At 48.1% G+C, this 70,555-nt stretch overlaps 5 protein-coding genes across 5 annotated transcripts; 3 read left to right on the top strand and 2 right to left on the bottom strand.

Moving 5' to 3' along the window:
* Positions 1 to 18,535: 18,535 nt before the first annotated feature.
* On the top strand, positions 18,536 to 19,496 carry LOC127310247 (putative protein phosphatase 2C 23). The gene has a single exon (XM_051340931.1). The coding sequence runs from the start codon at positions 18,744 to 18,746 to the stop codon at positions 19,494 to 19,496; it is 753 nt and encodes a 250-aa protein (XP_051196891.1). The 5' UTR covers positions 18,536 to 18,743.
* Positions 19,497 to 19,874: 378 nt separating this feature from the next.
* Positions 19,875 to 20,530, bottom strand: LOC127309477 (uncharacterized). The gene is made up of 2 exons (XM_051340326.2): positions 20,303 to 20,530; positions 19,875 to 20,169 (listed from the first exon to the last, which is right to left on the bottom strand). The coding sequence occupies exons 1-2, from the start codon at positions 20,368 to 20,370 to the stop codon at positions 20,112 to 20,114; spliced, it is 126 nt and encodes a 41-aa protein (XP_051196286.1). The 5' UTR covers positions 20,371 to 20,530; the 3' UTR covers positions 19,875 to 20,111.
* Positions 20,531 to 26,162: 5,632 nt separating this feature from the next.
* On the top strand, positions 26,163 to 30,066 carry LOC127307005 (replication protein A 32 kDa subunit B). Its single transcript, XM_051337701.2, has 10 exons — positions 26,163 to 26,443; positions 26,549 to 26,659; positions 27,579 to 27,676; positions 27,763 to 27,804; positions 27,889 to 27,966; positions 28,867 to 28,945; positions 29,047 to 29,118; positions 29,196 to 29,269; positions 29,579 to 29,647; positions 29,721 to 30,066. The coding sequence occupies exons 1-10, from the start codon at positions 26,288 to 26,290 to the stop codon at positions 29,803 to 29,805; spliced, it is 864 nt and encodes a 287-aa protein (XP_051193661.1). The 5' UTR covers positions 26,163 to 26,287; the 3' UTR covers positions 29,806 to 30,066.
* Positions 30,067 to 47,529: 17,463 nt separating this feature from the next.
* On the top strand, positions 47,530 to 50,792 carry LOC127310248 (replication protein A 32 kDa subunit B). The gene is made up of 10 exons (XM_051340932.1): positions 47,530 to 47,658; positions 47,749 to 47,850; positions 48,808 to 48,905; positions 48,989 to 49,030; positions 49,240 to 49,317; positions 49,649 to 49,727; positions 49,836 to 49,907; positions 49,985 to 50,070; positions 50,311 to 50,379; positions 50,456 to 50,792. The coding sequence occupies exons 1-10, from the start codon at positions 47,530 to 47,532 to the stop codon at positions 50,538 to 50,540; spliced, it is 840 nt and encodes a 279-aa protein (XP_051196892.1). The 3' UTR covers positions 50,541 to 50,792.
* A 602-nt stretch (positions 50,793 to 51,394) lies between these two features.
* LOC127307006 (probable metal-nicotianamine transporter YSL14) lies at positions 51,395 to 55,913 on the bottom strand. Its single transcript, XM_051337702.1, has 6 exons — positions 55,392 to 55,913; positions 53,816 to 53,979; positions 53,630 to 53,727; positions 53,414 to 53,548; positions 52,977 to 53,166; positions 51,395 to 52,861 (listed from the first exon to the last, which is right to left on the bottom strand). The coding sequence occupies exons 1-6, from the start codon at positions 55,846 to 55,848 to the stop codon at positions 51,758 to 51,760; spliced, it is 2,148 nt and encodes a 715-aa protein (XP_051193662.1). The 5' UTR covers positions 55,849 to 55,913; the 3' UTR covers positions 51,395 to 51,757.
* Positions 55,914 to 70,555: the final 14,642 nt, after the last annotated feature.

Genomic DNA, 70,555 nt, shown 5'->3' with positions numbered 1-70,555 from the left:
AAAAGATTCTTACTTTATTGTCTCATCCACTTCAAACCTACATACTGGACGATGTCCCCGACTCAGACCCGGAGACTCGAAGTCAAAGATGAATCAACCTTTTTGGAAGACTCATGTATCTCCAACAGCAGCTATTGAAGATTGGAGGCCGACTTAGTGTGCCCACAAAGGGATAATTAGATCATGCCTTTGGTTGTCACCAAAGTCTGTTAGGGAGCTGACCTTGTTCCTCGATGGACTCGCACTTTTTGCAGTCGTCAGTGATCAAGTCCTCGGTTTCTTGACTAGTAATTTTTAGGCCAGCCACCAGAAGTTGCCGACTTTGGGAGTGCCTCAACAACTACCCCTCAGAAGATCTCACGTCCTCGGGATGATGAGACCAGAAGATCTACACAGTTTTCGCCTTCGCCTCAACATCGATGACTCAATACCAGGCCTGCATCGCCACCAACTGCTACCAGGATCCAAGTTGAAGCCAATGTCGGCAAGATGAAGACGTCGGCATTTGTGACCAACCCCAAACCTATAGGATGTATAGGACAAACTCAATCGTTTTGATTGAGCTACCCCCACGTATTAGGCATCCCTAGATGCTTAGAATGCCTTGTTTGGTGTGATGATTGCTTGTAGTACCTGAGTGTGCTGCCTGGAGTGTTTTCATCTGTTTGTTGTGTGTATGATTGTCTTGGCCTTTCGGTCTGAAAAACACTCTTGGTGTGATAACCTATCTTAGAAATCCTCCCTAATATGTTTACACCCTCATCTACCTCGCCGATAAAAGGCTACCTGCTAGATAATGGGGTAGGTTAATGAAATACTCAAACTCTAAGCCCGTTAGCAGTTGTTTTTCAACAGTCAGAGAAAACTAACCCTATCCCGATCTACGCCAACTACTTTCAAGATCAGCTGAAGCATCTCTACTACGCCAAGAAAGCAGAAGCCCCTACATTCAAAAGTAACTGCACCTCTGCGAGAAGACATACTAACTTTGTCTAACCTTGGAGTATAATCGCGCTAACCTCGAGGATAACTTTTTGAAACTACCCTCTAACACACCGTCTAACAAGCTGAGAGAGCAATAGTGTCAAAGCCAACCTGCATCACCTGGTTCATCCGCTCCTCATCAAGTGAACCTCCTGAAGATACCTCAAGACTTAAGATTAGGTGTACTTTACCCGCTTATCTCTTAGCTGGTCTAAGTCAGCACTGACACCCAAGCTGAAGGTTGTCTCCGACGACCTTTGTTGCTGCTTCATAGGGATACCAATCAGGACTTTCATCGACCTACTAACTTACCGTGCGTCCTATGGTTTAGTAAACACCATGAGTGCCTCTTGAAGCTGTGGACTGCACATCGCCCCCTGAAGATGCTTCAACTCAAGACGAGAGAAAGATCACTTCTTCGAAAGCACCGACAAGACCCATGGCCGAAGCTTAGAGTTTTAAACCCCCCTATGAACAATTTTAAGGGTAGAAGACTTCGTCTTCCACTAAGATTTAAAGTTAACTCTGAAAAGTTTTCAACCTAGCTAAAGGACCGCTGGAGTGCACTAACTCTCCCAGAATCTTCAACCCCCGCTAGGATCGCTTAGAAGCTACAGATCTAACACCTACACGGAGTAGTCAACCTCTTCATGAAGCTCGCCATCGGCAGGAATCCATCATGTCTCCCTGAAGATGAAGCAACGACCTTCTCGGCAACGGCACATCTACAGAAGAATGGAGTCTAACTTTAGTTAAACTTTGAAAACCCCTCTAGTGCTACGCTTTGTAATCTCGGGACGAGATTATTTTAAGGGTGGAAGATCTGTCACACCCCAACTTTTGCAACCATGTTTAGTTGTCCTGAGTGCAAAAATTAGGGGGAACAAAAACTTTTTCTATAAACTAATTAGATGAATTGCCTTGATCTGTTTGTTATAATGAAATGCTTTGATCTGCTAGTAGATGAATTGTCTTGTTTTGCTTGTTGAGTTTTGTCTTGAGCTACCCCAAAACACAACACCCCTAGTGGTAAAACAAAACAACTTACCAAATAAAATACATGTGTGTGCCGACTTAAAATTCCTCTTTGTGATATAATCTTGCTCAACCCATCCTTGTTTCAAAACTTGGGGTCATCGATAACATCATTCTCTCTTATCCTAGCAAAAACCCCTACCTCACAAATTTGGCTAAGTCCTAAAACTGTTATCAGTTCCCATTTTGGAGCCCCTGGATTAAGCTACCTCTTGCCATCTAAGGCAATGCACCTGGTCCTAGACCTACCTTGTCATGAGCACTTCCCAACCATGTCCTTGCCTTGAACCAAATCACTCTTATACCCATTTATCCTTGTCTGTTTTGAGGCCAAGTCATCAAATTGTTATGGCAGGCTTAAAATGTTCAAACTTTGGCAGTTGATCACTAAGCACCCACAACTGTTATTGGTGACCTCAATGCATGGATCACATCTATGCAACACCCTCTACAACTTCCACGTCTTGCATGTCCCATAACACCTTTCCAACCTATATTTTCCACTTGATCTTATACCCTATCCATTGTTGCACCACTAGATCCCATTTCCAACTTTTACCCCTTGGTTTTTCTTCATTTCAAGTTTAACCTCCACAAAACCAAGAGTGAAGATGATAGCTACATTATGTAGCCATACTCTACCCTTGATATCACTTCTCCCAAAATATCTTTATTTACCAAAAACCCTATTTAAGATTCTTCTCTATTTTCAGTACAAAACTAATCCCAGTTTTATCAAAGCTTTTCAAATCTTTATAAAATAGGAAATGTGGGTGGTGTTTTACTTCATACCATCCCTTTACAACCCAAAAAAAAAATGTTTCTATAAAATCTTTTTACTTTACTCTATTTCCCTTTTGTGACAAAATGCATGTTTGTTGAACTCTTGAAAATTCTTCCTTATCTTGTGCTTGTTTTATTTTGAGAAAATCTAGTTTGCTAGTAAAATAAATGCATTTTGAAAACCTATGCACTACTTAGCTACTCTCAACGTTTTCAAAAAAAAAAAAAATCCTTTTCAATTGAACTCCTTTCCAATTGTCCTTAGACAATTAAGGTGGTTCAAACAACTGCCAAATAGAGTCTAATTTATTTGAAACCCTTGTGCTACAAATGTACCTCTCTGATCTAACACATACCATCATCACCTCTATCTAGCTAGGATCCTTCTTATATGGTCATTTGCCTATCTTTGGTCTTATTGTCCATCCCCTTCTCTTTTCAAAAATCTATCAAATTCAACCATGAAATTCACTTTTGAATTACATCACCATCCACACTACCTCTTGATTAGACCTACTTAATCACTTGCTACACTTTGGCAAAAAGTGAGCCGGCCATAGCATGTATGGCATGCATGCATGTGTGTGTGCCCTACTCTTCTCTCTTTACACTCTCTAGTTTGGACAAACAACCTAACACCACCAACTCCTGCACCCCACCCCCCTCTCTGGTCAACCACGCACCATAGATTCGGCTTGGAGAGGAAGGAGAAAAGTTGGATGCCCCTATGCATACTTATGACAAGATCTTTGGGAAGATCTTTACTTGCAGCCTACCCCTCCTCCCTCCACTTAAAGCGAGCAAGCAACCAGACCTCACACCACCCCAGGTCATCATGGGAACCTCCCTAGCTAACCTAGACTCTCTCCTCTCTCCATGTCTCTTGGTGGTCACCTCCATCTTGGTCAGCACGGCAGCGAGCACCCCAGGCCCCGAGGCTGCGCCATGAAGATGCCCTATCTCCCCTCTACCCAAAGTGCATGGTCCCGAGGCAAGCCCTGCCTCTCAGCCTTTGGCCCGTGCTCGTCCCGACCGTGGTCACCACCTCCGTAGCACGCCGATCCGTTCCCGAACGGACAAATCTCTAACGTCGTATCCTACGCCATAGGCCTACAGGGGGAGCTGACATAGATCTTATTAGTGCCCTAACTCGCCCTTTAATCAACTTATAGCTAGCTTTATTCATATCGAACACCTTTAACACCCCTCGAAACTCGCCTCACCATGACCTGTCCCGCACGCGAGAATCTTTCCCTTCAGTTGGAAGACACCTACCACACCTCCCTATCCCCGACTCCACCGTTTGTTTGCCCAATAACGTGCGTGCACCACCACCGTGAACCCTGTCCATCATACGCCCGCCCCGGGCTATAAAGGCCACCTCGCTCGCTTCTCTCTTCTTCCTTCGTCCTCACAGCACCTCCACCTTCCCACCCATCCTCTCCACCTCCCGGAGCCCACGCCAAGGACGCCCGGAGCCGCTGCACAACGACGTGGTCACCCGTCCGTGGGCACCGTCGGGCGGCATGGATGATGGCGCCCAACGCCGACGCCCTCTGCCCTCCCTTTCGATTTCACTACGTCCGCCATGCCCTCCTCGACCTAACCCGCCCCTCTGCTTCGTCCAGGTTTACCGGAGCACGCCGCCATCATCCGCGTCCGTGAGTTGCTGCGAGGAGGACGACGCCGGGAGAAGTGCTGCGGAGGAAAACGATGCCGCCGAGCTCGCCCTAGACGCGCACCCTCGACCGCCTCGACGCGCCACCGCCCGCCCCGACGTCGACCGTCGCTCGCCCGCCACCGGTGAGTCCCCAGACCGCCCCTGCCGTTTCCTTCTGGCCGCCGCGTGCGTGCAGCGACGCGGGAGGAAGACGAGATCCTCCCGAGCATGCGTAACCACTTATCCACGTCGGCCCATGCACCGGCCCCGCCACGGGCCCCCTCTCCCTTTCTTTTTCTTTGTTTTCCCTCAGCTCCACCTGGAAACCTACCTGGGCCAGCCCAAAACTCCACCCGCATATGGCCCAGTAAATTCCCGCCCGATTAATTCTTTTGAAAGTTGAGTTTTCCTGTTAATTTGTATTAAAACCTGAGGTGTTCAAATACAAATAACTAGAGTTTGGTAGATCCGATTGAGGTGATTCAAATTGCAGTAGAACCATTATGAAAATATCTATCCAATTCCACTGGCCTTGTATTTTTAGGATTTTTGTACGATTTTTAGTGTATTTAACCTGAACACTAGATTCTGATTAGTATTTCTACTGCCAAAAATTGGAAAACTAATATTTTTGGATGAATCCAATTTTGTTAGTCTTGTTTTGTTACTACCCATCTAGGAAAAATACTAATAGTCTCTTTTCACAAAATTTTGTCTCTGTTTATGAATGTATGTGTGTCACATGCAATAATGTGTTTAAAACCCCTTTTAATTATTCAAAACCTTTGCCGCCACTTTGTTTTAAAAATAGCCAACCTAGGTTTTGTTATTACCAAACCACTCCCCTGCATATTTTCACTTTTTCTTACTTGACCCTTGAGTCTTGAACTGTGTATTGAATGTATGTGTTATTTACTTTTGCGACGATAGATACGAACGAGGGTGGAGTTGAAGGGGAGGATTTTGGAGAAGGATTTGAAGAGGACCAGGGACAAGCCAACCAAGGCAAGCCATCTCTTGATCTCTGAATGTTTAATCACATATTGTGGTTACTTTGTTGTTGTTCTTGTCTCTCGATCTATCTTGTGTTGTTTCTACTTATGTTGATGGAGCATGCTCACCATGAGCATGTTTATTCTCGTTGACACCTCACCTACAACCCCCTTTAGTGAAATGGTGGTCTTCATTATCATGATCTTGGTGTACCCTCTAAGTGTGAGGGGTATACCCACTTATCTTGTGTGTGTCGGCCTCTTGACACCCTTTTTGCACCCCTTAGTGGTATGATGGTTAGTATCATGCCCTTGTTATACCTTCTACCTTGTGATGCTATGCATACTTACTCCCAAGAGTGCCACACCTTTTGTTGATGTTATGCATACTTACTCTCAAGTATGTTGAACCCCTTGTTGTTGTTATGCATGCTTACCCTGAGCATGTATGCCCCCTTGACCATCTATTTTATCATCTTCTTAGTGGTATGATGATCAACATCATGACCCTTGTCGAATCATCCTACTTATGTTGTTCCCATGCATGCTTATCCTAAGCATGTATGATCCCCTTGACAATTCAATTATCATCTCCTTAGTGGTATGATGGCTAGCATCATTGTCATTGTTGTATCTTAGCTCCTACATAAAACTATAGGTTGGGAACCCCTCAAGGTTTACCTTGTTGTAAAAGTTTTGAGAAAACCTTGGGTGAGTCGACCTTACCCAAGTGTATGGTTTATGAAGGCAAAAAGGATCTTGTCAAAGATGTTTGAGAAAAGGAATGTGTGTGACTTGGGTTTTGAGAAAAAATACGACACATGGTTATTTGTATTCGCAGGAACAATTACACAGCGCAACCATAGCTACTCCAACGTGGGCACGGGGCTTAACTTGACGTTTGTTCTTCTTAGCATGAGGCACCGCACAACTATACAAGGGTACGGTTACCCCCGAGTCCGGGTTGTCGAGGTTGAGACAATAGTATAACGGGAGGCCTTCGGGGCTGACCCGTCCGGAAGACACTATGGGTCTCCTGGCTTGGCGGTGGAGCCACGCTCTAGAGGAGGTGAGCTGCCACGGTGCCGGGGAGGTACATACTCCATAGGGTAGGACCTCGTGTTAAGTCGAATGGGCGAAAGGTTATGTCCGGGTATCCGTCGTGGCATATGTCGTTATGCGGGGATGATGCCCACACGATAGGTATCCGGATAGTTGTGGTGAAAGTGTGCAAACTCTGCAGAGTCAAAACTATTCGAATAGCCGCGTCCGCGGTCATGGACGGTTGGGATGGCCGTTCTGAGCCGTGTCGAGTTTTGGTTTTGAAAATGATTTCCAAAGGAAATGTGTGTTGGAAGTACCGGAAGGGTACGGGAAAGATGGTGTGCCGACCATGTGGAGATGGTCGAGGAAAATGAAACAAAAGAGGGTGACCCTTCCTAGTGTTTCATGTAGAGGAACTCTGCTTTAACAAAGATATAGAGATGTCATAGGACTTTCTTAGTGTCCCCTTCAACTGTGATGTGGGATGCTATATCCACAAGAGAAACTGATTCTCTTTCACATGCTATATCCACCAGAGAAACTATTCTCCCTCTCTTGTCTTCTTTAGTTAGAATTGTTATCACCTTCTTGATGGTTTGCGAGTACAATTCAAATGTACTCACGGCTTTGTCCCTGGCTATTTACTTGGCCAGACCTGGAGGACTTCGACAGATGAAGAAGGAGTTGACGACGTCTATGCGAGCTAGGAACGTCTTCCCAGTCAGTTGCCTGTAGGGTTAAGGCAGATGACTTGGGCTCTACGCTGCTGAAGTGATTCCGCTACTCTGGTGATTAGATTAGGCCCTTCGAGGCTATTATGTAAAGAATGGTCATGTGACCTTATTGTAATTTTCTTATTCCGTTTTGTAAAGGATGATGTAATTTGATATCAGTTCGGATATGTGTTCACGGCGCACTGATCATGGGATCGTGAACTGTATACATAACAGGGTATTTCGGACAGCTAGTCCGGGGTCCCCACATAGAACTAGATGAAATAAAGTAAATAAGTAAAAACTGTAAAAGGGTTGATTGTTTTTTGGTGTTTTGGATGCAAATAAGAAAAGTAAATATGTTATATTTTCATATTAAAATAGTGCAATAAATAGAAAATAAGATAAAAGCAATATAAAGGTGTTTCTTACGTTAAAAAGTGGACCGAGGTTCATGGGTTCACTTGACTATTCTCTATTTTAAATTGTAGTGGACAAATAGTAATTCATAAATGAGATATAAGGATGCAAACCAATAATATGAATAAGATATGCATTCATATGGGCATCACGTCCTAACATAGAGATGATGCAGCACATCTCTCTTATACTCCACAAGAAAGGGAAAACTTCATGCAATCTTGTATTAAGAATTAACAGAGTATAGCCATAAATACTTTAACATGATGTTTGAATGTCAAATATGCTACCTTGACCAAATAAGATCATCACTTTTGTCACGTGACGAGCATAGCACATGCATTCACTTCATCCCTAGTGAGGTAGCAAAACAAAAGGCAAAGCCATAATAGATCATGAATTTATTGTCATTATTCAATCACTAAAACCATGCTACTCCATTAATACACACATCACCCCACACACGCTCTTGCATAGATGTTGAATCAGAACAACTACTTAAGAACGGGGTACATAATATGCATCTATCAATACATCTTACACATAATACGATCAGATATCATAGAATAAAGATCCACCACATAAGTATTACAAATATGACCATAATCAAGTGAGGCCGCTCATATGGCACTAAGAACTATGAAGAACATGAGAGAAATAGATCAACATATTGCAACAAACCCGTAGTCCGGAGGTGGACTATTCTTCTTTGGTCATGGTGATGATGATGAAGATGTTGGAGAAGGTGGAGATCCCTCTGGCAGCAGAGTTTCCCCCTCCAATTTTTTTTTTGAAAGGAATACGGTAGGGGAAGCCCACAATGGTTTTTTTTAATAATAAGAACTCAATTCTGCGTCCATGGGGACTTAAACCTTGGTGACTAGGTTATACATCCACTTCCTTAACCGAATGAGCTATGCTCACTTATTTCCCCCTCCAATCTTCTCTGGTACAGCCTCCAGTTTTGTGTTTCTATCTCTCTGCGGCGCTCTCCTCCCGATAACTCTTTGAGGCCATATATACTAATTTTTAGGTCAAAATATGTTGGTGGGCGAAAAGATCACCCAATTTGGACGATCGGTGGCCGAAAGAGGTCAAGTGGCGCGCCATAGATGTTTGGGCGCACCACCTGGGCTCTTTTAGGCCTCAAGGCTATCCAGGTGTGCTTCCAGGTCCCAGGGTGCTTCTCCCAATGAAAAAATGATGCTACAAAAATTACAGGTCAATTTGACTCCGTATAGCTCTCTGAAAGTGAAAAATACACAAAACAGCTTTTCTTGTTCTGGAGAGTAATAAATCAAATAAAGGAGATAATTCGTAAATCCCCATAAATCATTCTAAAACATGGTATTATCATCATATATATTGCAAATATGTGAGAACTTAATATGATAAAAGACAAAGTTCATGTATGCATTTTACATTCATATAATTTAGAAAATCTTAATTGCATTTGCATCTCACTTGCAATTAAGAAAACCTCAGTCGCAACCCACTTGTAACTAGGAAAACCTCATTGCAACCCACCTGCAACTATCATATTAATACGAATCACGGTGCAAATCAAATGTTTAAGGAGTCAACTAAAACATAATAGAAATCCAATTTCATTTAAAAAGCAGTCGACCCATCTCACTTGCAATTAAGAAAATCTCAGGTGCAACCCACTTGTAACTAGGAAAACCTCATTGCAACCCACCTCCAACTATCATATTAACACGAATCATGGTACAAATCTAATGTTTAAGGAGTCAACTGAAACACCGATTTCATTTAAAAAGCACTCGACCCAACAGCATCTTTCATCTCATAGAATAAAACCTTTGACACCACATACTTCCTAGGAGAGGTTATAATTCACTACACATAACGTGGGCATTACCTTTCGGGTAACTGGCATTGCCCTATCCTGTACGGCCCAATAGGAGGCCGACGAAGACAACCGATGGCAAGGTGGGCCACTAAGACGGTGCCAAAGAGGATTCCTTGAAGAACAAGACGAAGAGGAGCCGAACAAGGAAAGTTTAGAGCTAGGTCTTTTGTAAGCATATCGGCAGAGCCAGCAACGAGGAGGCCGACACGCTGGCAAATATCGGATCCATGTGCTCCCCCATCCCAGATGAAGTATTTTATGAAGTTATCACTCAATGATCGATAAAAGAAAAAGCATCGGCACCTCCGAAGCCGTCGGCTGACGAATCGGAGGCAAACCCGTAGCAAGCTGTCGAAGAATCTCCACTTCGATCTGCGGAACAGGTCCTCCTCCTCGAACCACTATGGACCAAACCGTTCCTAACATACCTGACGAAGCAGGAGTTACCGGAGGATCCCGTAGAAGCAAGGCGGATTGTCAGACGGTCAAAAGCCTTTACTGTGGTAAATGGAGAACTCTACAAACGCAGCATCTCCGGTATCTTTCAAAGGTGTATTGCCATCGACGATGGAAAAGCGCTGTTGCGTGAAATACACGAGGGAACTTGCGGACACCACGCAGGAAGCAGGGCCCTTGTGGCAAAAGCCTTCAGGGCAGGATTTTACTGGCCAACGACAGCTTCGGATGCTCGAGATCTGGTCATGAAGTGTGACCCCTGCCAGCGTTTCTCACCAAAACCACACGCTCCCGCGACAGATCTGATGACAATACCTCTGGCATGGCCCTTTGCTCAATGGGGACTCGACCAAGTTGGACCGTTGCCAAGATCGTCATCTGGAGGACACACGTATCTACTGGTCGCAGTCGACAATTTCACCAAGTGGATCGAGGCAGTACCTGTTCGAAATCAGAAAGCCGAAACTGCCGTTCAGTTCTTCAGAGGAATAACTTATCGATTTGGTATGCCCCACAGCATCATCATAGACAACGGAACTAACTTCGACTCCAAAAAGTTTCGCAAGTTTTGTGACGACAGTGGAATTAAGCTAAAATTTGCATCAGTAGCTCACCCACAGACCAACGACCAGGTGGGGAAAGGATCAATGGTCTAATAGGGGATGGCCTCAAGAAACGCCTTACGGGTGCGGCAAGAGCCTGGGTCGAGGAACTACCATCCGTGCTTTGGAGTTTGCGCACTACACCCAATAGGTCGACTCAGTACACCCCGTTCTTCCTGGTACATGGAGCCGAAGCAGTTTTGCCAGCTGACGTTCGATTCAAAGCTCCTTGGGTGACAGCGTACACAGAATCAACCTCCAACATCGCGCTGTAGGATGTCATGGATCTCCTTGACGAAGCTCGGGATATTGCTTTGGCAAGAACAACTGTGTACCAGCAGGCGTTGAGAAACTACCATAGCCGACGAATACGCAATCGAAGCTTTAGTGTTGGAGATATGGTACTGCGGCTGAAGCAAGAGAGACCCTCGAATCTCGAATCTCCATGGGAAGGGCCACTCATCATCACTAAAGTGATACCAGGAGGAGCTTATCGGCTCAAAAACCCAAACTCGGAAAAAGACGTTGAAAATCCATGGAACATCGCGTATTTGCGACGGTTCTATACATAGGATACATTTGTTTTCTGTCATTCGGTAGCTTTTAAATTTCTCACATTATGAATAAAGTTCTGATCAGGTTTTCTACCTTCTTATTGATTCAGGCCTCATCATCCGAACAAATTGTTCGGGGGCCCTTCCACTGGCTCTTACTCCCATCGAGAGCGCTGGCCAAAAACGCGCTCGCATGGTGTCATTAATTAAATACTCCCATCGGGAGCTAAGGTTAATGACACTACAAATAACCCATCCAAGCCTCGAGAAAATGCGCGAGCGCTGCAGACGATGGACGTACTATCACAAAATAAGGCTCAAACCGGTGCACCGCGTGATGAAGCCAAGCGTCTAAATCCCTCGATTATTCGACGGGTGTCGCTCCTACAAAACTTACATATCGACTCCGCAACAAACCTGCAATTACAACGGAGTCGTCGGATGAGCAGGCTGAATTGATCACTCGACTGCCCCCGGCAATAAATCATTAATCGAATTAACAAATTCGCAAGAACTACATGATGTGTAAAACACACTCGAATTTACATACGATTAACCTCTGCAGGTACAAGGACATTACAAGGTTCCCTGGGCTTCTCGGGCCTTCAGATCCCTCTCAATACCTGTCTCCATCCGCGAGATGATGGTATACGCAGGATTCCTAGCAATATCATAGTACTAATCTAAACTCCTTTTGGTGTTTGCTATGGCCTCCAAATCTAAGGTCGGATGACATGCTAACACTGAAGCAAAAGCAAGTTTAGCACCAGCCAGGAGTTCCTTTCGCACCAACAGTCGAATCCTCTCAGGGGACTTGAATCGGGTGAACAGAGCAGACAGAGTTTAGGGCGCTTGATCCAGAGGAAACATTGTCTTCCAGACCGTCGTAAGGTGACCATGAAATTTGTCAAAATAGTAGTGCACCTTCTCTTCTCGATACTCGAACTTCGCCACGATAACAGCTTTCGGTCGATTTGACCACAACTCATGCTTCGGGTGAGCAACGTTAGTCATCGCTTCGATCTTTTCGTGGATCCTCTTGTTTTCCTCTGATTCATCAGAAGCTATGACTGTCAAAGAAACAAATGTTAGTTAAAGAGTATTCAAGTTTCATCAGAAATCGACGGATGGGCAGACACTTACAGCTCAAGCTTTCGGTGGCAACACGGAGATGATCGAGAGCATGTTGTTCTACAGCAGTTGCAATTTCGCTCTTTCTTTTCACCAACGCCGCCATCGCGTGAAGGCTGGCAATATCTTTGTTCAATCGGGATATTTTGTCACGCAAGCCACGGATAAGACCAGATTCGTCACTAGCCGAAGGATTCAAAGAAGGATCGACACGAGAAGAAGAAGACGAAGGCATCTGCAGTACGAGTCTCGGTTCAGAACAGTGTTAAGAAAAAAACTCCCATCGGAAGCACAGCAATGTATATATTACATTCAAAAGGATGTTGGTACTAGCAACAGAGCCAGAAGAAAAAGGCGAAAATATTACATTGAGTCAGGTCATAATTACAAAAGCAAGTAATCATTCAAGGAGCAGCTGATGATGAGCCAGGAGCAGTCTTGGTCTTCGCCTTGTCAACTAGCTTGAGGAGTTGATTGGCACATATCACTGGTGACTGTTTGAAGGGCTCGAGATTGATTAAGAAATTATTGTCATCTACATGCAATGCCTTAGACAACCTTTCTAGTTCAGAGCCCAACCCATGACCCATCAGCAGCTGGAAAGTAAGCACCGCCCCAAATAAACGGGAACGACGCTTAAGTACCTCCACATGTTCAGAAGGATCGATGAGGAAAGCATCTGCCATCTCGCCAAGGGTCTTGTCTTGCTTCATCTTTGGGAATATCATCGTGAATAACCTTGACAGTGCTCCCTTGGTCCGTTGCAAAACTTCAAGGACTTGGATGTTGGATTCGGCAGCAAGTGACAAAGCGTCGACCACGGAATCCTCTCGAAGCTTGCGGGCTCGATTGATGCCCAAATCAGCAGCACCTGAATGAAGATAGATAAGCAGCTTGGAGGAAAACATCGAGAAAAAGATATGCGCGGAAAAACTCACCCATTAAGTTTGCAATGGATTCACGGAGGATGCCCTCCTTTTCATCAGCGACAGCCGCAGCTTTGCGCTTAGCATCTTGATCATCCTTCATTTTTTGCTTCAGCTTCTTCAGCTCCTCCTTTAGCAGGGTATTTTCTTTCTGAGCGTCAGTGGCAAGCTTGTTGGCTTCCAACACCTGGTCAGCCGAAGTTTTGATAGTCCTTCGAAGTTGAGTGTTTTCAGACTCCAGGCGGGTGAATTGCTCAGCAAACTTTGCCACAGCGTCAACCGTGGAGAAAATTGGCTGCAAAGCAAAAGGGTCAGGAAACCTCAGTCGAACATGAAAGTGCATCAGAAGGCAAATCAAATACATCACTCACGTGGTCACGAGCTGCCGATGGAGCGGGTGCGTTGCTAGAAGGGATAACCATTGACACCGGAATCTTCTCTACGGTCGTTCGTGAGGGTGGCATTGATTTGGCGGGAGAAGGATTCGGCTCTTTGGCTGATGCGGTTCTCTCAAAGGATAACCTAGCCCTCTTTGCAAGAGGAACGTCGTCATCATCATCAGAGCCGCTTGAGAAGAGTAGATGGTTAGCATACAGAACAACAAATGATAAGTTACAAAGGGAAAATAGATGCTCACAGGTCCAGGTCGTCTTCGGTAGCGAAAAAGCCTGTCGAACCTTTCACAACAGGGGAAGGCGGTGCGGTATCATCGGCATCATTATCTTGTCCGCTAGGACTTGATTCAGCCGTTGTAATAAGGTCCTCGTTTATCTGTTTACGTCGCCTGCTCCTGGTGAGGGCATCATCTTCGGCAGCTTCATCCTCTTGGACGTCACTGTCCTCAAGGACATGCTGGACGTCCTCGGTCTCCTCGGAGTCATCATCATCATCATCCTCTAGTTCCACACCGCTTTCGGGTGTAGGAGGATAGCATTGATCCACGACGGAGGCCTAGCGACATGAGAGAAATCAGAGAACACGGTGAAGAATAGCGTAAACGATAGCAGTAAAAGCGAGAAACAGCAAAAGTTACCTCAGCCGGGAGATGGTGAAGATCGTATGGGGACGAGTCGAAGACAAGACAATATTGTCCTTCATGCTGAGGCACGTCAGGCGACGCACCTCGTCGCGAAGTTCATCGGCTGACAGGTCGGTTGAGCTAACTCTCGACTTGTCGTTCTTGCCAGAATACAGCCACAACTGGTGGGGCCGGGACATCAGCGATTGCACCCGACGTTGTAAGAAAACTGAGACTACCTCGGTGCCACACATCGTCAAGCCTCCCGTGTTCTTCAGATCTATGACCTGGTCGAACAGCTTGTCGGCAGTCGCCTTCTCTTCGGGAGAAAGGGCGTTTCGCCAGGACTTCTTCGGCTGAGCTACCAGAACGTCCTCGAATGGAGGGAGGTTGGAGCGCCGCCCAGACACCGGAATATCCCGCAGATAAAACCATTTGTTGCGCCAGCCTTGGACGGACTCCTTCATTGGGTAGTCGAAGTAATCAACTTCTTTCCTGACAACAAAGCCAACGCCACCAACGACGGGGGGGGGGGGGGCATTGCTGTCATTGTGGCGCTTGACATAGAAGATCTTCCTCCAAAGACCCCAGTGGGGATCAATGCCAAGGAAAGCTTCACAGACGGTGATGAAGATGGAAAGATGGAGAATGGAATTTGCGGTCAGCTGCCAGAGCTGAATCCCGTAGAAAAAGAGAAGGGGCGAAGGAACTCGTGGGCAGGAAGCGAAAGCCCGCGAAACAGAAAAGCGGCGAACATGACGGTAAAGCCCTTTGGAGGATTTGGGTGAGAGGAAGGACCTGGAAGACGAATATCATCGTCAGAAGAGGAGATGAAGCCGAAGGAGCGGAGCTTGCTCACCTCGCGATTGGTGATGGTAGAAGCGCCCCAGTCACGGCTAACCTTGGTCATGCTCGAGGCACTAGCACTCTTCTTCTTGCCCATGGCGTTCGGAGCTTTCGAGGAAAGGAACAGAGGTGAAGAGGAAGGCTAGAAAGGGGATGAGTAGTACAGAGGCATAAAAAGTAAAAATGACAAAGTCCTTTTATTTATATCATAAGACCGCTGGAAGATCGTGGCCGTAACCCTAAAGCCATCGTGGGAGGTGGATGAGATCTAATCGTACACGTGTCACTCTGCGGAGAGCGGAACCAGCGGACCATTATTCCCACGATGCGTGGAAATCGAGGAGGCACCTTGGTCAATGTGCATGCAGTAGTCATTTCCTAAAAAAAATTCCTGCGCAGAACTAGGGTGGGCCCGTCAGGTCACGTCTTTTTAGACAGATCATGGCAGTGTTTACGTCATCAATGACGTCGTGAAAGCTTAGTTGAGGAATCGAAGAATTGAAACTGTCGAGTAGTCAACTTGAGTCTACGCACAGATTGCAAGCATCCGCGCCTAGACTCGGGGGCTACTCCCATCGGGAGCGCTGGACGCGCACCCAATAAAAAGAAGACTCGAAGAATTTTCCAGGAAGAAGGGTCTGAAGAAGTGTTTAAACAAAAGAGTGGTGTCTTCAGCTCGAGTCTGCACCCGATTGCAAGCACCCGCGCCCAGACTCGGGGATTACTCCCATCGGGAGCGCTGAGTGCGCACCCGATAAACTTTTTTGCACTCCAGGATCATGCCCGGGGACTTGATTCTGTGTAGGGTAACGTTGTTTTGCCATCGGCAGTTAACCAGCAAAAGCTAGGCACGTTACTCAATATCCTTTACGCGTTGAGACTTTACCGAAGAATATGGGCCCCGGTGCAAATGTATCGGGTGACCCACGGAGACTTGCAGGAAGCTTTGGCGGAAGGAGACATCGAGTGTCACAACTTGAGTCTACGCACGGATTGCAAGCATCCGCACCTAGACTCGGGGGCTACTCCCATCGGGAGCGCTGGACGCGCACCCGATAGAATAAGATGATGCTGTTACAAGATGAACAAAAACAATCAAGGAGAAGGTCATTAGGTGGAGGCATGATTTAGTCTCTACCCGAAATATCTTCGGCTAGACACTCGGGGACTACTGACGTGGGCATTACCTTTCGGGTAACTGGCATTGCCCTATCCTGTACGGCCCAATAGGAGGCTGACGAAGACAACTGATGGCAAGGTGGGCCACTAAGACGGTGCCGAAGAGGATTCCTTGAAGAACAAGACGAAGAGGAGCCGAACAAGGAAAGTTTAGAGCTAGGTCTTTTGTAAACCTAGACGTACCCGGACAGATCTCTTGAGACCTGGCCTCCTATATAAAGGCCAGGAGAGGGGCTGCCGAGGGACACGATCAATCTTAGCAACTTTAGCCACCAGAAGTCTAGAGCTAGGTCCCCGCAGCACTTAGCCTCTCGACGAGATCACAGCCGAAACCTTGGGCACCCCGTTGTAACCCAATATTCTCATAATCAAGATCAGACAGGCAGGACGTAAGGGTTTTACCTCATCGAGGGCTCCGAACCTGGGTAAATTGCTCTCCCCGCTTGTCTGCGAACCAATGTCTCGTGTCAGCCTACAGGATTCCATCAACCCTAAGCCCCAATCGGAGGGCATTGTCGAGGAGCACCCTCGTTAACACACCACATTTGAATTCCTCGTTTTGATGTCTACGAGACTGAAACTCAAAGTCGGACACAAATATGATATAGGCATCAATAGGCCACACTAACTTTCTTTATCCAACATTTTGCTACTTTTCACCGTGAAAATCAAGAAATTAAAACTATAAACATAATTTCCCCTAACCATTCTTGAAGCACTTGCCATCCTCGCAAACTTCGATCTGCCACCAAGCCCCACGGCTAGGAATGGCTATGGTGGCGCAACTGAGAGCATAGAAGCAAGGTGGCGGCAAGAAGTAGGTGGAGGAAGCAAGGAAATGCATGACAACTGAGAGCTTCAGGGTTGCGGCGCGTCGCCACCGCGTGAGTAGACGATTGAGGTGTCATCATCTTCCTCCTCCGAGAAGGAGTTGGAGGCCCACTGTGACTTCGAGGAGGTGGAGATCGACAAAGACTCTGATGAGGAGGAGGAGGAGGCCATGCCCGTGCCCAAGCCTGGTACTCGCCGTGCGCACGGAGGCGAAGGATGCGATGGTACGTCACGATACCGTGGTGTACAACACAGCACGGTTGGAGCTAGGAAGCCTCCAAGCAGCACGAGGCGAACCACCAAGCGTGGTGCATCCAGGCCTCTATAAAATAGCGCCTATACCCACGGGCGATTTCTAGGGCTACAAAAGGCTATAGCGGGCCATGATCATATAGCCATTTGCTAAATAATGAGAAAAAATCAATACTTCAGCACCATATAACCATATATAGTATATACATCAATAATTCACAAATGCATCGCAAGGTAACATAGTCACATAAGAGATGCACATAATTAAAACATAGTTTACATATAGTTCTATCCAAAACATAGTTCACAGACAGTTAAGGACAAGTTATGTCCAAATATTAGCAGTTCATGACATGATGACATAGTGGTTTCTATAAATTAGGCCGCTTTGAAAATTTTGGGTTAATTTTTTTTTAACACATTGAGCGGGAAGATAGCCGCTATTGAGCTAAACTACGGCTAAATAGCTATAGTCACGCTATTAGCTGCTATTTCTATTTTAACTTTAAAAAGCTCTAGCTGTAGCCGCATGTCTCTCAAAAAACTATAGCCAGGATCTATAGCGGGCTATTCTAAACAGAGATCTAGGCCTACATGGCGGACTCCTCCGACGACGAGGAGTAAAGTGCCATCGCCTTTTTTGGTCCCCCGTGAAGTGCCACCACCGCCTTTTGGTCCCAGGTTTAGGGGTCTTACTAACCTATGAATGTAGCAAACTTTTTTTGTGTATGTAAATTTTTTTTTTTTTAAGGATTGTGTATGTAAATTATGTTGATGATGAACTCGCGATGATTCTAGTGTAAAATCTTCCACGAATCAATTGTTTAAAAATACAGTTTAGATTTCAGGATCTGCTGTGGCGCAAGATATCTCGTACTGGAAACATTTTTCCAGCTTCCTGATCTGAAATATTCGTGTTAGGCTTATGGAACATTTGTTAGAGTTGCTTATATGTATTCATAGCACGTATACCGCATTGGACATAATTCCAGTTTCCGCGCTGCGTGACCGTATCGTATACTGAGTACTTCAGATTTCAGACTCGGAAAAGGAGCACCTCAAAACCCAAACGTGCTGCAGTCGATCTGCGCGTAACGGATTCACCAGAATTTTCGACTTGAGGCGAGTATATATGGATGCGACGGCCAGGACTCCAGGAGAACGATCACGAAGAGGAAGAGGAGGAAGGCCGGCCACAATGGAGAAACTGGAGCAGATCCAGCAAACCCTGAGCGAGATAGATGATCGAACCCCCGACGCCCTCCGCTTCGCGTTCAGCCTCGGCCACCGCGTCTCGCCCGCGCCACCACCCGGAGAGGAAGACCGCGTCGCTAGCTTCGCCGCCTCCGTGCTGCCGCCGCCACCAGTGGTTTCCGAGGACGCCGATGCCAACGAACCCGGGCAAGTGCCTCTCGCGTCGACCTCCGAGGACGACGCGGCAAAGATGCTGAGGATGGAGTGGGCTTCCTGCTATCTACCGGACCACGACGAAGACGCGCACTTCGGGCACGACGAGGCCGGCGTCCTCGGCGTGGCGGACGGCGTGGGATCGTACCGCAATCGCGGCGTGGACGCAGCCGCGTTCTCACGAGGGCTCATGACGAGCGCCTTCATGCACGTCCTGGCGATCGAGCCCGGCACGCCCGTCTGCCCATACACGCTGCTGGAGCGGGCGTACGACGAGACCGTCGCGTCCGCCGCGTCCGGGGCCTCCACGGCCGTCATCCTCTCGCTCGCCGGCGCCACGCTCAAGTGGGCGTACATCGGAGACAGCGCCTTCGCCGTGCTCCGGGGCGGCAAGATCGTGCACCGTTCGCGGGCGCAGCAAAGCCACTTCAACTGCCCGTTCCAGATCAGTGCCGGCGGGAAGGGGGACAGCGTCGCGAAAGCGGACGTCGGCGAGATGCCCGTGAGGGACGGAGACGTCGTCGTGGCCGGGACGGACGGGCTGTTCGACAACGTCTTCGACGCGGAGCTGGCGCGGGTAGTGCGGATGGGCACGGCGCAGGGATACTTGCCCAAGAACATGGCGGACGTCGTCGCGGGCATCGCGTACGAGATGTCGCGGAGCCGAACGAAAGTCTCGCCGTTCAGCACTGAGTACCAGAAGCAGGCCACCGGGGTCGGGTTCCACGGCGGGAAGCCGGATGACATCACCGTTGTCGTAGCCTTCGTTCGGGATTTGTCGACCAGATAACCTTTCAATAGCGGTAATATCATCTCGACAAGGATCCTGATCGAAACTCAACTACCAAAATAACCATTTACAGCGTCTTATTTCCAGTGAGATTTTAAGCAAACTCCACGATTTCAGCTACATGTAGGCTGCCACTGTATTCGACCATCGCGCCATAACTTGTGTCTAGCAGTTTGGTCTACCCTCCTTTTGGAAAGAAGATGGTATACGCTTTGGACGAGTTGAACTATATTCAGACATGCACATTTCATCGGTGCCATAGTGCGGCGCGAGTACATTACCTTCACCGGTGAGTCCATCTTGCTGAATGCTGATGGACAACAACACCGTATGAAGTATATGGGCCCTTAATTAGGATCAAGACTAATAAACTCGTAGTAGCCTTACTGCATACTCTTTTGTAGCGGAAGAAGATAAGTCAACATTCCAGCAATTGGTCCCCAAATTCCCTTTACTGCCTAATGAAGTTCATTAGAGATTCAGATTACAGATATTACTCCAAAGACCTCGTTTTAAAAACATCTAAAATCTGCGGAACATGTAGAGACCCCGACGTAACTCACGCGCTTCCGGCGGCCAGAAGGACTGGGACGCCGGCGAGAAGCAGCATCGGTTTCAAACACAGCAGATCCAGTCCAGGATGCTGGAGCAGCAGTCGTAGCAGCAGGAACAGCTGCAAACATTCGGTGGGCATAGTTGAAACAAGCAATAATTCAGTGTGAGAAACTAAGAAGCAAGCGATCAATCGAAGAGCGAGCACAGCCGAGCGGGAAGAGAATAGGAAGGGCTGGATCGGGCGCACGTACCATCCGTCCAGGCTCTTGTCCTGGAAGTCTTCGGTCGCGGACATGGACTGGGCGGTCGGGGGATCCATGGCCAGGCCTCTCTCCTCCTGTGGAAGACGATGATGTGGGGGAAAAGGCAGCGGCGGACTTGGGATTAGGAGTGGCACTGGAGCAAGGCAAAGGGCAGAGGCGAGATGAGATGAACGGGAACGCCAATATAAGTGATGACGCACATGGAGGGGGAGGTGGTGCGCGGTGTAAAGAAAGCTCCTTTGCCGCCATTTAAGGCACTACTAGTAGCTTTGGAGTTTTGCACCGCCCTATTTGGTGCGTGTCCCACTGATTTGCTCGTGTATTCATTTTCTTCAGCTGACGTTGCAAGCTTGGCTTCACCTGTCCAACGAAGCAATTAACGGCTTTGATGAAGGAAGTCATCACGGGAAGATAGCCCACTTTGTTTGAAGGACCAGCAATGGTGATCCTAGGCTGTTTCGTACGACTTTGTCGATAACCTTATCCTCCTGGAAATAGGTTTTCGCCCGGCTATATTAATGTAGCAAACCACCCGATACAAAGAATAAATTGGAGCCGCAACATAACCAAACTCAAAAGAAAAGACAAAGAAAGGAAAGAAAAAGTAATGCCGACACCGGCAGATCGACGAAAACGATGACGATCCGCAACCGCTGCGCCCTCCGGAAAAGTATCACCACGCTCCTAGCACGCCGAGGCGCCGCATACCAAGCAACACCTTCACCAAGGAAACGACGACGATGCCGCTGCTGCCGGACTAGTCCTAGGGTTTCCCCAGCGTCGTCAACCCCGATAACCTTATCCTAAGAGCATCTCCAGGGTGTCCTCAAAGCGGTCTTCAAACGGCGCTGGATCGAGCATTTGGGATATGTGTTTCCTTCGTGTCGTGTTTGGGTACGTCGCTCCCCAGCCGTGTCCCCCAAACGCGCCCCCAAAACTTTAAAACTTTAAAATAACATAACGTTGTGTTTTTATTTTAATAGATAGAAAAAATTATAGGTACGTTGAAGAAATAATTGTTGTACTAATTTTCAAATCGGAGCAACATAAACAAATTACATATAAAAACTTCGAAAAAACATAAACAAATTATATATATAAAAAATTGAAAAAATTAAACTACTTCTTATTTGATGGCCCCGCATCGTCGTCCTCAGTGTGGTGCTTCCTGCTCGTCACCTCTTCCGAAAGAGCAGGTGTTGTTCGACGCGTCGGAGGAACTTATGTCCCCAGCGCCGTCGACGATGCTCACCGGCTGCGCCTTCGCTTTCACCTCCGGCCTCTGCCTTCGCCCGGGGCCTTGCCGCCTGATGACCCACAAGTATAGGGGGTGTATCGTAGTATTTTCGATAAGTAAGAATGTCGATCCCAACGAGGAGCAGAAGGTGTTGACAAGCAGTTTCGATGAAGGATTCACTGTAAATGCTCACAGACAAGTATTCAGGGGGTTTTGATGTAACAGTTGAATAAAGTACGAGTAAGTAAAGTGCGAGAGTAACAATTGCAGCGAGTGGCCCAATCCTTTTTAGCACAAAGGACAAGCCGGTTTGTTTACTTATAATGACCAAACGTTCTCGAGGACACATGGGATTTTAGTCTAGTGCTTTCGCTACATACGGCTAAATAATCTTCATTGTTATGATAAGTGTTGTGTGGGTGAACCTATGCTAATGTACCGCCCTTCCTAGGACTAATACATACTTGTGATTATACCCCTTGCAAGCATCCGCAACTACAAGAAAGTAATTAAGATAAATCTAACCACAGCCTTAAACTCTGAGATCCTGTTATCCCTCCTGCATCGATATACCAACGGGGGTTTAGGTTTCTGTCACTCCGGCAACCCCGCAATCGGCAAACGAGTACAAGATGCATTCCCCTAAGCCCATAAAGGTGAAGTGTCATGTAGTCGACGTTCACATGGCACCACTAGAAGAATAACACCACAACTTAAATATCATACCATTGAATATTACTCAACCATAGTTCACTACTAGCATTTAGACTTCACCCATGTCCTCAAGAACTAAACGAACTACTCACGAGACATCATATGGAACATGATCAGAGGTGATATGATGATGAATAACAATCTGAACATAAACTTGGTTCAATGGTTTCACTCAATAGCATCAACAACAAGTAGAGATCGATACCGGGAGAGTTTCCCCTATCAAACAATCAAGATCAAACCCAAATTGCTACGGCGGTGACGGTGTCCAGCGGTGGAGACGGCGGTGATGATGGTGGAGATGATGATGATGGTGATGGAGATGATGTCCAGCTTGATGACGGTGACGATGGCGTCGATTTCCCCCTCCCGGAGGGAATTTCCCCGGCGGATTCCTGCCCGCCGGAGAGCTCTTTTCTCTCTGGTGTTCTCCGCCCCGCAGAGGCGGCTGTAACTCTTCGCGAGGTACCCTCTGTGGCTTAGGTTTTCGGGACGAATGGTTTCGCGAAGAAAAGGAGGCGAAAGGGGCTGTGGGGCCCCCACACCACATGGTGGCGCGGCCAGGCCATGGGCCGCGCCGCCCTATGGTGTGGGCCCACCCTGGGTCCACCTGGCTCCTCCTTCTGGCTTCCTTCGTCATCTTGAAAAATAGGATTTTTGGTATAATTTCCTTCCACAGTTGATCTTCCGAAATATTGCGTTCTGACGGTGCTTTTTCCAGCAGAATCCTGGCTCCGGTGCTTGATCCTCCAATAATGATGAAACATGCAAAATAGATGAAATAACATAAGTATTGTATCCAAATATGAAATATATCAATGAATAACAGCAAATTATGATATAAAATAGTGATGCAAATTGGACGTATCACCGCCACCGCCTCCTCAGCCTCTTCCTCCTCCTCGTCGGCCTCCCATTCCTCCTCATTGTCCGGCAGCAAGGAACCATCGCTACTAGGCGTTGCAACTCTATCCCACCAATGGCGCCATCCCGGTGGCTTTCTCTCACTGTCGGTGTTTGATGGCAGAGAGAGGTCGCTCATTGTGAGAGAGGAGAGGAGAGATGAATGGCGTCAGCCGGTTGTAGATCGGAAAGCGCATACGTAGGGGTCTTATTGAGTGCGGATAAATGGTGGCGCAAATATCGAAGAGAGCGACGGTTGCTCTCCCGCGGAGTTCGTGCTCCATTCCGGCGGTTCACGCGTCGATCGATGCGGTTGCCACTGCGACGGTTCCCCTTCCCGGCAACTGCACCATCGCTAGGTAGGCGGCGGTTGAGCGTCCGTTCGTGAGTCGCTGACTCGTCGGGACAGCGTCTCCTCGCCTCCTCGCATTTCGTTGTATCCAGCGTGCCCGGAGCGTCCCCTGTGGAGCGGGGACAGGCTCGGGACCGGACACCGTATTGGGCCGCGCTGGACGGTTTGAGACGCGCCGGTTGGAATGAAATTTTATCCGACGGTCGTCCTAAGTCCCTTTAGGACCGCTTTGGAGACGCGGCCGGAGATGCTCTAACATTTCCCAAACAACCCTATTATTGTTGCATCTTGTCGCTTACAGGGACAAGCAACCGTTCCCACTCATCTAGGCCTTTTCCATTCCTTTACTTCCCAGCTTCACAAATAAGTGTACCTATAACTTTGTCCTAAATTTATTTTATTAAAATTTTACTAACTTTATGCATATATAAGTATCAATATGTATTATGCCAAATTGGTAAATTATAAAATTACACTAATGTGATGATATTAATTTAATATCATAAATGTTGGTACATTTTCCTATAAAATTGGTCAAAGCTAGAAATACACATATTCGCGAATGAAGAGGCTGCTGCACTAGATGCTACAGAGCCCACCCTGTATCTTTGGAAAAGGTCCAAAACAAAACTTGAACTTATATACCAAAACTAAATTGAGTACCTAAATTTCAGTCCACAAAATCAGTACTTCAAAATTATCGATGCGGACATGTCTTCCTCGATGCAAACTCGACCCAATTAGGTCCCTATATGGGTCACGTCTGGATAACTAATCCTTTTGGGCCAGGCCGCTGGGCTGGATATTTCGTGTATACCTGTCGTTCAGACACAAATGGATCAGACGCGGGTTGATCCCCTCGAGATACCCTCATCTGGCGAACCCAGTGCCACGCCTCTTGCCACGGCGCCATCACCGCGGGCACCGTACCACCAAAATAGTACATTTTAAGTCCTAAATTCCTAGTGGTTGGGATAATCAAACCTCAAACTCAACGGGGATTAGGGAGTGGCAAGAGGCACCGGCCTGAGCTGCTTACTTTTCTTCTCTGGTCAAAACCGGCCAGGATAAGGAGTGGGAGGGGTGGGTAGCAAGCAGTATTAGAGCTTGGGCGTTTACGCCTTAGGGCATCTCCAACGGGGTGACACAAACAGATGTGGAGCGATCATTTGCGACCACGCGGTCAAAAAATGCGTCTTTACCCTAGCCCGGCGGCTCGACGCATAGTGACCGGGCTGTCCGCGGAGACGCAAATGCGGCCCAAATATGCGGCACAAACACCTTAAATCTTGATACATATGGATGATTACATTATCAATCTCATCCAAACCCCATCCAGCTCTTAATCCTACAGATAACTACTCACGCATGGTGAAGAAGCCCTCAAAATCCCTCTCTCCGAGGTGGAGAGCAGGATCAATGGGACCCCTGAAACGAAGATCGTGGTCTCGGCGGCGCTCTGTTTCGTGAAACACTCCGTCCTTCCGGTAGGGTAGTTTTTTAGGGTATATAAGGGCACCACGCGAGGGAGGAGGCGAGACGATGATCGAGGGCCAAACGGGCCCTAGTGGCACGCCCTGTACTGGTGGGCGTGCCACCTGGCCTCGTTTGGGCCTCGTGGATTCCCTCTCGTGATTCAAAGCTCTAGGTCCCTTCATTCGGTGAAAAACTTTCGTGGTATTTTTCCCCGATTTTATTTTCTACGAAAACTAACAAAAATAAAACTTTTGCTAAACACAGCACCAGATTCAGCAGTTTTATCCAAGTATGGTGAGATTATGGAGCAAATCTTTGAGCAAAGTGCTTGGAAATTAGATATATTTGAGATGTATCATGTGGCGGTTGATACCACAAAAGCATCTCCGAGACAATGAGTAGATATTGTCTTACGATCTAAGGATTAGGTTACGACGCTTTCGTAAATATCGTAACGCTGAACTCGATGCGATTTTGATTCGTTACAATACTTACGTATATGTGGGAATGTACATCATATCATTTTTCCAAATAATATAATCTCATTGTCAATGACTACGTGGCCATGATCGGGAAACCTCGACCAACCAATTGACCACAATCAACTGGTTTGTTTACAATACCAAACATGTATCAATATTTCCAATTGATACATTTATAACATGTCATGAAACTATTATGAACTATTTGGTATATAATAATAAATACTATTTATTATTTGCCTCTAGGGCACTACATCCAACAAAAAGAACATAGGAAAGAGTTCCAACATAAGAGAGGGGAGTGCAGGGCTACCCAGGAACACAAGGAGCTGAGCAGGCCCAAGGCGCCCCTCCTTTGACCCTCCTTCCAGAGGGAAGGCCTTGGGGCCAGGGTTTGGTGGGGTGGCCCACTAGGGCCAACTAACCTAGGGAGGAGGGCCGGCGGCCAACCCACCCTCGTTGACTGACCTAATGGCGGTGGCACAAACATCTTTTTTCAGCTCGGTAGCCGTAGCACACCGATGGGCTGTTCACGACAACCCCGAACACCCCGAGCCGCACCGCTCGGTCGCACACATCCAAATCAGACGCACCCGGCTTACGTATTTTACTCCCGACTTGACCCGACGCACCGTCGATACCGACGACGGACGCACGCACGCGGCGGCCCAAAAAATTCGTAACAGGAGCGGCGCGGTCTTGTCTTCCCCCACACGATACAAAGGCCCCCTTCTCCCTGCCTCCTCTCCCGCCCTCACCTCCCCCCTCCTTCCTCGGCAAGACTAGGGTTTTACCCACCGGACCCCGCGATGTACGGCGGAGGCGGCCAGTACGACGCCGGCGGCGGCCAGTACGACGGCAACGGCGGCGCCGCGAGCGCCAACAACCTCTTCGGCGGCGGCGGGTTCATGCCCTCGCAGACCACCAACACCCCGGAGGGCGGCGGCGGCGGCGGCTTCAACAAGGTACCACCACCCCCCGACCCCTCCGAATCCGACCTAGTTAATCTCCCACTGATCTGCCCCCCCAAATCTTACGCCTTCGTTTCGTTGGGGTCGTTGTGTGCTCAGGGTCGCGGCTCGCAGACGCTGATGCCGCTCACCGTCAAGCAGCTCATGGACGCGTCACAGACAAACGACGACAAGTCCAGCTTCGCCGTCAATGGCTGGGAGGTGTCCACGGTACGGATCTCGCCTCGCCTCGCCTCTCCACTTCACGCGCTGCCGGTGCCTAATAATGTTGTGCTGTAAAAAAAACGTTTCTTTGGAGCAGCGATTCGATTCTGTATGCTTGCAGTGAAATGCGAAAGGTTCTGATTTGCGTTCGAGTTAGCAGAGCCGAACCGAAGCCTTCCTGGGGACTGAAACCTGTCTCCTCCAAAAGTATCACCAAGAGGAACCGGATCTGTTATCATACCTGTAGGCAACTGGATTAAAATTTTGAACATATGGCACTGGCCAGGCGTGTTGGTTTGGCTATGAAATGGGGAAAGAAACAATAGCTTGGTTAGTGTGCATATTGAATTTGCCGAAGTTTTGCAATTCCTGTCCTTCTCACTGCCCACATCCACCATCTATGATGAGTCCTAAATGACCTACACCAATGGCTCTCCTTTACATGCCATGGCTCTGCCCTCCTAAACACCTATGACAAGTAGGCACTGTGGCACCCCAATTAGCCGAAGTTTTGCAATTCCTGTCCTTCTCACTGCCCACATCCACCATCTATGATGGGTCCTAAATGACCTACACCAATGGCTCTCCTTTACATGCCATGGCTCTGCCCTCCTAAACACCTATGACAAGTAGGCACTGTGGCACCCCAATTAACATACACATGGTCCCTAATTGCTAACAAACACTCCTGACTCAACCATTCAATCAGGTTGGGGCTGGCTGCAGTACAAGTGCACGAACTGTGCAGTTATGTGCTTATGTATCGACATGCCTTGAAATTTTGTGAAACGAACGGTGTTTTAGATAGGCCCAACTGCAGTTGGTCTTATGGCATTTGTGTGTGGTTACAATGGGTTTTCTTTGCGTACTTTGCTCCCTACCAAGATCAGCTCCTTCTGATTGTTTTAATTGCCCTGAATTGCAGGTTAGGCTTGTAGGACGCATGCTGAATAAAAACGAGCGGGTCACAGATGTAACGTTTGTTCTTGATGATGGTACAGGCAGGATAGAAGTGAATCGCTGGTGAGATGTCTCATGTATTTATTTGGTCTGTCTACAAAATTTTGGACCATCAATCATATATATGACGGCCTTTATTTATTTTCCAGGGAAAATGAGACGTCTGACACTGAGGAAATGAAGCTAGTCAAGTAAGTGTTAAAAGTTAACTTTCATTTGTTGGAAGATCAGTTTTGTATGCAACAAACTTGAGATCTTTGTACCTTTTTTTCAAGTGATGGCGACTATGTTATTGTCAATGGTGGTCTGAAAGGCTTCCAAGGGAAGCGTCACGTGGTTGCTTATTCCGTGCGGTGAGCACTTTAATCTTTGTTGTAGGATAGTTCATAATTGTTTTTGCCTGTTATGCTGTGGTTGACATTGAGGTGGATTATGGAACTACCATTTGGCCAAACGTTTTGGCCTATTTTACTGTTTGGGAACCACCTTTTTCCTTCTGTTGTCGTTATTTTTCCATTGCAGATTATAGACTAAAGAGTGTCTATATCTAAGTCAACTTGAGAAAGTATTATATCTAAGCCTGAATATTTCAATCATTGATCCTTTATTGAATGGAAATCGGATAGTTACACTTCTTAAATTGATATGCAACTTCAGTTTTGGAGATGTGCAATGCACATGTCTACAGATGAAGTTTCACAAGAATTTTTGTGCAACTCTAGGTCCCAGAGCAACTTGGTTGACTTAGAAATAATGTTTTCTGGGTTGCCTTAGAAACAGCAAATATGTATTACATTAGTAAAGAACGGTGCACTTCAGCAACCGCGAACCGAGCCTTAGAATTTTAACGAAGTTTGCCGGATAAATATTTGGTCTTTATTGAACTATGTGACTACTTCAGTTCTCTTGCTTTATAAATCATAAAGTGATTTGTATTTATGCAGCTTTTCCCTCTGCTATGAATAGGGAATAATAAAATATTGTAGTATGCATGCACAAGCATGTGATTACTGTACAAGCAACCAATGTATCGATATAAGATGTTGTAAAGATTAATCTAATGTTTGATTCTTTCTCATGCAAATGCATTGATATATTAGATTGAAAGTATTTTGTTATATGATGTGTTTAAAAGCAATAGCAAGATTTTCTGGGGTGATAAAGGTTGCTAACCTGGACTATGAGAATATTTTGTGCCCATTTGATATATGTGGCTACATTTTTCTTATATTAGTCTTACTATTTCTTGTCAGGCTTGTAACCAACTACAATGATATAACACATCACTTTCTGTACTGCATTTATGTGCATCTGGATCTTGCCAAGGCTAAGGTACTATCATGCCATTTCTAGGATTTTAGTTTTTACAAACTGAATAATATTTATGATTTCTTATGATGCTTTTATTTATTTGGATTTTTTTATATTGGTAGAGGTTGGCGTCTCAGCCCCAAGCAAATGCTAGTACATCAACATGGAACCAAGCTCCACTTCCTAATAATCAGGTGGTTTTGGGTACTATATCATCATTTTACTAGATCTCTCAAATTATTATCTAATGTTTTTGCTCTTCATTGCTCAGTCTGCATCTGGAAATACTGCTGGAAAAGAGTTAACTGATTTGGTCATGAGTGTGTTTCATGACCCAGTACTTGGGTAAGTTACTATGAATGATGTTCACATTGTGTTATTAAGTGCTTTGGATTTTTTATTAACATTAATGCATACATACATGCTCCTGAGTATGCATGTCTTTGGTGGAAGAAAGTTGCAGTATCATGTTATGCTTAGTGTTTGTGTCTTTTTCCTGTAATTTGTAGTACTGGTCCCTCTGCCCCCTCCCTCCCATGATCATGGTAGTTACATACATAAGTTTTTGTACTTTATTTGCCTTAATATTGTTAGCTTTCCTCTCGTTTATAGAATGGGTAATGAACTAATAATAAGTGAATTGTGTTCCTACAGAAACATGGAGCATGGAGTAAGTGTTGATGAGGTTGCTAGCCGTCTTAAACTATCAGATGCAGTGGCCAGGTATCACCCGTTCTCATCTCTTCCTCTGAATTGCATTTGACATTCTATTTTCATAATCCTGTTTCTTTCACAGGTCGACTGTTCAACATCTTGCTGATATTGGCAACCTTTATCCAACTATCGATGACAACCACTTCAAGTCTGCACTGAATGGTTGAATATGTTAGGATCCCTGTTGAGCTATTAAGATAATATAGGCACTTCCTTTGCGTAGTGCCTTGATGGTCCTGCAGATAGTCGAGACAAGATCAACTTAACAGCTAGGTTAAGTTGCATATCAAGTATTCGATGTTATGGACTTGAGTGGGTTACTTCAATGCCTCCAGCACATATATGCATGTGAGACACTGAGACCTGCAATTAAGATCTTGGGGTCTGCATTGCGCCCAGGTAAAATGTAATGTCATGGTTCCGTTCAACTGGAATGTGTTGGTTCCATTCTTGTGTTTATTTTTACCAACTAGGTGGGATGAGTTGGTTCCAATTCTATGTTTGTGATGGAATGAGTTGAATTGGGTCAGCTCAGCTTTTTCATATGAATGGTGAGCTCATCTCCCATACGTGCGTTTGAGTGTATTGCTCTTTGTACCATATTATTTCTAGTAGCATTTTGTTCGTATTTTTTCAGCAAAAAACATCTACAGGTACACACATTCACAATCAATCCATACAAACTCTATTCAGCCATGTCAAGTTCATGTAACAGTAGTCATCCAAAATCGCGTACTAGTTAAAGTTCATTACAGTACATTCTACCATGCCAATTAAAATGGGCTCTAATGCCGATTTTGTTTGGTTGTGCAAGATACTGTGTCGAGAGTAGCCAATTCTAAATTTGTGTTTGGATGGTCCATCTAATTGAATTGGTTCTTCTTCATCTTTGTATTTCCGTCCGCCTTATCATGACAAATCCCTGCGTCACGAGGGTCCCTAGGGCATGATTGGTAACACGTCCTTTAAAGAGGCCCTCGGAAACAAAACAAAAAAACTGGATGGATTGGATTCCTGGGCTCCTTCCATGTCGTGGCCAGCTCACATGTCAAAGCACTCTCGAATTGGCTGTTTTTCCATATGCAGGCCCGTGTAGAGTGAGCCTTCCCTTGCATGCGTGGTTTAGGAGCGCTAGATGCCGTGTCGGTTCTAACAAGCGCCATAAATTTCACTCACCGCCCACTTCCTCCTCCTTCTCCCTCTCTCTCTCCAAATTCGTCGGCGGTTCGTCTGCCAGTGGCAACGCGTAGACTGATGGTGGTTGTCTGCCATCTTTGCTTTTTCACCGTCTCCGCTGCTTTGACTTCGATCTTTGCTTTTCCACCGTCTCCCGCGTAGACTGATGGTGGTTGTCTGCCATCTTTGCTTTTCCACCGTCTCCGCTGCTTTGACTTCGATCTTTGCTTTTCCACCGTCTTCCGCTTGTCGTGGTATCGTCACGGCATATGCCATAGGGTGGCTAATCGAAGGGGTTCCTGAGGGATCTCACGGCGGTATCCGGATGCGGGTATGGGGACGAGCGACACGGCGACGTACCCAGGTTCGAGGCCCTCCGATGAAGGTAAAACCTCTACTCCTGCTATGAGTGTATATGATGATCACACAATACAGTGGTGCTCCTAGAGCTGTGTCCGGCTGCTCCTGGGAGGCTAAGGGAGACGATGGTCTCTCTCACAGGGCAGCGCTAAGGGTGGAATGAAGTAAGAATGATCGATCCCCTGCACGAGAGGGGGTAGTGCGGCTTATATAGGCACCGACACTTTACATATAAGACCCTATAGTTTACTGGCCGGCTTGGCCGGCTCCGGCTTCCGCTCCTTCCCGAGGCGGTGACGTCAGGAGTCGTTGAAGCCTCATGGCCTGTCCCATCCTGATGGCCTGTCCGGCGCGTGGCACTATTGCTCCACAGTGCCCCGCGCTTTACGGAAGATGAAGTCAGCGTGGACTTTGGGAACCCGGTCCACCAACCCGGTTCCTTCCAGTGCAAGACTCGCCAGCCTTGAGTCGGTCTGAGGTACAAACCCCAGTCGGATATGGCTTGTAGAAGCCGGCCCAGCTACAGCATTGGCGGCCGTAGCCAGGTCGACTAGGACCTAGAGCCAGCCGGCTTCCGGACCAGCCGGCCACGGCGCCAGCCGGCTGCTCCTCAGCCGGCCTTTGCCGCGAGCCGGCTAGTGGCCAGCCGGCTACTCCGCGTCCATTGCCCTACCCGGGGTCTTCCCCCCGACATTAGCCCCCGAAGCTGGCAAGGTCCTGCGTTTAGAAGGACCTAGGCAGGTTTTCCTGGCTTCTTGAATTTATTTGATGGCGCTTGGAGGGGCCGGCTGAGAATTTCCGTTCAGCCGGCTGCGCCCTCATCCGGCTCGTTCCTGCCGGCTGCTTCTAGCCGGCCACTTTTTGCACTTATGTAGCTTTTGCTTTCTCGCAAGTTTTGGTGGCGTCTCCGCCTTGCTGATGACTTTTGGTCCGAGTTGAAGTTATTGTCCGGCTCCGGCTTGCGGCGCGCCGGAGTCTCCGCCGCCTCGGGTCCTGCACCCGACTTGATCGGTCTGACGCCTGGCCCTGCGGTCGGTTCGTCTGGTCACATCAATGTTCCTCCGGATCCGGTGCGGTCGTGGGCGACGTGGTGTGGCCGTTTTCGGTAACCGTCGTGGTAGTGGGAGGAGTTACGGCGCAGTAAATCCCGATCGTGGCCCACGATCGCCACGTGGCCGCGCAACTGGCGCGCCAGGCGGCTATAAATGCCCCCGGTAGCGGTACCGAGGCGCCCTTCTTCTTCCTCGCGCTCTTCGTTCTCTCGCTCAAGCTCTCTCCTTTCTTCGCTCGAGCGCTCCGTCGCACGCCAACACTTCTCCTCCAGCAACCTCCTGGCGAACTCCGGCGAGCAACTGCCCCGACGTTCTCCCGCCGGGCCGCCGCCGCCACTCCACCAATCCGGCGCCACGGGGCCGCGCGTTTCGACGGCGCATCCTCAGCCGCCGTTATCGCCGCCGCGGTCGCAAGGCTCTTCCTCGCCGTTTCGCCTCTCTTGGTCATCTTCTTCCTCAACCTCGACAATAGCCTCCCCTAGCGGATCGTGGAGGGGCTCATACATGCAGGAGGATGACATCGAACGGCTGGTGCGCCTCCGGCGGATCCCGCGGTCGGTGGTCACGCGGGTGCCCGGCGAGGAGACAGAGCCCGCGCCGAGGGACGGCGAGCGCGTCGTCTTCGGCGCGCACCTCGACCGCGGGCTGGGCCTGCCGGCTTCCACCTTCTTCCGGCAGTTCCTCGACAACTTCGGCCTGCAGCCGCACCACCTGCCGGCCAACGCGTGCGTCCTCCTCAGCTGCTTCGTGGCGTTCATGGAGGCCTACGCCGGCTTGTGGCCAGACATCGACTTCTGGAGCCGGCTGTTCTACTTGAAGGCGCAAACCACCGAGGGCCACCTGCGGGCCTGCGGCGCCGCCTCGATCTACACCCGGCCCGGTACGCCTTTCCCCAAAATCCCCACCGTTGACTCGGTGAAGAACTGGCAGATGTCGTTCTTCTATGTGCGCAACGAGGGGCAGCTCGTCGACCGGATCAACCTGCCGGAGTTCAACCCGGCTCCTCCAGTCGGCCGGATCAACTGGAGCTACAACGCCCGCACAACGGATCCGGACGCTGAGGTGAACCAGCTCTGGGACTTCCTGGCGGCGGCCGTCGAGAGTGGGCTGACCGCCGAAGACCTCCTCTGCACCATCGCCGAGCGCCGGGTGCTGCCGCTCCAGATGCGCACCCACAAAATCGGGCAGATGTCCGGCCGGTTCGATCCGAATCGGACGTCCAAGGCACTGCTCTCCAAGGCCCAGGTGGCCAGCCGGGTGAATAACATCACCAAGGCAAATGTGCCGGACGACTGGAACTACGGGCTGGCCCCCCGCGACAGGGACCATCCACCCACGCGGGTAAGCTTGGTGTTTTCGCCGACTTCCGGCTTGCGGCTGCGAGGCCGACTTTCTTTTGCTTCTGCCGACTTCCGGCTTGTTGTTTGCTCATGTTTTCTGCTTTTCTAGCTTTTTGAGCGCCAGAACGCCGAGGACGGCGACCTGGCGACGAGGAGGTGGACGCCGGATCACGTCGATCCGGCTGACCAAGCCGGCGACCAGGCCGGCGACGATGACCTGCCGCAGGCGCCTGATCTAGGCGGCCAGGGGGAGCACAATCCGCCCCCCTCACCGGAGCAGCAGGAGGACGAGGAGCCGGCGACGTCCGGCACGGGGCCAATCCCCGCCGTGCCTCTACGCGTGAGGCCGCCAAGCACCACGGCGACTTCGGCGCCCAAGGGGAGGAAGCGGGTCGGCTCCACCGCCGCCTTGGAGTCGAAGGCGAAGAAGCTCCGCCGGCTGCAGCCGAAGAAGGTTCCGGAGCAGGCCGGGTGAGCTCTCTTTCCTCTTTCTTGTTTGATTCCTTTTCTTTCCTTACTCTTTATGCTTATCTTCTCTTTGTTTATCCGGCTAGGGCCCCCATCAAGTTTGCCCAGGGGGGCGGTTCCCGGCAAGCTCCGCGTGTCGTGTCGCCGCTTCCTCGGCAAAGGAGGGAGTCGACGCCGCAGCCTTCCTCGCGCGCACCTACGCCGCCGCCGCCTGCGGGTGCTCCGCCTCCCGCAGGGGCGCCTTCCTTTGCCGTGCCGCTGGCCTCAGCGCCTGATCGCGGCACGCGGGCCGAGCCGACGCGGCAGCCGACGCTGGACGACATGTTCCCGCGCCGGACTCGTCTTTCGGACCCAGCTGCGGGGCCGGCCGGGGCATGCCGCCTTCAACCGGAGCCGGAGCCGGCAGCTCGCACCGCCCGCGGCCGAGCTGGAGCCGGCAGGCTGCGCCGCCCACGACCGGAGCCGGAGCCAGGCCGAGCGTGGTGGTGCTAGATGGGAGCCCGGAGGGGGCACCTCAGGCGCCGGAAACGGCTGCGCCCGGCCGGGCCGTCTGCCTCGCCCGGAGCGCCGCCACCACCGGAGCCGACGACGGGGGAGCCGGCCAGGCAGGAGCCGGCAAGGGACGAGCCGGCGCGCCCGGAGGGCGCCGACTCGCGCGCGTTGGTGAGGACGGAAGCCCCGTCGGCGCCGCAGCAGGGCCTGCACGTGGCCAAGGGTGCCATGCTTCTGCATGTGCCATCCGCCTCCGACTCCAGCCTTGGCTCGGCTGGCACTATGGAGCAGGCGTGGCTCCGCGCCGACTCCTACGAGGTGACCAGCCGGGAGGGGAACCCCGGCCAAGCATCGGTGGAGATGTTCTTCTCCAGCCTGCAGGCCAACCTCAAGGCTAGGGCTGCCGAGACCGCGGCCAACCTCGCCAAGGTGGAGGAAGCCGGCAAGGTGAGCTTCATCTGTTTTTGATTTGGTTATCATCCTGGTAGCCCTCCGAGGCATGGGCCGGCTGCTTGGAGCCGGCCCGGGTTTCGCTTATCTGACTGATTTTCTCTTTTCCTTAGGCTGTGATGGATCGGCGCACCACTCTGTACAACCGCGCCGTTACCCATTACCACAAGGCCAAGCTGGATCGGGCCGACTTGGCTCGCGAGCTGGAGGCCGCCAAGGGTAAGCTCTTACTTCTTTCGACTCGATGTCTTCTTTCTTTTTTGTCTTGGTTGGCTGACGTTTCACTCCGGCCGCCTCGCAGTTGAAGCCGCCAAGGTCCCGCGGCTGGAGTCGGATCTCCGGGCTGCTCGCGCCCAGTGCGCCGAGAGCGAGGAGGCGAACCGATCTGCCACCGCCAAGCTCAAGCTGGCTGAGCAGGAGCTGACGCGGCTGCGCCTGCTGGAGCAGAACCACCTCACTGAGCTCAACTCCCTTAGGACGGCGGAGAAGGAAAAGGTGGAGGATCTGAGCCGGCGGCTGACGGAGGTGGAGAAGCAGCGTCTTGCGCTGCAGGAGGAGGTTACCGCCAAGTCCACGGAGCTGACGGCTACCGCCAAGCGCTGGATGGACAAGTTTGGCGCGCTTGATCGCGGCTTGGCGGGTGAGTGCATCTCTATGTTCCTTTCCCTTTGCCGGCTTTCTGCTGTCGGCTGCCGGCTTTCGTTGGCAGCCGGCAGCAGAAACTTCTGATTTCTTCGCTATCTCCATCTTCGGGCTGGGGGCAGTCGGCTCGTGCCGGCTGCCGCCAGGCTTACTTTAGGACTTCGGAAATTTGCATTTTTCAGCTTATTTCGGCTTCGATGATTTCTGACTTGCTTCTTTTTGCAGCGGCCTTCCCGGAGACGCAGGACGCGGCTTTAGCAGCCGTTGGCGTTGCGCGCGAGTCCAGGAGGCGGGAGACTGGCGAGGGCAGCTCGGAGTACTTCAGCATGGAGGACTACATGGCGTCCATGGCTGCCCGCGTTGATCCCATCACCAAGCTTGGCTGGGAGCTCCGGAAGGCGGCTGAGGATCTGGTCCCGATGCTGTGGCCCGAGGAGGCGGCGCCGCAAGATATCTCCAGCCTCACCTCTTTGATGGAGCGGGCGCCGGATCGCTTCCTCGACTGGAAGGAGTCGGCCACGCGCGCTGGTGCCGACATGGCGCTGTCCTTCGTCCTCTCCTGGTACAACGAGGTGGACCTGGGGCAGCTCGAGTTCCGGCGAGCCGGCGTGGAGGACCAGCTCCCAGCCGAACTCAAGGCCGCCCGTCTTGCCCGAGCCAGCGCCATCGCCGACTTCGTCGACAAGGGCGCCTTCGTCGCGGACCCGAACCCTCCTCCATCCGATGAGGACTACATGGAAGATGAGGAGGCGGAAGACGCGCCCGAGGACGACCCGGCAGCCGGCTCCGTAGACGCCCCTCCGGCTTAGTTTACCTGCTTTTCAGTTGTTCTTTTGCCAAGACAATTTATTAAATCCCCGGGATGCCGGGTGCGCATGTATGAATATTATCGTCCTTTAATTATGTCACACTTTAATGTGTTTGTTAATCATTTGTGTGCCGAGTTGCTTTCTTTCGACTCGTTCGCTTTTTCCCATCCGCCCCACTCTTTGGCTGTGCCCTTGCCGGTCGTACGTCCGACTTGCGATCCGTCGCCGGATCAAGAGCGGGCCGCTGGGTGAGGCCGACAGTATTTCAGTCGAACGAGCTGAGTTCGGCAATCCGGCACTTTTATGAAAAGTTGCAAGTCAACTCGCTTTTACTCTTTCCCTTAGTCGTTTTTCGCGTGCCGGCTCCCTAGGCCTTACTCCCGCCAGCCGGACAGCCGGGTTGCGGTCTGTAGCTGGATCGGAAGCCGGCTGTCGGAAACCGGATCACGTTACTGAGCCAACCGCGTGAGAGGGTTCAAGCCAATTGGCGAAACAAAGCGAAAAACTTGTCGGAAACGGCGCTCTTGGCGCGTGCTTTTTCATAGCTCACAAAAGAGATACAAGGGATACATACATTCCTGCTCTCATGTGTAAAATGGGCGGAGCAACCTGACATTCCAGGGACGTTTGGTCTCCTCGTCAGCCTTGTCCGGCTTGTTTTTCTTAGCCTCTTGGGCATCTATGAGATAGTAGGAATCATTGCCTCATCGCCTTGCTCACGATGAAGGGACCCTCCCATGGGGATGACAGTTTATGCTGTCCGGCTGTCCGCTGGATCAGCCGGAGCACTAGGTCTCCTTCTCGGAATGCTAAGGGCTGGACCTTCCGGCTGTGATAGCGTCGGAGGCTCTGCTGGTAGATAGTAGATCTGGACGCAGCCAGCAGCCGGGCCTCTTCGACCAGGTCAACTCCATCTTCGCGAGCTTCTTTGGCTTCGGCTTCTGTGTAGAGCTTGATCCTTGGCGCGTCGTGCTCGATATCAGTCGGCAGGACGGCTTCGGCCCCGTATACGAGGAAAAATGGTGTGAAGCCGACTGAGCGGTTTGTCGTTGTGCGCAGGCTCCACAGCACATTGGGCAGCTCTTCGATCCAGCAGCCGGCTGCTCGCTCAAGCGGCTCCACCAGCCGGGGCCGGATGCCGGCTAGTACTAAGCCGTTAGCCTTTTCCACTTGTCCGTTGGACTCTGGGTGTGCCACAGAAGATAGGGCCATCCGGATCCCCATTTCCTCGCAATAGCGAGAGAAGATGCCTTGGGAGAAGTTGCTGCCGTTGTCGGTGATGATGCTGTGGGGGTAGCCGAATCTCACAATGATTTCCTTGAGGAATGTGACAGCTGTGGAGCCGTCCAGCTTCTTGATTGGCTTGGCTTCGATCCACTTGGTGAATTTGTCAATCATCACCAAGAGATGTGTCATGCCGCCTCGCGCCGTTCTGAATGGGCCTACCATATCCAAGCCCCATACGGCAAATGGCCATGTGATGGGGATGATTTTTAAGGCGGAAGACGGCTGGTGTCTCTTCTTTGCGAAGCGCTGACAGCCGTTGCACTTCTTCACCAACTCTTCTGCGTCTCTGAGCGCAGTCGGCCAGTAGAAACCGTGCCGGAAGGCTTTGGCCACTATGGCTCTGGACGAGGCGTGATGTCCGCACTCTCCTTGATGGATTTCCCGTAGGAGTTCAATCCCTTCAGCCGGCTCGACGCACCGCTGGAACACCCCACTTACGCTGCGTTTGTACAGCTGGTGGTTGATGATTGTGTAGGCCTTGGCCCTTCTCTCAATCTGCCTGGCCTGGACTCTATCATCAGGCAGCACACCGTCGGTGAGGTAGGAGAGGAATTCTTGTGCCCATGAAGGTACACATCTTATCTCGAATATGCTGACCAACAGGGCCTCCTGCGTGGGAGCTTCCGGATTCGACTGCGTGGTCGCCGGGTTCGGCTTGCTAGCCGGCGGGTTTGGCTTGCTAGCCCCCGAGTTTGGCGATGAAGCCCCCGGGTTGGACTGAGAAGTCCCCGGGTTCGGCATGGTAGCCGGCGGGTTCGGCTTGTTAGCCCCCGACTTGGGCGATGAAGCCCCCGGGTTTGGCTGAGCAGCCCCCGGGTCAGCCGGCACGAATATTGAATCCGAATCCGGTGACGGTATAATGGATGGCTTCTTGAGAACCGCCAAGGCGATGCCCGGCGGAATGGCTTGCCGGGTTGAGCCAATCTTGGACAGGGCGTCAGCCGCCTCGTTGCTTGCTCGTGGCACATGGTGGAATTCGCAGCCGTCGAAGAAGCCGGATAGCTGCTGGACATGGAAGCGGTATGAGGCCATGTTGGCGTCCTTCGCGTCCCAGTCGCCAGATGCTTGTTGTATAACCAAGTCGGAATCGCCGAAGCAGAGTATGCGACGCACGCCAATCTCCTTGGCCAGCTTCAGCCCATGGATGAGCGCTTCATACTCCGCCACATTGTTGGATGCGGCGAAGTGGATCTGCAGGACGTAGTCCAGCCGGTCTCCCTTGGGAGAGGTGATGACGATGCCGGCTCCCAAGCCGTTGCGCATCTTCGAGCCGTCAAAGTGCATCTTCCAGTGTGTGGAATCTGGCACAGGCGGCAGGTATTGCATCTCAGCCCAGTCGACGAAGAAGTCCGCGAGGATCTGCGACTTGATGGCTGTGCGTGGCTCGTAGAGGATGGTGTGGGCGGCTAGCTCCAGGGCCCACTTGGCAACCCGGCCGTTGGCATCCTTGCTGCCGATGATTTCCGCCAAGGGCGCTGTGGCAACCACCTTGATGGGGTGCTCTTGGAAGTAGTGCTTGAGCTTCTTGGCCGCCATGTAGACGCCGTAGGTGACCTTCTGGTAGTGGGGGTAGTTTTGCTTCGACTGGGAGAGCACTTCGCTAAGGTAATAGACTGGGCGCTGGACCAGCTGCTCCTTGTCGGCTTCTTTGCGCTCCACCACCAGGATAACGCTAACCACTCGGTTGGTGGCTGCGATGTACAACAGCATCGGCTCCATTGAAGCCGGCGTTGCGAGGATTGGCGCGGTTGAGAGCACGCGCTTCAAGTCACGGAAAGCTTCCTCCGCCTGCGGTGACCAGACGAACTTGTCCGCCTTCTTCATCAACTGATATAGGGGCAGTGCCTTCTCCCCCAGCCGGCTGACGAAGCGGCTCAAGGAAGCCAGGCAGCCAGCGAACTTCTGGACGTCCTTGAGGCACTGCGGCAGTTCCATCTTCTCCAGGGCACTGATCTTGTCCGGGTTGGCTTCGATTCCTTGCTGAGAGACGAGGTAGCCAAGGAGCTGGCCAGACGGCACGCCGAATGTGCACTTGGCCGGGTTGAGCTTCATCCGAAATCTTCTCAGATTGGTGAAGGTTTCTCTCAGGTCATCAAGGAGGGTAGTCGTCTCCTTGGTCTTTACAACGACATCATCCACATATGCGTGAACGTTTCTGCCAATTTGATCCTGCAAGCACTTTTGCATGCACCTTTGGTAGGTGGCGCCTGCATTTTTCAAGCCGAACGGCATAGTCGTGTAGCAGTAAGCCCCGTACGGGGTAATGAACGAAGTCTTTATTTGATCAGCCGGATTCAAAGGAATCTGGTGGTAGCCTGAATAGGCATCTAGGAAAGACAACAGTTCACAGCCGGCAGTCGAGTCTATGACTTGATCTATGCGCGGCAGGGGGAAAGGGTCCTTTGGGCACGCCTTGTTCAGGCTGGTGTAGTCGATACACATGCGCCAGGAGCCGTTCTTCTTCAAAACCAGGACCGGGTTCGCCAACCAGTCCGGGTGCAGTACTTCCATGATGAAGCCGGCAGCTAGGAGCCGGGCGATTTCTTCACCGATGGCCTTCCTTCGTTCTTCGGCGAAGCGCCTGAGAGGCTGCTTCACCGGCTTGGCTTCAGGCCGGACGTGGAGGTGGTGCTCAGCCAACTCCCTCGGCACACCCGGCATGTCTCTTGGAGTCCATGCGAAGATGTCCCGATTCTCACGGAGGAAGCTGGTGAGCTTGCTTTCCTATTTCTTGCTCAAGCCGGCACCGATGGTGACGTACTTGTCCGGCTGCGCCGGGTCCAGCAGGATCTTTTTGGTGTTGTCGGCCGGCTGGAAGTGAGTCGTCCCAGCCGGGTTGCCTGCAGCCGGCATGTCTGTCTGCGCGGCCTTGGCCAGGGCGACGGCGTCGTGGATGAGCTGCTTCTCGGTGGCGATGACCAGCGTCTGGGCCATCTTGGAGCTCTGCGTGGCGCAGTCCATGGAGCGGCGATAGTCGCCGGCTATGGTGATGACCCCCTTGGGGCCAGGCAGCTTCATCTTCAGGTACATGTAGTGGGGCACCGCCATGAACTTGGTCAGGGCCGGCCTGCCCAGGAGCGCGTGGTAGGGACTCACGAGGTCCACCACCTCGAACTCGATTCTCTCGGTGCGGAAGTGGTCCGGCTTCCCGAACATCACCTCCAGCGTGATCCGGCCGATCGGCTGGTAGCAGTGGCCTGGCACGATGCCATGGAAAACGGTGGGGGTGGGGCGCAACTCGGCCTCCTGGATGCCCAGCTTGCGGGCGGTGTCGCGGTAGAGGATGTTGATGCTGCTGCCCCCGTCGATGAGGACGCGCGAGAAGCGCACGCTGCGCTGGGTTGTGCCGATGGTGGGGTCGAGGACCATGGCGTAGCTGCCCGGCTTCGGCAGGACAGCCGGTGTGTCGCGGCGATCAAAAGTGATGGCCTGCTCTGACCAGTTTAGGTACCGGGGGACCGGCGGTATGACCGCGTTGACCTCGAGGGAACGGCTCTGCTGGCTCGTCTTGTCCTCGGGCTCGGAGGTGAAGATGATGTAGGTAGCATCTTCAGCCAGATATCGGCCATGGTGCACTTGGTTGGCCTCGTGGTGCTCGAGGTTGGCGTTCTCTGCGCCGGCTTGGCCACCCGGCCCGCCGGCTGGTGGAGGCGGGGGTGGAGGCGGGAGAGGTTCACCGCTTGTCAGCCGCTTCATGAAGTGGCAGTCGCGGGTGGTGTGGTTGGAGGGGTTCTTGCCGCTGTGGTACTTGCACGGCGAGTCGAGCATTTGCTCGAAGGTGTACTTCGGCTTCCACTGCCGGTCTTGCTTCTGGCGGCGGCTGCCGCCTGCCGCGTTGTCTGCCACGGCGGCTACGTGGGCGGAGCCATACCGGCGGTCCGGCTGGTCGCTGTGACGCTTGCCGCGGTAGTTGTCCCGCCGGCTGCCGTGCGGGGCGCCCTCGGCCGGCTTGTTGTTGTCCCTTCTGGCGGGGGCCGGCGAAATGTCAGCCGGCGCCTTGCCGGCTTCCTCAGCCAGCGCGTATTTGTCGGCGATGGCCATCAAGGCGGCCATCGACTTGGGGTCACTGCGGCGCAACTTGTGCCACAGCATGGTGTTGGGCCGACAGCCTCCCATGAAGAAGCTGATGGCCTGGATCTCGTGCACGCCCTCGCAGGAGTTGCGCATCTCGCACCAGCGCGTCAGGTACGCGCGATCCGTCTCGTCGGGGCCCTGCTTGCACATCTCAAGCTGCTGGGGGCGACCCGGCCGGCGATAGGTGCCGGTGAAGTTGCTGATGAAGGCTGCTTCGAAGTCCAGCCAGCCGTTTATGCTGCCGGCTGGCAGGTTGTTGAGCCATGTGCGGGCGGAGCCGACCAGCATGAGGGGGGAGTAGCGCACAGCCCAGCGCTTGTTGCCTTTGGCGATGCCGACTGCGGTGGAGTAGTCCTGCAGCCAGTCCTCCGGCTTGGCGGTGCCGTCGTACTTGGGGGTGTCGCGGGGGAGCGTGAAGCCCTCGAGCGTGGGCTCGTTGGCGATGCGGGGCCCGAAGCACTTTGGGCCGGCTGGAGCTTCTTCTTCCGCAATGCGGGATTCGATCAGCCGGTCGAGGCGTTCTCGGGCGTCCGCGGGCTCGATGCGCGGGCCCAGCCGGGAGTGTGCCGGCTGGCGTGCGCCGCTTGCTTCTGGAGCCGGCCGGTGCTGACGGCGGGGCTCGGAGTCTTGCTCCTGGTTCCGGCTTGGAGGAGGCCGGCTGCGGCTGCTGCCGCCTGGCTGGTGGCTCGGCCGGCTTGAGCTTGCGTGCGTGGCCCGGGAGTCACGGTGCCGGCTTGGTGCCGGGGAGGCGGACTCGGCCGTGTCCCTGGCGCCTTCCCTGTCGTTGCCTGCAGCTCCACGAGCGTGAGAGGCTCTGGGGGCATTGACATACACGGGGTTGGCGATCCGCCCGTTGGCTGCGTTGAGCAGCCCAGTCACCCGCTTGGTCTGGCGGCGTAACTCTTCGCCTTCAAGGTGGTTCAGCTCTTCTGCGGCGGCTTCTGCCGCGCGCATGTTCTTGTCGGGGGTGTCGTAGACGGGGAGCTCCGCGGACGGAGCCGGCGAAGGAGCGCCGTCGCGGGCGATCTCGGCGCCAAGGTCGCGGCCCCTGCGGCGGACATGGCCGGCTCGGCTTGGCTCGTCGCCGCCTGGAGTGAGGCCGTGGGCGCGGTTGTACTCGCGCTGGGTGATCTCCATCTGGCGCTTAGCAGCAGCCAGTTCTTCTGTTTGCTTGAGGAGGAGCTGGCGGTGCGCCTCCAAATCCGCCTCGATGGCGGTGGGGTCGGCACCAGGCGTGAGCGGGGTGCTCAGTTTTGCCCGGACTGCGTCCAGCCGGGACGGTGGTGGTGGCGCTTTCGGGCCCGAGCCGGAGGCGTTGGGGTCGACGTTGCGCTCCAGGTTGGGGCCGCGGGTGCGCGGGTTCTTGGTGGGGAGCTCCTCGCCAGCCATCATGACTTGCACGACGGCGGGGCTGGCGGGAGCGCTGCTGCCGGCTCGCGGAGGAGGGCTTGCGCAGCGCAGCACCTGCCGCGGGTAGCGCGGCGGTGCGACGGTGGCGACGTAGACGTCGTGGCCGCCGAAGGAGATGACGCTGCCGCCGGCTGGGAAGGGCCGGTCGGCGAAGCAGCCAGCGTTGTCGCGCGACGCGCCGAGGGAGCCGAATCTCCAGATCAAGCCTGAAGCGACTCGCTCGCCGGTGGTGATGGTGAGGCCCGTCCGGATGAAGACACCGGCCGAGGATGCTGAAGGCCCCACGGTGGGCGCCAAATGTCGTGGTATCGTCACGGCATATGCCATAGGGTGGCTAATCGAAGGGGTTCCTGAGGGATCTCACGGCGGTATCCGGATGCGGGTATGGGGACGAGCGACACGGCGACGTACCCAGGTTCGAGGCCCTCCGATGGAGGTAAAACCTCTACTCCTGCTATGAGTGTATATGATGATCACACAATACAGTGGTGCTCCTAGAGCTGTGTCCGGCTGCTCCTGGGAGGCTAAGGGAGACGATGGTCTCTCTCACAGGGCAGCGCTAAGGGTGGAATGAAGTAAGAATGATCGATCCCCTGCACGAGAGGGGGTAGTGCGGCTTATATAGGCACCGACACTTTACATATAAGACCCTATAGTTTACTGGCCGGCTTGGCCGGCTCCGGCTTCCGCTCCTTCCCGAGGCGGTGACGTCAGGAGTCGTTGAAGCCTCATGGCCTGTCCCATCCGGCTGCCACGGTCAGCGGTATGGAGAGGAGGTGTCCCTGTCGCCGTCAGCCACTGTAGCCAGTACGGATCGTCGTAAGCCCTGATGGCCTGTCCGGCGCGTGGCACTATTGCTCCACAGTGCCCCGCTCTTTACGGAAGATGAAGTCAGCGTGGACTTTGGGAACCCGGTCCACCAACCCGGTTCCTTCCAGTGCAAGACTCGCCAGCCTTGAGTCGGTCTGAGGTACAAACCCCAGTCGGATATGGCTTGTAGAAGCCGGCCCAGCTACAGCATTGGCGGCCGTAGCCAGGTCGACTAGGACCTAGAGCCAGCCGGCTTCCGGACCAGCCGGCCACGGCGCCAGCCGGCTGCTCCTCAGCCGGCCTTTGCCGCGAGCCGGCTAGTGGCCAGCCGGCTACTCCGCGTCCATTGCCCTACCCGGGGTCTTCCCCCCGACACCGCTGCTTTGACTTCGACCGCCTATCGTTATCTCCAAGCAAGAACACCTTCACCGCCTTGACTTTGACCTTCGGCTCGGCAATGACGGTAAGTCTTCCAAAATCCTTTCACCGCCTCTTGTTTACCGTATATATGACCATATATGGTGTGTAGACGCGCGGCAGATGACATGCATAGTTGATCTGCTAGGGTTAGGGTTCCATCGGATTTATGACCATATATCTAAGGGAGAATGTGGTCCCTAAAAAAAGAGAGGGAGAATGTGGGGCCGGGATAGGGTTGCTAGCACCCGTTGCAATCTTGGTAATGAACAGCTTTGATTCACCATGACCTTATAGTTCGATTGTCTTTGATGCTTATGATTAGATCTATGACAATGCGTAGACCAATGGGGGTAATGAACATTTAACATATGCTCTCAACCAGCTTACCAAATTGGTTGTGCATGGAATTTGCTAAATGTTCAATTATCTCGTAGACCGCTTGTTGTTATGGTAATTGATATATAGGCTACACTTATGACGCATACATTTTATTTATTGTGTTAATCCATATATCAGGCCAATGATTAGTCAACAGTTGTTGGCGTGTGAAACCACTGAATCAACGTATGTGTACAAACATGTGTTGTGCATTTATCCTTGATTAGTGGGCTCCACGCACCTTCATACTATATGAGGCCCAAAAATGTATTATTCTAAGGACAATGATTAATTAGGTATTCAAAGGATGGTGTAATCAAAATTAGAGTTATGTGCATAGAAAAGTGTGTGCATTTCTCTTGATTCGCTTACACCATCCATGAGAATGCTCTGTTTATATATGGGGCCTTTAGGGATGGAGTTAGTGAACCATGTACATTAATAGGTTCACTGATCCCGTCTATGAGATTTATGTGTCAAATGATCGTATGAGGCCCTAACTATTTTTTTAATTGTTATGATGAGCCAATGGTTACAATATGGCGGCCACATATTGGTGGCTGAATGATCTTTTCTGACTTGAGCATTGTATAATTACTCATGATTGTGCATAGCATTTGGTCGGAAATGATCATTCATGCCGCTAGGTGATTTATATGAGGCTTCAAGTATGTTACAATTGGTTTGTGTGGTTTATGATGCCGATGATTACAATGTCGACCAGATGATATGTATCTGCCATGTGTTCTATCCAACAACAATGATTGTACAACATATTTGGTAGATACACATTCATCTCGCTGGCTATATGAGGCACACAATGTGCTTGTTCATTTTTAACTATTATGATGAGCAAATGATTATAATCTGGCCACATATTGGCGCCTCACTTTTTTCTGTAGATGTTGAGCCTGGGAGTGCCCATGGAGGTTCCCAGTGAAGAGGGCTCCACCAAGATACAAAGGGTACGCCGGCTGCACAAAACCGAACTGAAACTGAAAACCGAACCGAAAAAAACCTAACCGTAACCAAATTTCAGTTTTTATGGTTTTGTGGTTAGGTTTCAGTTAGTAAAAGTGCTAACCATATAAAATTCGGTTAATTCAGTAAAAAACTGAAAAACCGCAGTTAACCGAAAGAAAACCGAATAGCGTAGACGAACAGACAGTTTCTTTTGCAGGCCCATCCTACATGCACGTTAACCTTTTATATAAGTCTGGAAGTGTGTATTGTACAAGGAATGCGCTCCAGCATGTTGGTATGGACTTGGTAGTATACATTTACATGAGAACAGGTCGTGAGTTCAAGTCCCTAATGGACAACAATGCTGCAATTTTTTTAGTTTGACCGCATTTTTGCTATTTATCATTTTTTTTCTCCCATAACACAATTAGTTTGGTCTTAAAAATATATAGAAACAAAATATATGTCCTAAAAATAGGTGCTATTCAAAAATTCGCGTCAACTTTGGTTAATTTGGTTATTACCGAAACCGAACCGAATTTACATGGTTATTACCGAAACCGAATCGTATTTTTATACGTAACCGTATTTACCGAAGTATTGAAATCGTATTTACCGAAAAACCGTATTAACCGAACCGAAGTAACCATATTAACCGAACGCGCAGCCGGAGGTACGACCACCCACTGTTGGCCACTTCCATGACGATGTGTCATCAACACACTTCTTTAAGGTTTTGATGGCTCTTAGGATTAGGGTGCTCGCTCCCACACTTGGCTTCAGGCCTTACCTGGGCCCGACGTCAAGGAAGATGACCATGAAGACCACCACAAGGTGCCAGTGGGAGAGGGACATCAAGGAGGTCACTGACAATGCCATCCTAAAAGGTGGCTGGGCAGATTTTTTCGCCATCGCTCCACAACCTGAAGATTGACTACTTGCTATTTTTTAAGAAGCTCAGCGTAAGGGAGTACAAGTTGGTGGTCTTCGGCTACTCATGTTGTGAGGTTGATGGCATCAACCTGAATGCATGAAGAGCCTTGACAAGGATGACTAGTGATCAACGCTGTCCTGCTTACTGCTAAATAATCATCGTTGATCTAGCTGTCATGCATTGGTTGGTCATAGGAACATGATTAGGTACCCTTGCATTATGTTACTATCTAGTAATACTAAAATAATATGCTAGTATGATATGGTATTGTTGATCTTTGTTGTTCTTATTGTTCTTCGTGTTTTTGTTGTTCTTCCTATTGCTATGGTAACCTCACCACTTATGAGAAGAGGTTACCATAGCGCCTCGATGCTACACAACCAAAAACATAGCAGGGTGAGCAACATTGAGCTAAGCATGTTTACGCAGCCCACCAAATAATCGCGTATACTATCTCTCATGGGCCTTCCAAAATTTCACCCGGGCAACCAAACAAAATTCACAACGTAATTTTTGTACCTTTTCTTCCCGGCCATGTCTCCCAGGTTAATGCGTCCGGGAGCCCCAAAATAGACTCTGGGTCAGCATGGGATATCAGAATTGGTTCAAATCAAGAGGGAGAATGTGGTCCCTAAAAAAAGAGAGGGAGAATGTGGGGCCGGGATAGGGTTGCTAGCACCCGTTGCAATCTTGGTAACAGGAGATACCCAAATATTCGTACCAGGACCCTCCACGATACAAAGAACCGCCCCCTACGTCCTCTCCCGCCCATCCCCTCCTTCCGCGCAGGACTAGGGTTTTACACTTTTACCCACCGGGCCTCACGATGTACGGCGGAGTCAGCCAGCACGACGGGAATGGCGGCGCCGCTAACGCGAACAACCAATTCGACGGCGGCAGGTTTATGCCCCCGCGGACCACCAGCACCCCGGAGGGTGGCAGCGTCATCACGAGGGTATTGTCATCTTCCCTAAATCCGGCCTAATCTCCCCTAGTTTCGCCACCAAGTCTGATTGCTGCAATCGTGGGTTCGCTCTGTGCCCAGACTCGCGGCTCGCAGGCGCTGCTCCCGCTCACCGTGAAGCAGATCATGGACGCGTCCCAGACCAACGACGGTTTTGCTGTCAATGGCACAGAGGTAGCAACGGTACAGATCTTGCCTCTTCGAGCGGTGCTGTGTTGTAAAACTCGTTTCTTTTCAGAAGTGATTTGAATTGTTTTGTGCTTGCTCCTTGCTGTGTGAAAGGTGAAAGTTTCGCATTGGAGTTGGTTGAGCCGATTTAATGGGATCGAAGCAGACCTTCGTACTGTAGTGAAATATAAAAGCGTTCCAAAAATTATTATTACTAGAGAGGCAATGGACCACTTCTTATAGTTGTAGGCAATTGGATTACCATTTTGAACATATGACACGGGCCAGGTGTATTGGTTCCACCACACAATGGGGAAATGAACACTAGCTTGGTTAGTTTGCATATTGCATTAGCTGAATTTTTGTAATTCTTGTTCCTATATCCTGCCACATTGCACAGTCGCCTGTTGTGTAGATCGCGAACAGTGAGTGTTGGGATGTGGTTCTTCTGTGAGTTGCTTGGGAGGCCAATGCAGCCTTCCCTCCCTTTGCCACATACTACCTCCGTTCCAAAATAAATATCGCAGCATTGTGTAGATACGGATGTAGCTAGCCGAATTTTAATGTTTAGATACATCCATATTTAGAAAAAAGATACGAAAATTATTTTGGAACGGATGGAGTATTTCCTAACTACATAGCTTGTGTAAGGACCCACTATGGCATCCCGGTAAACAACTAAACATAAACATGGGCCCTAATTGCTTGCAAATACTGCTGACTCAGCCATTCAATTAGGTTGGGGCTGGCTGCGGTACAAGTGCAAAAATTGTGCAGTTATGTACTTACGTAAAAGTATTCCTAAACCTTGAGGTTTTGTGCAATGGGCAGCTGGATCAATTGCAGTTGGCCTTTGGCTATTTGTGTGTGGTTGCATATGATTATGTTTTTAGCACTTGGCTTCCTACCGAGATCAGTAAAGATCAGATTCTTTTTTTATCTACTAATTGTTTTAATTGCCCTGAATTGCAGGTTAGGCTTGTAGGACGCATGTTGAATAAGAAGCAGCAGGTCACAGATGTATCGTTTGTTCTTGATGATGGTACAGGCAGGATAGAAATGAAACGCTGGTGAGATTCATGTGTTGCTTTGGTTGGTCTACCAAAGTTTGGACCATCACTAATATATGCATCGGCCTTTATTTATTTCCCAGGGACAACGAGACGTTTGACACTGAAGAAATGAAGTTAGTCAAGTAAGGACTAAAGAGCTAGTAATTGTCATTTGCTGGCAAATCAGTTTTATATACTCCTCTGTCTAAAAATAGGTGTCTCAACTTTATCTAGATACGGACTAAAATGCATCTAGATACATCTGCATCTAGACAAAAGTGAGACGCCTATTTTTAGATGGAGGGAGTACAACAAACTTGAGAGTGTTTCCTTGTTTTTTTTGCTTTACAAGGGACGGTGACTATGTTATTGTGATTGGTGGTCTGAAAGACTTCCAAGGGAAGCGTCAAGTGACTGCTTTTTCTGTGCGGTGAGCACTTTAATCTTCCTTTTAGAATATTAGGATGTGATCTTTCATATCTTATTTCTTCTATTAGGTTGTGGTTGGCATTGCAGTGGACTATAAAACTGCTATTTCTCCAACAGTTTGTTACCTTCAGTATACATGCACAAGTATGGGAGTATATATGACGAAATATTAATGTAATGTTTTTCTCATACAAATGCGTCTATATATATCAGATCACGAAGTATTTTGTTGTAGCAAGATTTTCTGGGGTGGAAGAGTATTTTGTGCCCATTTGATATAGGCCAGCTACATTTTCCTTATACTATTCTTACTGTTTATGAATTCCTGTCAGGCTTGTTACCAACTACAATGATATAACACATCACTTTCTGCACTGCATTTATGTGCATTTGGATCTCGCAAGGCCTAAGGTACTGTAATGACATGCCTTTATTTCTAGATTTTAATTTATACAACTGAAAAATATCTATGATTTATTATGATGCTTTTTTTTTCTTTGGATTTTTCAATATTGGTAGAGGTCTTTGTCGCAGCCCCAAGTAATTGCTAATACATCAACCCGGAACCAAGCTCCACACACTAGTAATCAGGTAGTTTTGGAAAGTATATCATTGTTTTAGTAGATCCACCAAATTGGTGTCTAATGGTTTTGCTCTTCCTTACTCAGGCCCCAACATCGTCTGCATCTAGAAATACTGCCAGCAGAGACTTATCCGATTTGGTCATGAGTGTTTTTCTTGACCCAGTACTTGGGTAAGTTAGCTGTGAATGATTATGCCAACAAATATTTTGCTATGTGCTAATAATTTCTTAGGATCATTGATTTAACATGAATGTGCATAAACGCTCCTGAGTATGCATGCCTTTGCTAGAAGAAGGCTACAGTATCATGTTATGCTATGATTAGTGCTCGTGTGTTCTTTTTCATACAATTTGCTAGAAGAAGGTTACAGCATCATGTTAGACAATGAAGACTGCATTGTGTTCCTACAGAAACCTGGAGCATGGAGTAAGTCTTGATCAGGTCGCGAGTCGTCTCAATCTATCACTTGGACAGACCAGGTATCACCCTTTCTCACCCTCCTCCCCCTAAAATACATTCGACTTCTTTTCCGTAATCCTGTTGTTTTTTTCACAGGTCGACTGTTCTAGATCTCGTTGATCTTGGCAACCTTTATGCAACTATCGATGACGACCATTACAAGTCTACCATGAATGGTTGAATATGTTTGGATCCACACACGTAAGCATTAGGCTCCCCTGCGGAGCTATGAAGATAATAAGCACTCTGCAAGCCTTGTTTTTGCAGCGTGCCTCAATGGTCCCTTAGACAGTTGCAAGGAGATCAACTTAACAGCTAGGTTAAGTTGCGTACTTGCGCCCTATGTCCACGGACATGAGTAGGTTAAATCTCTAGGTGGTTCGCTTGTTTTTGCTACAGCAGTACCTCCAGCACATATGTGACCTGCAATTAAGATCTTAGCGTACGCACCGTCTTGTTTGTGGTTATGATCTCAGCGTATCCGCATGTTGCCTTCGAATCTGAGTGCTCAGTGCACATCTTTTGCTAGGTTTTTTTATCCTCCCACTTCAGTTTCCTTTGTGCCAGGAACACTACAGTCTACAGATTTCCGTAAATATGTGCTTTCTTTGTTTGGCACTTGGCCTTATAAAAACGTATAACTCCTCAACTTACTACATTTTGGTCAATGGAAGGTATGGTGTAGATAAGAGGTCATAAGAGGACATAGCCTTTCATGATATTGTGTACTCCTTCTATCCCAAAAAAAAAATGATCAATTTTTTCTGGATACCAATGCATTTTACATACTAAAAGTATATAACTGAATCTAGACAAACTTGAGCAGCTATTTTTTTGGGTCGGAGTACCATTGATTGTGACTCTCAAGAGCCGAAAAAATTCCTGTAAAAGGGGATTACTTATTGGAAGGATGCAAGATCAAAAATGAGGGGGCTACCAGCTACGGGATATCACATTACTTGGAGTTAAGACTTGAAAACTATGCTACTCATAAGCAAAAATGCAGTCACCCACATCAGCTTTCTGATCGAACAGTTGCAATGTAACCTGAGTAATGGGAATACTCGCTTCCTGCTAATAGAACATGCAAATCACATGTCACAATTACACAACTCACAACCCTTATGGCAATAAAATGCAAGATGCTGCTTCCTACACCTAAGTCGTATTTCTTCCCTTTTCAGCTTCTTTTTTCTCTTCCTTTTTACATTGTGAAGGACAGTATGCAGAACAGTTACAATCGTTTCGGAATGTAGACTCTCAGGGATACTTGTCCTTTGCAGAGCCCCAGTTCTGGCGTTTCTACAAAACAAGTGGTCTGTGTAGCGTGAAATGCAACTGTAATTACATGATGATGCGTGGCTGTGGTTTGCCGTTGTCCTCTGTAAAACACCATGACTAGCCCCTAAGGAATTTGTCCACTCTGACATTGTCCGATCTTGTCAAGAACTTCATGCAAATGGGAGGGTTCACCTTGGCAAGGGCAAGAACGGACTGTGGCAGAGTCCAGATTCCATCTCCGCAGATTAACCCTGAAGCAACGGCAGGTCCAAAGGCGTCCGCTTTAGCCTTATTCACCCTCTCCCATACAAAGAGTAAAAGGCTGCCCAGGAACATGTCGATCGCGAAGTATGATCCAATGAAGAATGGTATAGCCATCGCCATTGGGAGCGGGATGAACCTCGAATACTTGTGCGGTGTCAAGTCTCTTATCAAGTTGATGACAATAGCTGCGGCGAAGAAGATGTAGCAGAGTGTTAGGCAGTTCTTTGGAAGCGATGCAAAACCATCAACACCCAATATTGCCATGTTTCGGTACACAATGGCATAAGGTGCTGGGTATTCGGTACCGCTTATGCCAATGTCACTGAAAGCCTTGTAGAACAGCCAGAAGACGCAGGGAGAAATGACACAGCCCATTGCAGTGCCTATCACCTGGCTGATAAACATGGACCTCGGTGATGCCAAAGTCAGGTATCCAGTTTTGAAGTCTTGCATCAGGTCAGAGGCTGTTGACACGATGCTCATCATGACACCGCATGCAGCAAGTCCTACAAGCACACCGCCATTGGCAAGGCCAGCCCATGCACCAAACACAAAGATAGCAAGCTTGCCATAGGTGGAGGCAAGAGACCAATCAGTGAGTCCACTTCCGTAGGCATTGCAAAAGGCCAGGACAGGTGCTACGATATATGCAACAAAAATGTAGTACCACTTGAGCTGCGGGAAGATCTGTGGAAGAGTACCGATTGATATAGCAGCTACTGCGGCATAGCCCCCATATGCAACTGATGTAGGGATTTGATCTTTCAGGAACAGTTCAGTGCGGCGCTCGTCATCAAATGACATAGCTTCAGCGGTGGGGCTGCCATTGCCAGAAACAGGAAGCATGGCTCTTGAATTTTTCTGAACCATTGCTATGAACCCGGCAATCGTGCGGAGAAGCACCTTGACGAAATTATATAATCCATCCCCAAGAATCAAAGCAATGGATATAAAAACCTGCAATAGTAAAGGAACAAGCAATCAAGACCATAGTCTAGATAGTTTTTTTTAGGATAACATTGTAGGATTTAGCGTTAACAAAAGTGACCCAGTGATAAGATTGGATGTTTACCCTGTAAGCCTGTAACCCATGAAGACTAGCGTCTCCATCAGTAGCAGGGTACCAACTCCCTTTTTTCTTGGCAATGAGAGGCCACATTACACCCCACGAGAGGATACCACCTAGCAGAACGGACACATTCACAATGTGTGGGCAAATCATACCAACCCCAACATATGTAGGAGAGAAATCAAAGAAGAACCTGGAAGATGATAAGTAAGTTCAGTAAGGGAGACCGATGCCTTGGTACTAACTTTTAGCCAATGGAAATGCTAAGCAAATGCTGGGACACCAAACACAGATAAGCATAATATCTTTACACTATGACAAGAAAAGACAAACATAATGTTGCAAGCTGACATTTTGTAGATATATTAATAATAAGTTTTTCAGATATGGGACAAATCATAATTAATGATCGACAAAACACAGATAATGCCATTTCTGACCTATTGTTATAAGCTTCAAGGCCTAATGATGGGAAGTTCTTGAAACCGCAGTCATCCCCACCACTGAAGAACCACTGGAAAAAGCCCCAGAAAAAGCTCAACATGAAGTACCTGCCCAGTGTCTTCACTTGCTTCCTGAAATAATATGGTAAATGTTGTCAGCTAAGTTGTTTGCCACTTTTATAAGCAGCCAAGAGCAGGACTGTATAGATATACTTTGCAAGCTTGGCACCCTCAGGCGTGTGAAAACTATTGATGAGATAAGCAGTTGCTGTGCCACTTGGATAGGTCAATTTGTAGTCGACAATCATAATCTGAAAAACCATGTAGTTGATGAGAACAAGGTTTGCATGTATACAATTAATCAGTAAGAACAAATGAACAAACATGTTGAAGGCATACTTTTCTCATGGGCACAAGTGCAAATAACCCGATAAAGCTGACAAGGAAAAGGAACCCTATCATCCATCCAAGGTGAGGATCCTTGATGTTCCCAGCATCCCTAGCCTCCGTTGCTTGCTTAGCTATTGTATCACTCATTGCGAATAGGTAACTGCCAAAACCACCTGATCAATCGAACCAAATAAGCACAACAACAGGAAAAATAGACAGAAAAGAAAAATACAGTTTCACAAGGCAAGAAGATCAGCAAAGGTAATAGGGGTGATGTGCTTTGCGCAAGTATGACAATTAATCAAGCAACTCACTTCATGCATTGAATGATTTCCTCATCCTGTAAGGCTGCCACCATTTCGAAACATAGATGATCAGAACTCACTCTGCTGAAAATCCCTATTTGATACTGTTATTTTTCTTATAAAGGGAATATATTAAAATCCCTATTTGAAACTGATGCAGTTGCAAGAGAAGCTTGGTGAGAATAACCTCTTCTAAGTTCCCATATACCAACTTATGCACGTATGTAAGACATTTGGTACGATTTTTTCAAACCAGTGACACACATGAAATTATTCCTGATGAGCCAGAAAGTACAATTTAACATGGTAGGCAAATAACCCCACAAATAATAGTACAGTAATTGTTTATGTTTATGTGGACTCAATGCTTCACATGCATGCGGCATGATGTCAATCATAGAAACACTGGAAGACCACGAACCATCTATTTTAAGGCGAGAAGTCAAACCAAGCACGCTCCTCCATTACAGCTTGTCCAGAATACTAGCTACAATTTGCTTGCCCAACCAAACGATGGCGTCCATCCTTATCACGAGTGCCAAAAATTCAAAAGCTGCTGTTGACCATTACACATACTTCGTTTACTCAAACTAAAAATCGTCCCTAATTTCGTCCTAGATGCTCCACGGTTCAACCAGGTACACGCACGCAAGGACCATCGTCGCCAACATCTATTGCAGAAGATTAGAGAAACAAAGCGTGCAGTGTAGTCTGAAGCCACCTAACAGTACCTACTAATACTAAACCACAAGTTCGAATGGAGGAAGTTCCTTTTGCTGTCCTTTCCCTGTCGTTCCTCTCATCATAAATCCCACTTTCGAGGATCTGAATGTGATTGGTTCGTATTGTTTACTTCGGGGCAAAAGACGCAATCGATTCTCTGATGATGTCCCAGGCCACCAACTGCTGCAGAACGCCCTGCTGCCCACCCACCTCCAGAATCCAGATCTCCCGTGGCCCGAATTCCGAATTAATTGCAAGGAACCCGGCAGAGTTATCGACATACGAACATGAACGACATGGATGCATCTACCTACCCCCTGCTCGCACACGCAGTTTGAATGCTGCACGAACTTTTCATACGGAGGGAGGTAATCGAGCACGAAACTGAGGCGTTCAAGCAAAGGCCACACGCTCCAAACCTCACACTCAAAATGTTCCTCGCACGCTTTAATGTCAACGAGTAGCGAATCTGGTGGGAGTAGTAATTCGCAAATAATCTGGCAGAAGTGGTAGTTGAGGGGAAGGCTTGGAGAGAGGAGGAGAGCATGGTTAGTTACCGCTGAAGGCGATGCCGTATGCGGAGACGACGCAGGTCTGGATGACGGTGTTCTCCTGCCGTGTGAAGGGGTGGCGCACGAGGCCCATCCGCTCGAAGGCGGAGGTCCAGAGGCGGACGAAGAAGAAGCCGAGCAGCCCCGCGGAGACGTTGAGGGAGGGGATGATCCCGGTGGTGAGGTTGAGCTTCATGACGATGACGCTGAACATGACGGCGAGCAGCGCGCTGACCACGAAGGCCCGCAGCGTGAGCTGCTCCCGCCACGACGGCACCGCCTTGTCCGCGAACACCTGCTCCACGGACGACGCCTCGGCGCCATTGCCGGCGAGCTCGCCGTCCGCCTCGCCGCCGCCCTTGCCCACGGCGTGCTGGCGGTGGCGGAGGGTGGCGGGGCTGGGGCCCCGCGCCGGCGACGCCTCCGCCACCTCGTCGTCGGCCCCGCCGCCGTGGGTGGCCATTGGCGGGCTGGCTGGCTGGAGCTTGGAGTTGGGTTCGCTGGAAGTGGTGGGGGAGAGGAAATGCTCGCCGATGGCTACGGCCCGGCGTGAGCTGTACCGAGCAATTATTTATTTTGGGGCAGCGGGTGGTGTGCCGTGTGTGGTGGCCTCCCCGAGGCCGCTGCGGACCGTCGCGATCGGATCGGACGGCGCAGGATCGCCGGTTTCCCCTTTTTTATTTGCCGTCTCCACGATGTATGGGGCTATGGGCCGAACCAGTAGTCCGCTACCACGCGCGCCGTTTCGTTCAAACTCCTTCCACGACAGTCATACAGCGACGTCTTGCAGAATCAAACGATATTCTACTCGTACTCGTAGATTGTAACCGATTTTGAAGAGATAAATGGACTTGTTCTTCGAAAAAAGAAGTTCAAATTGACTAGTAGGTCGTGGATTGGGGCTGTGGCTCTTCTTTTAGACCGTGATTTGATGTGTACTTATTCATAACACTCGTTGATTAATGGATGCAATCATACGAGTTCAGAATGTACTAAGCATCATGCTCTGTTGACAAATGGTCGCCCCCAAGTTTGTGAACCCGTATATTGCTTGTCGGCACCCCTAGACAGCCTATGAAAACATCAAGTGCGTTTGATTGTAGCAAAAGAATTTTTAATGAGGTATAATCTTATATTTTTCCTATAGGATTTACACTATAAGATTCCTATAGAATTAGTTCATATAGGATCTGTTCCTATGAATCAAACAACTTATGTAGGATATTTTTCCATAGGATCTAAACCTACACAATTCCCATGCAAATCATATGAATCGAAGGAGCACTACATAGGATGGGAAAAGGCAGAACGGGCTCCACACATCAGCGACTCAGACTCGTCCCTCCACCCCCCCCTTACACATTCCATGGGCTCACCAACAATCATGCCCAGCATTGACGCATTCACAACCGTCTTCAAGAGAAAGTCATTCCTTTCAAAGGGATGAACACACGCTGATACGCGTGCGAACAACACAATGTGAGCGGTAGCATGTTTTCTAAATTTTGGTCGATATAGGATCACAAAATAATATGTATTTGTAGTGTGGTTTGCTCAATTATAGTGATACTTTATATTTGTAGGATATCATAAATTGTGGCTTTGTTTGTTGGGTTGATCCTGAGTGCCCGGCCTGGACCACTACAACATGAACTATCTACCTTGTGGGACATGTATAAAAATACCGACAATACTAAATTGGAGAGAAAATAGAGAATGCTCCGTTGATGAATAATTTATTTGTAGAGATGAATAAGTTGAATAAGTACACCAACTTATTAAGAGATGTGAAGGAGTGGATGGATGCCACCGAGAACCGTGTGTTGGAGCAAAGCATAGCAAAGTTGAAACAAAGCCATAAGAAGTAAATTGTTATTGAGTTTGCGAACATGAAGGAGAGAAAGCTAATCAGACACTACAAGAAAATGTTAATATATGACCCTCCATTTTCATCATAGAATCGTCACATTGGTCATGTTGGAGATAGTGCTCTAGAGACAATTCTTAGTTGGTTTAAATTTGAATTTGAAAATCATTTAAATATGTATTTAAATACCCCAAACAATTCTACAAACAAAAGTATTTAAAATAATCAAACAAAAATAATATTTACGTACTTCTCATTTTTTTATATTTTTAGGTGTTTTTATTTTATTTTTCTGGTTTTGGACTCTTATTGAGTTTTAGGGTTTTCAGGTATTTGTGAAATGACTTAAATGCCCCTGAAAGGTGGGTACCTCTCTTTCACAAAATTTCTTACAAAACAAGCAGAACTGGTATGGTCGAACAGACCGATCGATCAGCCCGCCACTCTCTCTCTCTTCCTCACTCGCACCCTTTCCCGACTCTGATGGTGATTCGCCTCCTTCGTTGGTAGAGCTATAGCTCCCCAATGGTGCTTTACAACTAAGGTATGTTCTTACGGATCTCCCCTCTCTGCTACTCACTCTTTCTCAAATTCGTGCTATGCTAGATATTCTAGGGTTTGTGACTGTCGACCATGGCCTAGTCGAATTTCCAGGGTTTTAAAGTGTTCTACTACTTGTTCTAGTGTTCTAACATTCTCTAAGAAACTAGGGAATCATCTAATCTAGTTCTAGGTTTGGTTTACTTCCAAATGTTTAATGTTAACTTAATGTATTCACTTCTATCAGTTAACACTTATGAGCAGTTGTGTTTAACTGGTTCTAGGGTTCTTATAGGATGATCTAGTGGCTTAGGTGGTTTGTACTTAGTCCTAGAATTATTAAACTCCATTTAGCTAGTACTTCTTCCAATTTCATCACTAATACTTGTTATTTATTTAGTTTTGAAGGTTAATTATCATCTACCTGCTATTCAAGCTTAAGATTCTATTATAAGGATTTATTTAGGTTCTTAATCACTTAAATTTTATTCTATAGCTAACACTCAGTAATATTCATAGAACTCAAACAATTTTTCTAACACTCAATTTAATTAGTTTGCAGGTAGTACTCACAGCTACCTCTATCAGATGTTTCCTTCTGTGTAGATTGAGTGTTTCACTCAATCTTAATTATTTGCTTAGCACTATAATTATTCGAGCTTAATAGCTTAATATACTTGATACGTCCATTTTGCATCACTATTTTATATCATAATTTACTGTTATTCATTGATATATTTCATATTTAGAGATGATACTTATGTTATTTCATCTATTTTGCATGTTTCATGATTATTGGAGAATCGCTCACCGGAGTCAGGATTCTGCTGGAAAAAGCACCGTCAGAATGCGATATTTCGGAAGATCAACAATTGACGGAAATTACACTGAAAATCTTATTTTTCCAGAAGACGGAGCTAGCCAAAAGGAGGAGCCGAGGAGGGCCGCCATGGCCCCCCCATAGGCCGGCGCGGGCCCTGGCCTAGTCGCGCCGCCTTGTGGGGAGGGGGCCCACAGTCCCCTTCGGCCGCCTCTCCTTCGCGTACTTCTTCGTCCCGAAAACCTAAACTCCAGAGAATAATCGCGAAGAGTCACAGCCGCCTCTGCGGGGCGGAAAACACCAGAGAGAAAAGAGCTCTCCGGCAGGCTGAAATCTGCCGGGGAAATTCCCTCCCGGAGGGGGAAATCGACGCCATCGTCACCGTCATCGAGCTGGACATCATTGGGACCATCATCACCATCATCTCCATCATCATCACCGCCGTCTCCACCGCTGCACCTCGTCACCGCTGTAACATCTAGGGTTGAATCTTGATTGTTTGATAGGGGAAACTCTCCCGGTATTGATTACTACTTGTTATTGATGCTATTGAGTAAAACCATTGAACCAAGGTTTATGTTCAGATTGTTATTCATCATCATATCACCTCTGATTATGTTCCATATGATGTCTCGTGAGTAGTTCATTTAGTTCTTGAGGACATGGGTGAAGTCTAAATGTTAGTAGTGAATTATGTTGGGTAATATTCAATAGTTTGATATTTAAGTTATGGTGTTATTCTTCTAGTGGTGTCATGTGAACGTCGACTACATGATACTTCACCTTTATGGCCCTAGAGGAATACATCTTGTATTCGGTTGCCAATTGCGGGGTTGCCGGAGTGACAGAAACCTGAACTCCCATTGGTATATCGATGCAGGAGGGATAGCAGGATCTCAGAGTTTAATGTTGTGGTTAGATTTATCTTAATTACTTTCTTGTAGTTGCAGATGCTTGCAAGGGGTATAATCACAAGTAAACAAACCGGCTTGTCCTTTGTGCTAAAAAGGATTGGGCCACTCGCTGCAATTATTTCTCTCGCATATTACATACTCGTACTTTATTTATCTGCTATATCAAAACCCCCTGAATACTTTTCTGTGAGCATTTACAGTGAATCCTTCATCGAAACTGCTTGTCAACACCTTCTGCTCCTCGTTGGGTTCGACACTCTTATTTATCGAAAGTACTACGATACACCCCCTATACTTGTGGGTCATCAAGACTATTTTCTGGCGCCGTTGCCGGGGAGTGAAGCGCTATTGGTAAGTGGAATTGGTAAGGGAAACTTTTACTGTACGTGCTGATTTTATTTCTGCCTGTTGCTATAATTCATTATGGAGATATCTTCTCTTGAATTTCTATTTGGAAAATCTACTACTACTGCAAAGATAGTGGATGAGGCGCCAGGTGAGAAAGAGGTTTCATACAAAATACCTATGAAAATTATTGAACGTGTTGTGGATAACCGCTATGAAGGGGATGGAACTGTCCATCCTGGAGATCATTTACTGTTTTTACATGAGTTATGCGGTTTATTCAAGTGTGCAGGTATTGCTATGGATGAAGTTAGGAAGAAATTATTCTCTATATCGCTGTCTGGTAAAGCGGCGCATTGGTATAAACTACTGAATAATGGGGATTCTCTTGATTGGAAGGATATTGTGCCTCTATTTTATTCTAAATTCTATCCTCCAAGTGAAATTCACAAAGACCGGAACCGCATATATAATTTCTGGCCTCATGATGGAGAGAGTATTGCCTAAGCATGGGGGAGATTGAAGTCTTTAATGCTCAAATGCCCCATTCATGAGCTTCCTGGTAATATCATCATTGATAATTTCTATGCAAGACTTTCTTTTCAAGATAAAACCTTGATGGATACTTCTTGTTCTGGATCATTTACACGCAACAAAGAAGAGTTTAAAAGGGCCTTCTTGATCGGATTCAGGAGAATATTGAAGGATGGGAGAACGACAAAGATAGAGAGTCAGGTATAAATTATGATTATGAATGCATTGAAACTTTTATGGATACTGATAAATTTCGTAATATGAGTGCTATTTATGGTCTTGATTCTCAAGTCGTTGCAAATTTTTATAAAGCCTTTGCCTCTCATTTTGAATTGCCTAGGAAGAATTTTGATAAGTATCATGAACCGTATAAAGATAAAACTGATTCATCTATAAATAAATGTGTTGTAATTGAAACTCTTGATCATATTCTTCCTGAAGCTTATATTGAAAAAACTCCTTTCCCTGCTAAAATGAAGGAGTATTATGTTATAACTAGTGCGGTTAATAAAAGTGCAAAGAAACCTATAGAACCTGAAGAGCAAATAAAGGTTGAACCTGCTATTGCAATAGTTAAAGATCTTGTGACTGAAAATGTAGAAGATGGTCATATTATTTTCTGTGAAGATGCTTCTAATATTGTTTCACATCCTAATAAGTCTAGGAAAACCAGTGTTCCTATGCTCTCTGTTAGAACTGGTGATCATTGTTATTATGGTTTATGCGATATTGGTGCAAGTATTAGTGCTATTCCTTATGAGCTTTACACGGAGATCATGCATGAAATTGGTTCTTGTGAAGTTGAAGATATTGATGTGGTGGCCCCAACTTGTCGGCGAGAGACACGATCGTCGTCCTCATCGCATCGTCTTCCGTGCGCTGTAAAAGCCTGCCGCCGGTCAGTATTCGCCGGCCGCGTAGCTTCCACGCGGCGAGTTAATATCGTCGCCTCAGTAGCACGCGCGGCTACCTCTATTTATCGCCGAACTACCGCGTCTACCCCACATTCACCTCGCTCACCTTCCCCATATCTTCCCCGTTCTCGAACAAACCAGCGGCGATTAAGCAATGGCGAACGACAGCGCGGCCAACAATGGTTTCGGCCGCCGCTCTCTCCACCAATGGGAGGGGCGGCTCCTCCACATGGCGGGTTACCCAGCGTCGTCGGACTTCCGCGCGCCGGGAGGATGGAGGCTGAGCGCGGGCGGCGTGCCGATCCCGCCGCTCCCGATGGTTTGGGCCGCACTCGAAGCGCATGGATCCACGCTTCTTCCCCGACAACTACGAAGCGTGGACCGAGTTCTTCCGGCGCAGGTACGAGCGCGAACTCGCCACGTATGACGGCCCTCCTCCTCCGGCAAGGAACAACGCCGCCGGCCACTGCCGGTGGTGGAGCGCGTCTGGCCGCACCCTCGAGAATGTGCTCGAGCACATCGAGGGCGGAAACTACCTCGTCCTGGGGATGCCGCCGCCGGTGGCGGCTACCGTGTCGCGCCGGCACGGTAGTTCGTGGATGCCGAGGAGGATGGCGCTGTCCTCCTCCTCGTCTGGCTCGAGATCGGCGTCCAGGTCCGGCGGGTCGACGCTGGCCTTCGTCAAGAAGGAGTGGGCGTCTCCTTTGACACCAGCCGTCGTCAAGAAGGAACCGTCGTCTCCGCCGCCGACCAGAGGGTGCAGCAGCGGCGCCCTGGTCATCCGCGACCAACCTTCCTGTCCGCAGCGCGGGCAGAAGAGGAAGTCGTCGAAGAAGGAGGCCGCCGCAGTCGCCGCCGACGAGCTCGCCGAGGAGGAGGCGAAGCGCGCGGAGGAGGCCGCCATGGCGGAGGCGATCGCCAGGTCGCTGACGGACCTGGTGCCCGCCGACAACAGCCTCCCCATGGACGCCGCACTGGAGTGGTCCAGGCGGGACTGGGAGCACCAGGAGGCGGAGCAGCAGCAACGGCTGCTGGACCTGGCTGCCGCGCCGCCGCACCGTCCGCGACAACAAACGCCGCGCCCAGGCCCCTCGAGCTATCAAGCTCGAGGAGAGCAGCGACGACGACATGTACCGGTCGACGCCGCCACGCGCCAGCGACCCTGGCCAGGGTTCGAGCCGCTGGTACGAGGCGGCGCCGCCCCAGGACGCAGCCAGCTCGAGCGACGACGACGACGGTGCGGACTACACGGCCTTCTACCGCAATTTCGGCATGTAGAAGGCCGCTTTTAGTTTAAGTTTTAGTTTGCCTAACGCCGAATCCAAATATATGTACGAATTCAGCCTATTTATGTACTAACTTGCCCATATATGTTAAATACCATTAAAAAATCGCTTATGTTTGAATGAGTTTCGTCCATTTTTATCTAAATTCGTCTTATTTTATTAAAAAATTACATCCGTCTTGGGCTCGCCGCTGGGAAAAATGGGCTCCCCGGGGCAAAAATTTCATAGCGCCGGATTTGGGCGTGGGGAGCCCAACGGCTGGGATGCTCTTACGGACTGAAACCTACGCGCTGAGGTGGAAATCAGTGGATGGATCACGGCCCGAACAACAGGGGTGGGAAAAAAGATTTACCACCAGTCTCGTACGCCCACGCCTCCAGCCAATCTCCCGACTATACTTTTCGCAGGCGTTTTTCTTTCATCCGGTTATTCGGCTAGCCAATAGAGAAACTATTTCTCCTATTGGTGTTGTTCGAGATGTGGAAGTTCTATGTGGTAAGATTAAATATCCTGCTGACTTTTTAGTACTTGGTTCTGCTGCTAGTAAGTCTTGTCCTATTATTTTTGGTAGACCTTTTCTAAATACTTGTGGAGTTGTTATAGATTGCAAGAAAGAGAAAATTGTGACTAAATTTGCTGGTGAATCTTATGAGTTTAATTTCTCTAAATTTGCCAAAACTCCTTATAAAGCTGATTTGCCTAATAATGATTTTAGAGTTGAACAGTGTGCATCTATTGCTCTTGCTCCTAATAATCCTTTGCAGCAACATTTGGAGGATAGTGAGAGTGAAGTCTTTAGGGAAGAAAGGAATGAGCTTGATGAAATTTTCCTTCGTCAACCTATTCTTAAGCATGATTTACCGGTTGAAGATCTAGGTACAACACCACCACCAAAGGAAGATCCTGTTTTTGATTTAAAACCATTGCCTGATGATCTTAAATATGCTCATATTGATGATAAGAAAATATATCCTGTTATTATTAGTTCTAAGCTTTCAGAGTTTGAGGAAGAAAGGTTATTGGAAATATTGAAGAAACACCGAGGAGCTATTGGCTACACTCTTGATGACTTGAAGGGTATTTCTCCCTCTATTTGCCAACATGCTATCAACATGGAAGATGATGCAAAGCCTGTTGTTGAGCATCAGTGTCGTCTAATTCCTAAGATGAAGGATGTGGTAAGAAATGAGGTATTAAAACTTCTTGAAGCTGGTATTATATATCCTATTGCTGATAGTAGATGGGTTAGTCCTGTGCATTGTGTTCCTAAGAAAGGAGGAATAACTGTTGTGCCTAATGATAATGATGAGCTCATCCCTCAAAGAGTAGTTGTAGGGTATAGAATGTGCATTGATTATCGGAAAGTTAATAAAGTTGCTAAGAAAGATCATTACCCTTTACCTTTTATTGATCAAATGTTAGAAAGGTTGTCTAAAAATACTCATTTTTCTTTTCTTGATAGTTATTCTGGGTTTTCACAAATTGCTGTTAAAACTAAAGATCAAGAGAAAACCACTTTCACTTGTCCCTATGGAACTTATGCTTATAGGCGTATGCCTTTTGGTTTATGTAATGCTCCTGCTACTTTTCAAAGATGCATGTCTGCTATTTTTCATGGCTTTGTGAGAAAATTGTAGAGGTATTCATGGATGATTTTTCTGTCTATGGGAATTCTTTTGACAGTTGCTTGCGAAACCTTGATAAAGTTTTGCAGAGATGTGAAGAAACTAACCTTGTTCTTAATTGGGAGAAATGCCACTTTATGGTTAATGAAGGAATTGTATTGGGACATAAAATTTATGAGAGAGGTATTGAAGTTGATAGAGCTAAAGTGGAAGCAATTGAGAAGATGCCCTATCCTAGGGATGTTAAAGGTATTCGTAGTGTCCTTGGTCATGCTGGGTTTTATAGGAGGTTTATTAAAGATTTCTCTAAGATTTCAAAGCCTCTTACTAATCTTCTTCAAAAAGATGTACCTTTTGTTTTTGATGATGATTGTAAGGAAGCTTTTGAAACTCTAAAGAAAGCCTTGACAACTGCTCCTGTAGTTGAACCTCCTGATTGGAATTTACCTTTTGAGATTATGTGTGATGCTAGTGATTTTGCTGTAGGTGCTATCCTTGGACAGCGAATAGATAAAAAAATGAATGTTATTCATTATGCTAGTAAAACTCTTGACGCTGCTCAAAGAAATTATGCTACAACTGAAAAAGAATTGTTAGCTGTGGTTTTTGCTTGTGACAAGTTTAGATCCTATATTGTTGATTCAAAAGTTACAATTCATACTGATCATGCTGCAATTAGATACCTTATGGAAAAGAAAGATGCTAAGCTAGGGCTTATTAGATGGGCGCTTCTTTTGCAAGAATTTGATTTGCATATTATAGATAGAAAAGGTGCTGATAATCCTGTTGCTGACAATTTATCTAGATTGGAAAATATTGCTTATGATCATGTTCCTGTTAATGCTAGTTTTCCAAATGAACAATTGGCTGTAATAAAGGTGAGCTCGCGAGATAGTCCTTGGTATGCTGATTATGCTAACTTTATTGTTTCCAAGTACTTGCCTCCAACCTTTTCAGCTCAGCAAAGGAGGAAATTCTTTTATGATTTGAGGCATTATTTTTGGGATGACCCACACTTATATAAAGAAGGAGTGGATGGTATTATGCGAAGATGCATTCCCGAATATGAACAACAAGAGAATTGAGTAAATGTCCTTGTAGTGCTTATGGAGGACATCACACCGGATATAGAACCGCGCAAAAGGTTCTACAATCAGGTTTCTATTGGCCAACTCTCTTTAAAGATGCAAGAAAGTTCATTTTATCTTGTGATGAATGTCAAAGGGTTGGTAATATCTCCATACGTAATGAAATGCCTATGAATTATACTCTTGTTATTGAACCATTCGATTGTTGGGGATTTGACTTCATGTGACTGATGTCTACGGGAGCTTCTATTCTTGTAGAGAGTGTTGGGCCTCCAAGAGCAGAGGTTTGTAGAACAGCAACAAGTTTCCCTTAAGTGGATCACCCAAGGTTTATCGAACTCAGGGAGGAAGAGGTCAAAGATATCCCTCTCATGCAACCCTGCAACCACAAAGCAAGAAGTCTCTTGTGTCCCCAACACACCTAATAGGTGCACTAGTTCGGCGAAGAGATAGTGAAATACAGGTGGTATGAATATATATGAGCAGTAGTAACAGTGCCAGAAAAGTGCTTTGCCCAGGACTGGTGTGTGGTTGATGGTGGTAATATGGCAGACAATACAGATGCAGTAAAACAGTAAACAAGCAGCGATAGCAGTATTTGGAAACAAGGCCTAGGGATCATACTTTCACTAGTGGACACTCTCAACATTGATCACATAACAGAATAAATAGATAGATGCTAGACTCTACACCCTCTTGTTGGATGATGAACACCACTAACTGTGTAGGATTACACGAACCCTCAATGCCGGAGTTAACAAGCTCCACAATATTCAATGTTCATATTTAAATAACCTTAGAGTGCATGACAGATCAACATAACCAAACCAAGTACTAACATAGCATGCACACTGTCACCATCACACTACGAAAGGAGGCATAGATCACATCAATACCATCATAGCAATAGTTAACTTCATAATCTACAAGAGATCACAATCATAGCCTACGCCAAGTACTACACGATGCACACACTGTCACCATTACACCGTGCAGGAGGAATAAACTACTTTAATAACATCACTAGAGTAGCACATAGAATAGTAGTGATACAAAACACATTGCAATCATAAAGAGATATAAATAAGCACTTCACTATGCCATTCATAACAGTGAATAAGTATTCTGTGAATATAGCCTAAGAGACCCACACGGTGCACACACTGTCACCTTTACACACGTGGGACAAGGAGTCTCCGGAGATCACATAAGTAAAATCCACTTGACTAGCATAATGACATCTAGATTACAAGCATCATCATATGAATCTCAATCATGTAAGGCAGCTCATGAGATTATTGTATTGAAGTACATAGGAGAGAGATTAACCACATAGCTACCGGTACAGCCCCGAGCCTCGATGGAGAATTACTCCCTCCTCATGGGAGACAGCAGCATTGATGAAGATGGCGATGGTGTCGATGGAGAAGCCTTCCGGGGGCACTTCCCCGTCCCGGCGGCGTGCCGGAACAGAGACTCCTGTCCCCCAGATCTTGGCTTCGCGATGGCGGCGGCTCTGGAAGGTTTTTGCGGGTTTCGTCAATCTTCATAGGGTTTTCGCGACGGAGGCCTTAAGTAGGCGGAAGGGCGGCGTCAGAGGGGCTCTGGTGGGGCCACACCATAGGGTGGCGCGCCCACCCCCCTGGCCGCGCCGCCTTGTGGGGTGGGCCCCCCTGGCCCCCCTCTGTCCCTCCTTCGGTGCTCTAGAAGCTTCCGGGAAAAATAGGGATCTGGGCGTTGATTTCGTCCAATTCCGAGAATATTTCCTTACTAGGATTTCTGAAACCAAAAACAGCAGAAAACAGGAACTGGCACTGCGGCATCTCGTCAATAGGTTAGTTCCGGAAAATGCATAATAATGACATAAAGTATGCATAAAACATGTAGATATCATCAATAATGTGGCATGGAACATAAGAAATTATCGATACGTCGGAGACGTATCAGCATCCCCAAGCTTAGTTTCTGCTCGTCCCGAGCAGGTAAACGATAACAAAGATAATTTCTGGAGTGACATGCCATCATAACCTTGATCATACTATTGTAAGCATATGTAATGAATGCAGCGATCAAAACAATGTAAATGTCATGAGTAAAGAAATGAATCATATAGCAAATACTTTTCATGAATAGTACTTCAAGACAAACATCAATAAGTCTTGCATAAGAGTTAACTCATAAAGCAATAAATTCATAGTAAAGATATTGAAGCAACACAAAGGAAGATTAAGTTTCAGCGGTTGCTTTCAACTTATAACATGTATATCTCATGGATATTGTCAATGTAAAGTAATATAACAAGTGCAATATGCAAGTATGTAGGAATCAATGCACAGTTCACACAAGTGTTTGCTTCTTAAGGTGGAGAGAGATAGGTGAACTGACTCAACAATAAAAGTAAAAGAATGGCCCTTCGCAGAGGGAAGCAGGGATTAAATCATGTGCTAGAGCTTTTCAAGTTTTGAAATCATATAGAGAGCATAAAAGTAAAATTTTGAGAGGTGTTTGTTGTTGTCAACTAATGGTAGTGGGCACTCTAACTACCTCGCCAACCAGACTTTCAAGAGCGGCTCCCATGAAGGACGTTATCTCTACCAGCAAGGTAGATCATCCCTCTTCTCTTTTGTTTACACATGTACTTTAGTTTTTATTATGGGTGACACTCCCCCAACCTTTGCTTACACAAGCCATGGCTAACCGAATCCTCGGGTGCCTACCATCAATCTCATACCATGGAGGAGTGTCTATTTGCAAAATTAAGTTGCTTACTGATGAATCAGAGCAAAACATGTGAAGAGAATTATTAATGAAGTTTGATTAATCGGGACTGGGAACCCCATTGCCAGCTCTTTTTGCAAAATTATTGGATAAGCGGATGTGCCACTAGTCCATTATGAAAGTCTATCAAAAGTAAATGACAAGGTTGAAAGATAAACACCACATACTTCCTCATGAGCTATAAAACATTAACACAAATTGAGAAGCATTTTGAAGGTTTAAAGGTAGCACATGAAGCAATTTACTTGGAATGGCAGGAAATACCATGTAGTAGGTAGGTATGGTGGACACAAATGGCATGGTGTTTGGCTCAAGGATTTTGGATGCATGAGAAGTATTCCCTCTCGATACAAGGCTTAGGCTAGCAAGGTTTATTTGAAACAAACACAAGGATGAAGCGGTGCAGCAAAACTCACATAAAAGACATATTGTAAACATTATAAGACTCTACACCGTCTTCCTTGTTGTTCAAACTCAATACTAGAAATTATCTAGACCTTAGAGAGACCAATTATGCAAACCAAATTTTAGCATGCTCTATGTATTTCTTCATTAATAGGTGCAAAGTATATGATACAAGAGCTTAAACATGAGCACAACAATTGCCAAGTATCAAATTATTCAAGACATCATACCAATTACTACATGTAGCATTTTCTATTTACAACCATATAACAATTAACGAAGCAGTTTCAACCTTCGCCATGAACATTAAAAGCTAAGAACACATGTGTTCATACGAACCAGCGGAGCGTGTCTCTCTCCCACACAAGCATTTATTAAAACAAAAACAAAAACAAAAACAAACAGACGCTCCAAGTAAAGTACATAGGATGTGGCCGAATAAAAATATAGTTTCAAGAGAAGTGACCTGATAATTTTGTCGATGAAGAAGGGGATGCCTTGGGCATCCCCAAGCTTAGACGCTTGAGTCTTCTTGAAATATGCAGGGGTGAACCACCGGGGCATCCCCAAGCTTAGACTTTTCACTCTTCTTGATCATAGTGTATCATCCTCCTCTCTTGACCCTTGAAAACTTCCTCCACACCAAACTCAAAACAACTCATTAGAGGGTTAGTGCATAATCAAAAACTCACATGTTCAGAGGTGACACAATCATTCTTAACACTTCTGGACATTGCTCAAAGCTACTGGAAGTTAATGGAACAAAGAAATCCATCCCACATAGCAAAAGAGGCAATGCGAAATAAAAGGCAGAATCTGTCAAAACAGAACAGTCCGTAAAGACGAATTTTAAAGAGGCACCAGACTTGCTCAAATGAAAATGCTCAAATTGAATGAAAGTTGCGTACATATCTGAGGATCACTCACGTAAATTGGCATAATTTTCTGAGTTACCTACAGAGAATTAGGCCCAGATTCGTGACAGCAAAGAAATCTGTTTCTGCGCAGTAATCCAAATCTAGTATGAACCTTACTATCAAAGACTTTACTTGGCACAACAATGCAATAAAATAAAGATAAGGAGAGGTTGCTACAGTAGTAACAACTTCCAAGACACAAATATAAAATAGAGGTACTGTAGCAAAATAAACACATGGGTTATCTCCCAAGAAGTTCTTTCTTTATAGCCATTAAGATGGGCTCAGCAGTTTTAATGATGCACTCGCAAGAAATAGTAGTTGAAGCAAAAGAGAGCATCAAGAGGCAAATTCAAAACAAATTTAAGCCTAACATGCTTCCTATGAAAAGGAATCCTATAAATAAACAAGTTCAAGAAGCATAATGCAACTAGCATAGAAAGATAAAACAAATGCAGCTTCAAGATTTTCAGCAAAAAGAGAGGTGTTTTAGTAACATGAAAATTTCTACAACCATATTTTCCTCTCTCATAATAATGTCTAGTAGCATCATGAGCAAACTCAACAATATAACTATCACATAAAGCATTCTTATCATGAGTCTCATGCATAAAATTATTACTCTCCACATAGGCATAGTCAATTTTATTAGTTGTAGTGGGAGCAAATTCAACAAAGTAGCTATCATTATTATTCTCATCATCAAATATAGGAGGCATATTGTAATCATAATTAATTTTATCCTCCATAACAGGTGGAACCAAAAAACCAATATCATTATAATCATCATAAATAGGAGGCAAAGTATCATCAAAGAAAATTTTCTCCTCAATGCCCGGGGGACTAAAAAGATCATGCTCATCAAAACCAGCTTCCCCAAGCTTAGAATTTTCCATATCATTAGCAACAACGGTGTTCAAAGTGTTCATACTAATATGTTCCATGGGTTTTTTAATTTTCGGATCAAACCATCCATGTCTTAAATCAGGAAATAGAATAAGAAGCTCATTGTTGTCCATTATGCCTAACTAGTGTAAACAAGAAACAAAAAGATGCAATTGCAGGATCTAAAGGAAATAGCTTCGAGCACAAACACAACGGCGCCAGAAAAGTAATCGTACACTGAACCGGAGTATG

This window comes from Lolium perenne, chromosome 6 (genome assembly GCF_019359855.2).
Source record: "Lolium perenne isolate Kyuss_39 chromosome 6, Kyuss_2.0, whole genome shotgun sequence".
NCBI lineage: Eukaryota > Viridiplantae > Streptophyta > Magnoliopsida > Poales > Poaceae > Lolium > Lolium perenne.
This window is presented reverse-complemented; position numbering and strand designations above follow the sequence as displayed.

Bases quoted from the DNA above. Each gene is read 5' to 3' on its own strand.
- LOC127310247 (XM_051340931.1), top strand. From the start codon at position 18,744: ATGCTGAGGATGGAGTGGGCTTCCTGCTATCTACCGGACCACGACGAA.
- LOC127309477 (XM_051340326.2), bottom strand. From the start codon at position 20,370: ATGGATCCCCCGACCGCCCAGTCCATGTCCGCGACCGAAGACTTCCAG. The intron at 20,170-20,302 runs GTACGTGCGCCC...GAATGTTTGCAG, and splicing joins GACAAGAGCCTGGACGGATG to CTGTTCCTGCTGCTACGACT.
- LOC127307005 (XM_051337701.2), top strand. From the start codon at position 26,288: ATGTACGGCGGAGGCGGCCAGTACGACGCCGGCGGCGGCCAGTACGAC. The intron at 26,444-26,548 runs GTACCACCACCC...TTGTGTGCTCAG, and splicing joins GCGGCGGCGGCTTCAACAAG to GGTCGCGGCTCGCAGACGCT. The intron at 29,119-29,195 runs GTGGTTTTGGGT...TTCATTGCTCAG, and splicing joins CTCCACTTCCTAATAATCAG to TCTGCATCTGGAAATACTGC.
- LOC127310248 (XM_051340932.1), top strand. From the start codon at position 47,530: ATGTACGGCGGAGTCAGCCAGCACGACGGGAATGGCGGCGCCGCTAAC. The intron at 48,906-48,988 runs GTGAGATTCATG...TTTATTTCCCAG, and splicing joins AGGATAGAAATGAAACGCTG to GGACAACGAGACGTTTGACA. The intron at 50,380-50,455 runs GTATCACCCTTT...TTTTTTTCACAG, and splicing joins CTATCACTTGGACAGACCAG to GTCGACTGTTCTAGATCTCG.
- LOC127307006 (XM_051337702.1), bottom strand. From the start codon at position 55,848: ATGGCCACCCACGGCGGCGGGGCCGACGACGAGGTGGCGGAGGCGTCG. The intron at 53,980-55,391 runs GTAACTAACCAT...TCGATTGATCAG, and splicing joins ATACGGCATCGCCTTCAGCG to GTGGTTTTGGCAGTTACCTA. The intron at 53,549-53,629 runs GTATATCTATAC...ATATTATTTCAG, and splicing joins GAGGGTGCCAAGCTTGCAAA to GAAGCAAGTGAAGACACTGG.